Here is a 72089-nt window from a genome sequence, read left to right as displayed (position 1 = left end):
ACGTTGGAAGAACTCGGACATTGTTGACGGCCCTGTCTTCAATAAATACTGTTTTGAGTGAGGTTAAACTTACAAATGTATTTGTTAGCCAATTGACGTGTATCGTGGTATTTTGAAATTATTTTTAAAATACTGGGCTAAGCATTGGGTTTCGGTAGAAAGTACTGCAAACAATTTCGCTAGATTTCAACAACATTTTAACACTCCGCATTATGATATTTTGATTCAATTTTTCCATATTTATACCAAGTGAGTTTTTCATTTGACCGCCTTGCGGATACAGATCCATTAGCATGTGCTTGTGTATTATAATAACAATTAATGAGTTAATTACTACTTACAGTATCGTTATTTCATCACATCATCGTTATCAACGTTATCATGATCATCAATCATCAACATAATCATCATCTCATCATTATCATCATCATCATCATTATCATCATCATCATCATCATCTCATCATCATCATCATCATCATCATCATCATCATCATCATCATCATCATCATCATCCATCGTCATCATCATAGTCATCATCAATCATCATCATCATCATCATCATCATCATCATCATCATCATCATCATCATCATCATCATCATCATCGTCGTCGCCGTCGTCGTCGTCGTCGTCGTCGTCGTCGTCGTCGTCGTCGTCGTCGTCGTCGTCGTCGTCGTCGTCGTCGCCCTCGTCCTCGTCCTCGTCCTGCTCCTCCGCCTCCACCGCATCATCAGCAGCAGCATCGTCATCAGCAACAACAGCAGCATTATCGTCACTATCACCAACAACATCGTTATGGTCGTCATCGTCGTGATCATCATCATCAGTGTCATCATCATCATCATCATCGTCATTGTTATCGTCGTTGTTCTCCTCCTCGTCGTCGTCATCGTCATCATCGTCGTCATCGTCATTCTCATCATGAACAATTTCAACAACCGTAAAACCTATCGCTCAGCTCATTTTGCAGTGAATTCGGATGTTATATCAAATCTTTTTGATTAATAGAGTTTGCTGCTTAATGTATTAATAACTAAATAATAATGTTGATAATATTGAAAATAAATGGTTTCAATTTTATTTATCCGTTTAAGATGCAGTATTTGACCAAGTCAATTTGTCGCTAAAAGTAGTCATTACACATTCAATCCAAAAAGCGTTACGAGTTGCTATTGAAACTATAATCGCATTCCGATAAAAATGGTGTCTGTATTAGGGCCTGTTTAATTTCTACGCTTAATTGCAATTCATAAAAATATTTTTAAGGGTACCGGTATATCTAGACACACTCTGTTATCCAAACAATCCTTGTGATCATAAACAAATAAACAATGAAATATAAATAAAATTAGATGATAAAAAATGGTATCTTGCTTTTTGCTGTTGCTAGTTATCAACAGAGTAGCAAACTTTTAAATATAAATTATATTCAATTCATAGCACGCTTAAGATTTGAAGTTTATCTAAATCTATAAGCACAAACATATTTATGTTTGTTAATACAAAGCTGTAGCAGTTTTCTGATTGCGCTTGAAAAGATGTGATTGTTGTTGTTGCATTAATAGTATCATTAGTTTGTATTTCCAGATTAGGTATTCCACCATACATTTTGTTTTTAATCAGATGTCTTATAATTGGCATTGCAATATTTCAATAACGAGTAATCAACACAATTGACTTTATGTATTTTTAATTGTTTATCCATATTATCATTAACACTTGAGGGAAAAATAAGCTGTGTCATTTTTTATTTTTTATTTTACTTATGGTTCAGACAACTCTGCTTTTACTATATGCCGTAATAATTATAAGTTTCCGTTCACTTAAAGATATTGTTTTTCGTGTTGGAAAATTTAAATACGAAAAATATTTAGAGACAAGTGTGTTATGTTTGTTTGTCAATTATTTAATTGAAGTAGAAATAATACATCAGTGTACATAATTTTATTGTGTTGTTCCCTTCGTTCTTTACTTTAAAAATGCAAACTTAACAGCTTTGCAATCAACTGAAATAATATATAAAAAGGAAAAACAATAAACGTTTGGCTTTCTTAATACGATATCATTTCAAACGCTGTTGGAAGGAACCATTGCTTATTAGAGGTTTACAAGGTAATTTACCCAAGTACGCAAATGTAATGGTCGATTGCCCTTAGGCATGATTCTGTTTTATTACTTTAATCTGGTTGTAAAAATGCATGACCGAAGGGTCATCAGATAAGCAAAAACAGGGTCAAAATCTGATAAAATAGCGCTGTTTAACTGACTGTACGAAAATCCGTATGTCCGAAAATTTAGAATCATGAAAACATAAATATTTTGGCTTAAAAAGGAAATGTAAGAAAATTTAGAATGTAAGAGAAATACGGTGGTTTTATGGTGTTTAAATCGATTAGAAATAGCAAAACCTAAAGACATTATCTCAAGTGTGATTTTCAAAAGATTTTATATGAATGTACACACACGGTAAAACTAGTCTATTAAAATGAAATACCTTCATTGGTTCTCATGTTTTTAATATTTATTAAACATAGGTATTTGTGAACACTTGTTGTTATATAATATTGAAATGTACACGCATACTGAACATAAAATCATTAGCATAACGGCTAAGTTGGTTTTTACTAAGATTGCAATAGTGTTTATTTTATTATTATGAATCTTATGAGGATAACTTTGAAAGTTTGACACAGAGTATCTGAAGAAGATATATACATACTCACATATGTGGTTGTTGTTGTGGTTATTGTTTCAATATTTTTATGAGTATCATACATTCAATGACGAATAGCTATTAATTTGTCATACAAACACCATAATTATTATTGGATTGCGGAGATTAAACAAATCGATTCCCTAGTAACTGATATAACTGATACATTTTTTGAGCGACAATTTGAAACTAAATCTAGTATTATTTAAATTTGATTATTTTAATTGCAGACTTTTTTTATTAATCCCAATTATTGTGTACGCAACGTTTCTTTTATTTAAATCGCTGAGTACGAAGCATCAAGCTATTTTTTAATTAATTGACAGTGATCTTTAATGTATGTCATAATATAAATTGAAATCAATCTTAATTAAAGCTTGAGCGGTTGGTTTGTAATAAGTTTTGTAAATGTTGCTGTAGGATATGTATGCACAATACTAACGCTCTGGCATATTGTGATGGTGATATGAGTATATATTGCACAATGAATATGTGATGATGTTCTTGTGATAATATTGAGGCTATAATTAGTTTTTGAATTAAGCTAGCTAATTTCAAATAAGATACAAACACATCCCAATCCTAAAATTATCAGTAAGTTATAGTATTGTTTGCCTCTAGGCGCATAATGAATTGAAGGCCTAGTTTATCTGTTAATCCTCGCCCCATGTGGTGTCCCAGTGGGTACACTGATATTAATACACGATGTATTGGTCCACAATTAAATCTCTTATAAAAACATGTCTCTCAGGTGACTGAAAAATGGCTGTGTAGATACAACAAATACTACTACAACGGAGACTAAGATAACACATGTTACAATTAATTTGTCTTCCTTGCGTTCTTCTTATACGACAAACACTTCTAAAACAAAAAAGCAAAAAGCCGCTACTGCTACTGCTTCGGCTACTCTTACTGCTACTGCTGCTGCTACTGCTGCCGCTGCCACTGCCGCTGCCACTGCCGCTGCCACTGCTGCTGCCGCTGCCACTGCCACTGCCGCTGCCACTGCCGCTGCCACTGCCGCTGCCAGTGCTGCTGCTGCTGCGGCTACTGATAGTGCTACTGCTACTTGCCACTGCTACTGCCACTGCTACTGCCACTGCCACTGCCGCTGCTGCTGTTGCTTCTGATAGTGCTACTGCTACTGCTGCTGCTGCTGCTTCTGCTGCTGTTGCTGCTGCTACTGTTACTGCTACTGATACGGCTACTGATACTGCTACTTCTACTGCTACTGCTAGTGCTACTGCTACTGCTACTGCTACTGATTCTGCTACTGCTACTGCTACTGCTGCTGCTGCTACTGCTGCTGCCGCTGCTACTGCTACTATTGATAATAATTCTCCTTCTACTTCTCTTTCTAATAATGCTAGCGATGCTTCATAATTTATTTTTAAATGTATCATTTTGTTAAAACAGGAAAGAACTGTTATATATATTTTCTTAAAGGGATCTTTTCACGCTTTGGTAAATTGACAAAATTGAAAAAAGTTGTTTCAGATTCGTAAGTTTTCGTTTTAGTTATGATATTTGTGAGGGAAACAGTAATACTGAACATTAACCATGCTCTAATATAGCCATTATATGCATCTTTTGACGATTTTAAAACCTAAAAATTATAAAGCGTTGCAACGCGAAACGATTGAATACTTTGGAGAGTTCTGTTTTTGTCGTTAAATTTTGTGAAACTACGAAGATTGCTTATATAAGGTATAAAATACGTCGAGAATGTGTACTCGGCGGAATAGCTCAGTAGGCATAAGCGTTTATACTACAGGACTCTGCCAGGACTCCAGGGGTCACTGGTTCGAACCCTGCTCCGGGCAATGTACATTTCCTTTTTTTTTAATTTTTTTTCTTGATTTTTTACTGGAGCTTTTATGATCCAATGTTTACATTTATCAATATAAAGCATTTAATGAATAAGTTAAAAAAATGCCAAAATCTGTGAAAACGCCCCTTTAAAGGTGTAAAGAATCTAAACTTTTCTGCGATTAAAGTTTTATTTAACTGGATTAGTATAGGCCACATAACAGACGCTATTGTACTGATTTGTACTAAACAACATTTTGTCATAATCAACAGTTTTAACATGCCGCAGTTTCCTTGGAAGTTGACCTTTGATTGGAGTTATGTATAAAACATTAACAAGGTATTTGTTGACAGTTTGTCCTGTCACAATTATATATTCGTTGAGCCAAACGTGTGATAAAGATCCCTTTTGGGGTGGCGATAAATACTATTTATATTGTTCAACAGTGGGAGACTGAGAAAACATATGTTACAATTAATTTGTCTACTTTGCCTGCTTCTTCTTTATATATTTTTCTTGCTAATCGTTTAAGTTTAGTTTTAGTTAAGTAGGTATATCAATTTACATTTTTTGATAGATATTTATTTGGATAGTAATAGTATGTTTTATTTGACTTGACATCATTGAACCGGTTTATTCATTGATAAGATCGGGATCTCCACAGGTGTTTAATCTCGATTGTTAGGTGGGGAGAAGGGTCCGAATGATAATGCTGTCGTCGGCTTACGAATCACATTTCACAAGTTTTAGACAAATATGCATACGTTATAAACCTAATTTAAGTATTACATAGATAATAACTTATCTTTATTTTGATGAACTACGTTTAAGGTATAAAACTATAATTATCTATGTGTTGTGTGCCGCATACATACCATCTTGCTTTTTTAAATTTGATCACAACGGTCCGAAGTCATAAACATTCATTATGCATGGTTGCTAAAGCACAGTGTATACTAACTAACCTATGTTTATTGTTGTTTGCTAGGGTTATTATTATTATGTTTTATTTTTTTATTTTGGGGGGGGGGGTGGGAGGGCTTTTATAGAAGATTTCAACTAGTCCTTAACGAAAAAAAAATATCGGTATAGGAAATATAAAAGAGTAATAGACAGCTTCATTCATGCTGTTCTATTATGGTGTTTTAACGCATATAATTATGTATGGTTGATGAAGCACATTGTATGCTACCGATGTTTAATGTTGTTTGATGATGATGTTAAGTTGGTGTTGCTGTTGTTGTTAATGATGATGATGAGGAGGAGGAGGAAGAAGAAGAAGAAGATGATGATGATGATAATGATGATGGTGGTGGTGGTAGTAGTGACGACGACGACGATGATGATGATTTTGATTATGATAATGAGATTTGAATTAAATTAATGCGCAAAGATTTTTCTTTTTAGCGGCCAAATGCAGATATCTGCGCTCGGCCGCTGTAAGGGTTATGTAATATTTGCAATCTACATAGGAGTCAATAGCAGATACCAAGCACCATATGCTTATGAGAAACAAAAGCAAAATATTGGCAATCGCTGAAATCTCGAATATGACTAAATCATTTTATTAAATGAAAACCGGTAACTATTTTAAACGGTTATTATATTGCAACAACTTAGCGGTGTTTATCCAAAAGACCATTGTTATAATTACAGGGACGTCAATAGGCCAAACTATTCAGGAAATATGATTTGAGTCGTCAAGGATAGAATTTGAGATCAATGTACGTCCGATGAGATTTAAAGGGAGTTGGAGGCGTAGGGACAGATTCGTTCGAGTACGCGATCATTTGAGAACAAATTATGTTGAAGCTTTATCGGAATTCCGGAAATTTGCGATCGGTACCGATTTTTCCTGGTTCTTTTTTATTGATTCTGATAAGTTAGCGGCCGGCACGGACATGAATATTAACTGACGAAAACCTCTTCGCTACTTTCCGAAAATCTTCGACATGTTGCAAATATCCGTAATATTCCGCATTGTACTCACCAGAAATTGCAACTAGAAAGACTACAATAAATCAGTAAGCTACGGCTCGGGCGGGGATTTACCTTTTATCCCTGTAAGGGACCTAATGCCCCAGACTACCGGCTATTTTTTTCCGGAATTCGAACTTGATACACTTGATATCCCTGAATTAAATATTTATATCCGCAATTTTGATCTCTAGAGTGCTGACTGTTAGTATTGTATTTGACTGGAATGACTGTCGATTATGTGTTTTTAAGATTAAAACAAGCTTACGAAGAACTTTGTGTTTGCTTTTTTGTACGCTTTCTTTTTAAAAATGTATTGTCCGCCACGGACGCAACAATTGACCAAATGTACCAGATTGTGGTCTCTTTAAAGTGCTATGTTTTTACTGCCGTGATATCTTTAACAAACTACACATTATTGATCGTGGACGTTTTATACTCTTATTGAATTTGTTTCCCCAAAATATGCTCTTCTATTAGTAGATGTTTAGGTGACGATGTTCTAATTATAGATCTTACACGACCAAGAAACACTAGATAGGTCTTTGCAAAGAGAGCTGTTGGATATCGTGAATGCGTTCAATGTGGCCTGTTTATTTCAGAAAGCTATGTGCAATGTTTTATGGGGATTTCTATCAAATTGCCAATTGCAAAATTTGATTTAATTCATTCGGACCTACCAGCGGGAAACTTCTTCATTAAAATTCAATGGGCTTTTAAGAAGTTCGTTGAAAGGCCAAATTTGACGTTAAACAGCAACGCCGAAAAAATTGCTACTCAGTCTTATTTATCACTTTTTTTGTAAGATTTACCAGTAGACGTTCTTCAGTGAAATTAAGCAAACACACAGTGCCGACAAATATGGAAGGGTATTTAGGTAAAAATTACATCCTTCTTTGTGACTGTGTCATGATTATTGATGGTACTTTCAATTAGTATGTAGACACCTTTTCATGCTTGATGACACTTACATCTTGCCTGATGTCCAATGTCTATTTACATTATGCTTAATGGTATCATGCATGTGTACAGATGCAACATTCTTGTTCGTTAATTGCATGCTGCATATGTGTATGTTGGTTTGTGCAGAGAGACTTGTGCAATAGGCGCAGTGCATAATGAAATCAAATATTAATGCGTTTAATAAATTAACGCGATGGTAAGATGTGAGTTTCACCCAAGCACAAAGCAACATACTATCATGCATGATACAATGATGTCAATTGACAGTCATTCCGAAATGCTACGGAGGACTACGGAAATTTACGGCGTATAACGGAAATTTTATGTTATAGGAGAAGTTGCGCACCTTTGTAAGATATTTGCTACTGAACCGAAATTAACCGCGTGTTTGTAGACTTAACTTTTTTTTGGTTAATGACTAACCATAATTTTTGTACAGTAATTTACCTTCAATAACCAAAGAAAGTCTATGGATATATTTCAATATATGCTACTAATGCATGTATGCAGAGCTCCAGATAAGACGCTTAAAGTCGTAAAAAATTGAATTAAATTTAGTAAAAAAGTAGACTTAAATTCTGTGCGTACGGTTACACATTGGAAAAATAAAATAAGAATTCAAAATGTGTGATCATGCGTAAAACTCAATATCAATGCATATAATGTAAACATTTTATCAATGAGTTCCCACTCGTCTAGGCCCTCATTACAATTATGAAATCAACAGCACTTTAACGTTATTATGAATAACAGACCATCTTTACCACAGTCGAAAAGCCGAACGTTTTCCATTATCTGGTCCTTTTATCGCAAAAAGTCTGCTTTAACCCGGCAATTGTCATTAGCTCTTCTTAGACTTTAAACCTAAATGCGGATGTGCCAAAAATTATATTTACCTGAAAAAAAAAGAATTAATAATAGACTTTAAGGCTGGATTATTATAGAGTGTAAACCAAGATTTTGCTGAAAAAGTTATCTGGAACTTTGCATGTATGTTGAGAGGAAATCGATTACATAATTTCAAATTTACTAGAGTACTTTTATATTGCACCACATAAAATGCTTTAAAACTATAATATTGAAGTGCACATATAAACTTTATTATAGATGGGTAGGTATTTCGTGTCAATCTCTTTCACATATGAAAGAGCTGTTGGTCATGCTGCTTTAAGTACATATAGATGCATGACACAATTTAGATTAAGCAAAATAAAACACTAGGTATTTGCCAAGAGTCAAATATATACGAGCAGTAAGAGCGTAATCGTGCACAGCGAGACTTACTCATGTAGAATTGAAACTCTTATTGCTTTCTTTCGAAATAATTTCATGTGTCCGATCTAATATGCAATATGCCCGGTGTTTTTTTTTTGCGGATTAATGTTCCGTTTTAGATCCATAATTAACGAATGCCTCAATATTTTCAAATAATAATGTTCACCGACATTTTTTCATACAGATTGGATATAAATATTATAGAGCTTAACAAAAAATACATTAAGCCCTGTTCTCCCGGCACACGTGCTGGACACACAGGTGGTTAGCGTGTGGCTATGATAATAATTAGTGAAAACATCTTTTTGAATGATAAATAATCATATTAAAACGAAAAATCAAATTTTCTATAAAAAAAAAAAATCACTACCGTTTTATATATAACAAGGTATCCAACTCGAAATCATCCGAAAACGGGGTGCATCGTTTTGAGCAGCCATTACTAAATTAATTTTGCAGCGATTTTCATGACCCGGTCTTATTCAACGTAGAATGAATTTCCTTTTAGGAAATGTATATATATTGTTATATTTCTACACATGCTGGGTCAAATTTTAAGAAATAAAGCTATACATAATTCGCTTGACCCAGTTGTTATCGATCAGACCGTATTTATGAATGAAATCTCCAGTTGTAAAGACACAACTCCGCATTGGAGCAATGAAATCACTCTTGTGTTTAAAATGTCAGTTGGTTGAAATGTATGTAAACAAAGGTTTGAAAATGCGCTGGACAGTTAGTTTTGATGCATAATTCTACGGCAAGCACGGTAAGAATGTTTTTTTCATACGTTTTATTGAATTATGGTATCGAGGTTCGTGAACTTTGCAGGGAAAATGCCCATTTCCCGTGAAGATTTCAGTCATGAATACTGTCTGATCGATCACAGCTGGGTCACGCGAGTTGTGTATCGTGTTATTTTTTAAAAGTTGACCCAGTATTTGTATAAATATTGCAAGACATATACATTTCCAGAAAGGAAATTTATTTCTGCGTTGAATAAGACCAAGATCGTGAAAATCGCTGCAACATTGATGAAGTAATGGCTGTTTAAAACGATGCATCCCGTTTTCGGATGATTTCGAGTTGGATACCTTGTTGAATATATATTTAACTTATTTTTTTAAGAAAAGTTGATTTTTCGTTATAATATGATTACTTATCATTCCAAAATATGTTTTCACTAACTAGTATTATAGCCACACGCTAACCACCTGTAGCTGGACACTTTTAAAAAACACTATACAAATTCAAGTACTTATGCACTTAATTGATTGTAAACAATGACGGTTGAAATCCGTGCGTGGGAATTTTTCTGGTAACCAAGAGCGACGTCAACGTTCATGACAAACCTGTTTATGTGACATTTATTTATTGATTTTTTCCAACTTGATTGAAAATTATGTTTTATGATATTTTAATACATGTAGATGAAGTAGTTGTTTTCTCAACGAGGAGTACAATAGTTGTACAGTACTAGACACGAGTACTTGTAACTTTCAGGTTTCTCTGTATACCACAGACATTATATAGTCATAAAATGATAAATATGTGTTTATAGAAATTGTAATTATAGCATGGTAAACAGACTAGAGAAATCTGAAAGTTTCACGCACAGGTCTGTGGCAATGGGGGTTTGGGCTACTTTATAAATATGAGGTCGATATGCAATGCACATCGGTAGATTACGTCTACTGTAATTATTTGGACTAGGGAAGGGCCACAATTCCAACACATCAGCCCCGTTATGTTCTGAATAAAATACATGTATAATTTCTTGAGTGCCAATTGCATCTTACAAATATCAAAAACATTCACGGCAGTCAATTCATTGTGTAAACTTACTGGTCTTTATGGCAATAATGAACGTATTTAGTTTAATGGAGATTATATAACGAAGGGAACTAATTCAGCTTATTCAGTTTACTAGTCAAAATGATTCGGATGTTTTCGCTTTTTTTTTCCGAAAAGTAATTTATTCAACATACGGAAAATAAACGCGCGCCACCTGATGTCATAATTTAGTAACTTGCATTCTGCTTACTGCCTGTTGCTTACTGCCGTTGTTAATGACGCTTAGTGGCAAAACCGATTATGACTGGTTTCAGGAATAATGAACACACAAACATTGGATAGTCACCAAGCATGTTGAAACAATCATCAAGTATAACCGATAGAGAACAAGCATGTTGGAACTGTCATGAAGCATGTTAGAAAATACATCACGCATAATGTAAATATTATTCATGAATGATGTAATGTTGCAGCAATCATCAAGTATAAACGAATAGACAACAAGCATGTTGGAATTGTCATTAAGCAAATTAGAATAAGCATCAGTCATAATGTAAATATTCACCACGAATGATGTAACTTTTACCTAAATATCCTTCCATAGACATGTGTTGTTACTAAAATAGACATAGAGATTTGAGCATTGGGAGTGACCTAATCATACTGTGCTTTAGCAGTATTACGGAATACCGTTAGTGCCATCGTGGTTACAGATTAAAATCCAGAGGGCGAGAACGCGAGAACGCGATAGTACGATGGCGACAATGTGACAATACGATGATGACAGGGTGACAATACGATGGCGACAATGCGATAGTACGATGGCGACAATGCGAGAACGCGATAATACGATGACGACAATCAGACAGTGCGATGACGACAGTGCGACAATACGATGGCGACAGTGAGATAGTACGATGGCGACAATACTACAGTTCGATAGTGCGATAATACGATGACGACAGTGCGAAAATACGATGACGACAGTGCGACAATACGATGGCGATGGCCGACAGTGCGATAGTACGATGGTGCCAATGCGATAACGCGATAGTATGATGGCGGCAATTCGAAAATGCGATGGCGACAGTGCGACAATACGATGGCGACAATGCGATAGAACGATGGCGACATTGCGATGATACCACGGCGACAGTACGATATGACTATCGCATTGTCGCCCCCGTACTATCGCACTGCCGCCATTGTATTGTCGCACTGTCGCATTGTCGTCATCGTACTAGCGCGTTTTCGCAATCGTGCGAACGCATTGTCGCCATCGTATTGTCGCACTGTCGTCATCGTACTTTCGCGCTCTCGCATTCTCGCCCTCTGGATTTTAATGAGTAACCACGGTGGCCCTAACGGTATTTTGTACAGTAAAGTGCGTAAAATCTGGTTTGGAATAACAATTTTTATGCCGAAAACAGATGTTGAAAACCCGACTTTGTTTTATAAGTAGTAGTCTAAATATACAATGAGTTTTCCGAGCATTAAATAAACATATTAAAATAAAATTCATGTTCGTATCAGTTGAAGTTCTTGTTAATAGTAGAAGCAAAGAACACAATAAAACGCTGATTGGGCTTACTAATTTGAGGCAAGAAAAAACACATCGCGCTATTATATATAACATATAACGCGCATCCGCAAAGTTCGAGCGCCCGTCTCGGTGCCGTCGTTTCCGGTGAAAGTTTCGCACAGGAGCTACCGAGTTTGGATATGAGACCACGAATCATGGCTTGACTTTATATATCAGTCAGCGTAGTACCTGACCAGACTGCGCGGTTGGACAAGCTAGGATGGACCAACTTTGGCCGCATATGACATAAGACCCATTTTCGCATGACGCGGGTCATCTGACCTTTATAATGTGTATATAGCTTTGAATGGAATTTGCACATAGTTTTTGGCATGGACTTATTGTTATGTTATTGTGTTGCACGCTTTCAAAAGCAGAGGGCATATATAAGATCAATTATACTACGGAGTTCATTTTCTGTTGCAAAATGAAATGCAATAAAGATTGTTACTCAGCGGTGTGTACAGTATGACAGCGTTGTCTGTCTGCGATGCATTTATACTGGTTCTAAGCTGGCATACTCACCAATTGGACTCAACCATCTGCTCGAACAAGAAATGATAAGTTCTACTAGCATAAACCTTTAATTGTAACTCATTTTAAAAATATTCATGTTATTTATATTATTCAATTTATTATTCAAAATTATAATTATTATTTCCTTTATTGTTGTTTTTCGCATTAAGAAACTTATTCGGCTTACGAAACTGAAAAATCCCATTGGAAAAAAATCCCATGGGAGAAAAAATCCCATGGGTGAAAAAATCCCATGGGATTTAAAAATCCCATGGGATTTTTTTTTTTTTTAAACACGACTAAACGCATTAAAATATCGTAGTTGTTCATCATTTCATAAAATATGATGTTTCTAAAAGTTTCATGAATAAATCTCTCAAAATAAGAAAAAAATCCCATGGGATTTTTTTCTCCCATTTTAAAATGGGATTTTTTTATTACTAAATATTTTTATATATAATTGGCATAAAACCAATATACAGTCCTTAAATAACGTTAAAATACTTGCAAACGCAAATAAAACACGTTTTTTAAAATGTTCAAAATCCCATGGGATTTTTCTCCCATTTGCAAATTATGGGAGAAAAAAAATCCCATGGGAGAAAAAATCCCATGGGAAAATCGAAAATCCCATGGGAAAATGCAAAAATCCCATGGGAACCCCAACTTTGCTTATAAATTTCATAGTGAAGAAAACGCGTTTTTTGAGTGAAAATAACCAATTATTAATCAACGATAAGACTTTTATCGCATACTATGTCTCAAAGTAGCAAATCTTTAAGAAAAAGGGTACTTAAGTTTGCGAAATTTCGGTTTCGCAAAGTTTTTCCGGTGGCCGTTAATTTTATATTTTATATAGAAAGTGTGTAGTATAGCCGAGCATAAATCGCATTTAACAACTAATAGTTCAGTTTAAACCTATTTATTTAAGCTCGATTGCATTGAAAGCATAAGGCTTATTTGAAACGCCCTCGAGTTCGTTTACTGTGACTAGAACCAGTACTTGGTGTGATGGGGGAGATCTAAAGAACACTCCCACAGTGGGGATCGAACCTGTGATCTCCCGGTCGCTGGGCGGACACCATATCCACTACGTCATGGTGACCGTATAGTTTAATTTGTCAAATTAATATAACAATAACATTTTTCAAACTTTAAACGCCTGCTGCTTTGAAGAAAATGAATCCACTTAACTCGTACTGAACTTTTTCTTTCATTTGCATTCAGAGTCGTTTTACGATTTTAGCGTTTTGACAGCGATAACGTTTAATAAATTAACTGCAATAATGTATTAGCTGTATGCATGTAACTCTAAAGGAAGCCTTGCCATATACTGATTACTCCTTATGGGCCGCGTTATGCGAAAATGGGACTTACAAAACATGCATATTGACAGTGTTAAAGTATGATAATTTACTGCAAGAATATATTGCCTTCGTGCTTGTTACTCGCAGGGAAGCGTATTCAGATAGGGATTACTCCTTTTAAGCCGCGTCGTGCGAAAATGGGTCTTATGCTATATGCGACATGCGTGACTCCATAGCAAGCTAAGAGTGTGTGTAGTCTGGTAAGGAGATACCCTGTCCGCTAATAAGACCACGAAACCTTGTGTGGGTTTACAACGGTCAGCGTAGCTCCTGACTAGACCATTTTTTCACGACGCGTGTCTTATCGTTTATTCGTAAGTCTGCGAGACCAACTGACGCTATGCCATACCAGCGGCATTTAGTCACCGTCACTCGAGAAATTTGCTGCAAACCGTGCACGCTATGACAATAAAGATTTTTCAAAATATTTTAGACATTGGTGAACAATAGAATGCTATTTGACATTTTTATTTGCGAGAAAAATGCGATTGGTCTTAATATTCCTTGATATGAATTATTTTGGGAACATGAAAATATGATTTCCATATCAAATAATGCATTCTTAACTTGATATGTTTAAAAGATTCACAGACAAATTTAAGCACAAGACTGTAAGAATGTACGAATATAGTATTGACTCGTGCATCATCACGCGTTTTCAAAGCCCGGTTTAAGACACCAGATAGTGAATCATTGAAACAGAACATATCTGTCATTGATCTGTATACGTTCTGGAATTCTTATTATTCCAGGCTGATTTGTGAACGCTTCAAACACTGTTATAAAAACACATCATTAAAATTTCTGAGTAGGTCGCTTTATTGCTCACGCGAGACGCGGTATTATCAAAGTCTTTGTTATCTTGTTTACTAATGGAATGTCCAATGTAATGAGTGTTAATTATCATTTTTATTATTTGAATACGTGTTAAATATTTAATATGTTTGACACAGAGTCGGAAATAGTACTTTTATTTCTTCCACTAATACTTCTACTTCGTGCATGTAATTACGTTTTTCAGATACTGATTAGTCATTATTAGGCGCGTCATACAAAAATGGATCTTTTGCTATATGCGTTTTGACAGCGATAGAGTATGATAATCAACTGCTAGAACAGATTGCCTTCGTGCATGTACTACTTCTATACTAATACTTCTACTACTACATTTACTTTTATTCGTAATGCTGCTACTACTACTACTACTACTACTACTACTACTAATAATAATAATAACAATAATAATAATACTAGTACATATACTACTACTACTACTACTACTACTACTACTACTACTACTACTACTACTACTACTGCTGCTGCTGCTGCTGCTGCTGCTGCTACTTCTTCTGCTGCTGCTGCTGCTACTGCTACTACTACTACTACTACTACTACTTATACTACTGCTGCTGCTGCTGCTGCTGCTACTACTACTACTACTACTACTACTACTACTACTACTACTACTACTACTACTAAATTGTACTACTTCTACTACTACTAATACTACTATAACTTCTACTACTACAACAACAATAAACTACAGCTGCTGCTTCTCTTTTTACTACTACGACAATATTATGGTATTTCTACAATCTGTACTTCTTTGTCGTCTTCTATTTTTAATCGTTTAATTCTTTTTGTTTTACGTTTCCGTTTCCTGCTTATTTACATACAACTGCAAAATAGTTCAATAATTCTCTCTTTTCCCCACAAACGCCACTAAAATTCATTATCATTGAAGAGTACTTGTTTACAAAATATTTCCATTCCTAATTATTACTGTTCTGTTCAACCTGTTTGACGTATATGTCATGAACTGTATCAAGATTCCACACATATAATAAAATAATGATATATTTAAGTATGTTTGCCAGCTCTGCGATTCATAAATATGTATCACAATTTACCTGAATGTATCAAATAGATGTCAACATCTTGTACTAAAAGCTCCTATTGATCAGCGATGTTATTAAAGAAAAACAGAGGCTAAGATACGGAAACAATTCCGTAAATATTTTCGAGAAACTCATGTGTGCCTGCAGACTGGGTAACATAATTATGTCGCCCATTTTGACACTTCTGTCATCGTGTAACCGAGCTGCCAATAATCAACCCCATGGAGAAAATGTACCTATATTGGTTTTTAAACCAATCATACAAATCGACCGGAAAGAAAACAATAAAGGTTTACGTCATTAAGAACCTTACCTGGATAATTGAATTAATACAATTGCTTGATTTGTGTTTCAGATTAGCGTTTCGCTATACATTAGAAGATGTCATTACGTACAGCGAAATTGTTTACAATGTGCCAACAAGGGTAGCTTAGTGCAACGAACAAAAGACGAAGTTTCCTATTTTAAAAAGCGGACCACGGGTCAACGTGGTATTAAGTGCATTAAATGCACATCTGTCATCGCTTATTAAACATTAGCATATACTCAGGTTCGAATTTTAAACACGTTTATTAGCGTAATCATCCGACGTTCATACAACTTAAATGTGTTCGCGACAATGACATCATACACAGTGGCACGGAAAAAAGTCAACAATACGCAGGTTTTGGTGAATATTGGAAATCAGTGGTATATTTTTCCTACGCAGGCTGTTCCGGAGTAACGCTGGTCGCATATAGCATAAGACCCATTTCCGCATGACGAGGATTTTTGGGATTAATCAGTATCTGAGTACGATTCTCTGTGAGTAGCATTCAATAAGGCAACATGTTCTAGCAGTTGATTATCATGCGTTATCGCTGTCATAACACATATGGCATAAGACCCATTTTGCATGACGCGCCTCATAATGAGTAATTTGTATCTGAAACGGGAGGCGGAAAACTACAACGGGCGAGGGAGGGGGGGGGGGGGGTTAGAGGGTTAGGGTTAGGGTTTGGGTTAGTGTTAGGGGTCGGGTTAGGGTTTGGGTTAGCCTAAACCCAACCCTAACCCTAACCCGACCCCTAACCCTAACCCTTACCCTAACCCTTTTTTGGGGTTATCACCCCTGACCATGCCTCGCCCGTTGTAGTTTTCCGTCTCCCATCTGAAACGCTTCCTTGAGATTTACATGCACGAAGGCATAGAGAATACTAGGTTAGCGTTGAATACAGAGAAGTTTATGTTGCGAGGCTTAGAACGCCGGAAGCGCGAGCCTTGGCGAGCGCTTTCGGTGTTCGAGCCGAGAAACATAAACTTCTCTGTATTCAACGCTAATCCTAGTATTCTATTTATCCCATTTGATTTTTTCAACGTGACATTTAACATAAATAGATCTAATAACCTTAACAATAATTTTAATTCAGTCATAAAAGCGCTTAAAATCTGACAAATGTAACCATGCGTAGTGATATACATGTATTTGTTCTGGTACGCAAAATAGTCTTTAAAAAATTCACACACAAACTGTAAAACAAGTAAAAATATCACCATATGCCTACATTCAATTTTACGCAGTATGCGAATTTTAACACATTACGACCGCGAAAAGAAGATTTTACTTTACTATAATTCATTTTATTTTCGAAAGAAAATGATCAAAATCCAATATGGCGGCGATTGCTCCTGACAAAATGCTGTCGATGTCAACATACATGTACACCATCGACGACCTAGTTCTGGCTACCATAACTTTAAATGTCGCTTTCTATGATTTTTGACTGGCGCGACTTTGTACAGGTCTGTCAATACTAAATAAACTGTACGCTGAAGTTTCTTTAGCTATGGAAGACCTTGACAATTTTGACGAGTAAACAGACAATTGCAGCGACTGACACTTTATTTGACAAAATACAGGGCAATACGTTTTCCGACTTCGGACGACGAATTTAAGGACGCGCATAACGTGTTTTTATATAATGTTATGGGTATGCCGTGTGTGATCCGATGCATCAATGGCGCCCATGTTAAAATCATTTCCCCAAGAACAGGGAACGACAAAAGTACAAACAAAAATCAAAACACGTAAGAACTAGTATCTTACCTTTAATAATCCTTTAAAATCCATCTAATAATCCATTTAACTCAATAATTGACGATATTGCATCTAGGGTCTTTAATAATTATTTTAGCATAGTTAAATAAAGACCCTTATGCCATTCTATCACTTTATTCAAATGAGTTTATGAACGCGATAAACTTTCTTCTTCGTCACACGCTACGTCATGTACTCTACATTACTGCTGTTCAAATGAACCGGAGCAGTTTATCTAATAATAGCCGTTGGTAAACTCGGTTGCATTTGCAGATTTCTGCATACAAACATAATTATGTTTAAACTTGCACAATGTTTTATATATCTATGGTAAATGCCCTTATTGTACGAGAAAATAATTTAATATATAAATACACAAAGAATGGAAAACATTCCAGTACACAACAGATAAATGAGTAGAAAATACCCGTGTACAAAATGGGACGTTCCAAATTCCAGTGTGGTGCTATTTTTACCATCTTATACTTTACACAGCTCTATGCCTAACGTGAATTAAATAGGAAAGCAAACATAGCAGATTATTCATGAACTGTGCGATATGTGTATGGCTTGTTGTACATTCTGAATATTTAAGTTAAATGTCAAAAGTATATGCTTTGGTTATAAACAATGCACATTACACGAAATAAGGAAAATGTGATCAATTGACAATTCAGATATGTCGACATACAGTACATCGAGGGCTGAACGGAAAACTGCAGTATCTCCTTCTTAATATAATATGAGTTACAACAGTCTTCCATCCACCCCTCGACATGTAGAAAACATGTGAAGTAAGTCGCGTTTAAAATAAATCGTCAAAAAAATGGGGAAAATGACGCAATAAATTTGTCATTTTATGACGCCATCAATCAGCTGATTCATTATACGGATGGCGAAAAATTATGTCATATGACTAGATTTAAAGGTTGAAGGTCGTATAATTTTGAAGCTTAAGTTTTGTCGACTGTGTTTCTTATGAAAAATCATTCAGTGGTAAAGTAAATATAAATAAAAAAATAACAAAACAAAAATCGTGTAATTTTATATTTTATTTCAACATTTCTTTTGGTGAATATGTTATATATATATATATTTCTGCAAAATATGCACATTTTCTTCTAATGGGTGACCTTATAATTCGATCAATGAACCAAACAATATCGACCAAATTTTAGCGCATATCGCATGACGTCATTTAAAAAGTAGTCCGTGCACGCGACAGGTATATTCCACAGTGTTGAATACAAGCAAGTATATTCCACAACGTGTTATACCGTCAATGTCGCGGTGAAAATGGGATAAAATATATTCTAGCAGATAATTATCATACTCTATCGCTTGCAACATTCTTAATCTTTTAACGACTGTACTATAGAAAATGAAAGCATCGGGTCAGTACGAGTACAGTGTATTCATTTTCTACCAAGAAGGAGACGTATAAAATATGGAAAAAAAATCCCACACTTTCCATTTTTTGAAAGAACATATATTTAAACGTAAGACATCGGTTACAGGTTCATTTCAAATAACTCAGTGCGTATTTAAGTATTATTCACTAAAAAAGTGTCAAATTGATTCAAAAATATTTACCCTGACATGTCGAAAAGGATTACGGCGCTACGTATCTATGTTTCACAGCAATACAATTTAACCACTAAGATCACAAACCAGAGGCAAACAACCGCAGACGGTTGGTGATATGAAATAAATTTCTGCATTTTGTTATATTTGGCTTGCTGAGTCCGATAAACGCTACTGATTTATTTTTAATAAACATGTGACTTGAAAGTTGAATCACGCGCCGAATGCGTCGAAGTGAAGCAAAGTACGCATTTTCCACATTTGTATATACTCACATTAATTATTTATCCCATTGCAGAATTGTAGAAAATACAATACTCCACTCTTTTGTTGAAATCCCAACATTAAATCAGTATCAATCATAATATTCATAAAAATATAAGTAACATTACGTTTAACAACAAACTGAAACAATCAAATAAAGCTACATGTGCCTGTGCTTGATGTTAATATTAAAAAGGGATACGTGTATTATATTTTAAAATATAATTGTTTTTTATGGGTACATTTGTTTGATTTGTCTTTAATGAAGAGTTAATTTTGCGGAAAATCATACACAAACGCATCATTCAAACGCAACGTTGTTAATAAACGTCTAATAATCTATCTTCTGTAAACCTATATACCAGATCTTGCTCTATAATGAGGTGTGAATGACTAAGAATACAGTGATTACAAGCATTTACATTTTTTTCAAATTTCAATGCGCTAATTTAATGTGGATAACGTTTTAAATATTAACGTTAAAAGTATCACACGTATAAGCAATTATGTATTCACCGGCTGACTGTGGAATGTATATATTAGAATGACTTCAGTATTAATGCAGGCAGCGATCGTATGTTTTTCTTATCAATTTTAAATGCCTTCCAGAACCATATCATATGCTTAAAGGACCGCTGTTAATGAAGTTATAACGACTAATAAGTGGTCTGTGTCCTCTATATTTTCACTGACGAGTTTCACAATTTTCCGCGGGAAATTCTCGCCGATTTCACAGATTTCCAATTAGTAAAACAGACAACACCGTACATAATACGGACTCAGAAATTAAGTAACTGTTGATCATACATTCAGCGCATGTTTGGAATTCTTGTAATTCCATTCTCATGTCTTATAAAGCTACTCTTTATGTCAATTCCTTGATTAACAGCCTTAAATGTGGCGTAAGTTGTGATACAGATCGACATAAAGGTATTCCATATCGATCCACCAACGTAAATAATCACAAAATAAACACAACTCACGCACTACGACGGGCGTCTGCCAGATGCCACAGATGGTTATATTGATAGTACCTTAAAAGTGTATATCAATAAGTCACATGTTTTTATTGAATGTTTTACTTCCATATAGCATGTCCCATTTTCAGAGAGCCATGAACGATCATACTTTTACCAGTGATATTGTTCAAAAGAATAAGAAAATCAAGTTTGGATGTATTGCGTGGAACAGTTATTTGTTATATTCCGCAATGCAGCGTGGAACCTCCGTCTTCATAACTTGGGATTCTGTCAGAGTAACCTAATCCTTAGCTCATGGTCAAAGTACCTCCAATGTGAGCACAGGGGGCGAGTGTTTCTCCTGTTGGAACACGTATGGCTTGAACCTATGAGCCTGCAAGTGGAGCTACATGTGTAAGCGGGGCTCAACAGGAGACCACCCGGTCCATCCTTGCCTCTGGACTCCAATTGTTTCGAGAAGAAGAGAAGTCAGTAATTTTCGTTAATATATAAACTATATCCTACGCAAATCATAATGGCCACAAATCATACTTTTCAAGAATCATATTGTTCACATATTTGGAAAAAACATAATTTAATTTTTCACGATTGTGCAGAATACGATTCGCAAATCATAGTGTGCATGTAAATCAATAAAGAAAATTATTTAATGCATAATTATAAATTGAATGAGGTCGCAACCCTCGTACAAATGTGAAGAACAAGAACGTGTGTGTGCAGTATTTTCTTTAGTTTCATGTCCGTAAAGAATGACATAAAATATTCTCCGATGCATGGATGAATTGTGAAATGAATTGTGCAAAAAATGGTTCCAATCAATACTTGGAAACCGTACATTTATGTATCACTATGGTTCTATGTCAGCCGTTTCCATGACGAGAATAGTACACAAATCTCACAGTTTGATGCTTAAACACTTCAAATGAGCCTCGTTGTGGGAAAACTTGGGTTAATTAAATAATGTGCGTAAAGGGCCATCCCAGATTCGCTTGTCCGCACAGGCTTAACGGCGACGACACTTTCCGCTTTTATCTGAAAAATTCCATAAAAGCGGAAAGCGTCGTCGCCGTTAAGCCTGTGAGGACTTCACAAGTGAATCTGGGATGACACTTTACGCACATTATTTTAGCCAAGTCTCTTCTTAAAGTTTTGGCGGAAAGTGTCGTCCCTGATTAACCTGTGTGGACATCACAGCCTAATTTGGGACGACACTTTACGTACATGCATTAATCCCAGTTACCAATAACGAGGTTCAAATGAAAAGTGAGCAGTTGTTTTAATTAGTAGATGATATGAAATGAACAAAAAACGTGAGACGTAAATATATAGAGTACTTAGACCATTAATAAGCAGGCTTTATGATATTATTGTTTCTTCAGCAATGCTAAGCAGCAGCTCAATGTAAATCTTTTCCGGAATTAATGCTGCGTGTAACGAACGGTATGTATTGCATATCAGTGGACATATTGCTTCTTTTATGATCTCGAAATACGTCTGCACTTTTAGAAATTATATTATGCCTATACTGAGGTAATATGTTTAACTTTTGATGCACGATGAAATAAATACGGAATACCGTTCGGCCATCGTGGTTACACATTAAAATCCAGAGGGCGACAATGCGATAGTGCGATAGTTCGATGGCGACAATGCGATAGTACGATGGCGACAACGCGATAGTACAATGGCGATAATGCGATAGTACGATGGCGACAATGCGACAACGCGATTGTACAATGGCGACAATGCGAAAGTCATATCGTACTGTCGCCATCGTATCATCGCATTGTCGCCAACGTACTATCGAATTATCGTACTGTCGCCATCGTATTATCGCATTGTCGACATCGTACTATCGTACTGTCGCCATCGTATTGTAGAACTGTCGCATTGTATTTATCGTACTGTTGCATTGTCGTCTATAGCCTTCACTTGTGCAATAAATGATTAATATGGCTGTAAGCTTTTATCCCCATTGCATGTGATTTCGGATGTTTTTTTTTGTTCGGATATATACTCCACGGAGCCTTGTTTTTATTGGTTAAGATTTATTATCAACGCTTCACAACTCGTAACAATCTATTCCTTTTTGTCTTATGTTTTTTAATATTCTGTCATAACGATACATGTATTGCTAAATGATGTTGGATTGTAAAATGTGCCGAGTTAGGCAACTGTTACATGTATCAAACCTACAACCACAAAACAATAAAGTGACGATAATCATGATATAACAACTGAGTTATCAGTATATCTTGTTCTTGAACACACAAACACTACCGTAACATATTATAGTATTTTTTCTGTTTTCATTACATTAGATGTATATTTAATACCGGTATTATTCACTTTTTCTTATATTGTCCTACACCAATAGGTACTCATCACTGACATCAGTTACATTTTCTTGGCCAAAGGAAACATTCCAAGCTAAAACTCATTATGAAAAACAATTAAATATAACAAGAATTATCTGTCTCGTAACTTCGTTCATGCTTCTACAGCGCGGTAAAATTTGATATTTTTGGGAAACGTTCTTTTGTTCTTAACAGATAGCGGCGATCTTTTGTATTTACGGGTGCTTACAACGCAATAGTAGAAGGTTTAGCTTGTTTATATTCACTGTTCTCAATTTCTAAAACGTTGAACATGAGTTCACCAATTACTACAGGTATACTATAGACAATCTCAAAAATGCTTTATAATCGCTAAAACCGAATATTAAAAAACAACTAAATATAACAAGAAATATCTTTTAAAAATGTAGTCGGCGTAAATGCTGACTTTGAAATAAAGTTTGCAATTTACGTTTCTAAATAAATAAATTGAAAACAAAAGTTTAACTATTGTGTTTTTTTTTCACTTATAAGTCGCATATTCACCGAATGTAATGTGTGTTATCATTGTCAAACCACACATCAGTGTAAGTAGATAAAACTTATACTACAGGAGTGCACATCATATGTGTCCTCACTTGCCTTATTATGAGTATCTTTCTTCATTATCGAATATATCGTATGTTAATATTTGATTTAAATGAAGCTTCTTTCGACACATTTAAATCACAGTTTCATAGCCGCGTCATGCGAAAATGGGTATTTTGCGTTTCGGCCAGCGTATCTTAAACCCAATATGTGCATTTGCGCAGTCTGGTCAGAGGCGATGCTGTTCGCTATAAAATCACTCAATGTGTTATGGTCTCATTATGTATCTCCTGACCAGACTGAGATATGCGCAGGCTGAGTGGGATATATATATGATGGGCGCATATGGAATAAAACACATTTTCGCATGACGAGGGTCATTAAAAATCTCATTGCGAATTGTAAATGGCACATTTTAGCACAATGCGTTTCGATACAAAATTGAATTCAAAATAGAAAACTTGTCAATAAGAAAAGCCTATTCAGGCGTTCAGAAACGATTTCCATACGTGCTGACCGAGTACGGCAAACATTGTGGTCGGATAATTAAATGATTTTCCTCTTATCTTGACACTATACTATTTCGGTAATGTTTGTTGTTTCATCTTGGAAGCAAAACTATGTTAATTGATACTCAATGATATATTCCCCGGACGATTTAGTGAACAAGTACTGACCCTGAAATTCTGCGAGATGGATTTAACGCGTAATTGTAACTGGGCCACAATTTGTGTCGTTTGAACATACAGAGGTTTTATCTCGAATTAGCCTATGATATATTCGAAAATATTCATGCGTGTCTGCTGGCCTTATGTAAAAGTCATTTGAGGTGAAAAGCTGGGTAAAACAGCTATGCCGAAAAAGCGCATTAGTGCTCTATACATATGTTTAGGTCAGAGTTGTTGACACCGTGTGAACTGCTAGGGTAACAAGTAAAACATTAACAACAAAACTGGTTCAACAGCGCTGTCTTTACGACTACCTAATTCGTTAGTAAAACGTATTGCTTGCATATTTATTTGCATCAATTATCTCATTGTATATTTTGTGATTTGTATATGGTGTCAAAATCAAAAGTTTTGTACAGGGAATTTTCATCATGAAATTATATTCTTAGTGAGATAGGTATTCGATATTCCAACAATATTCATTTAATATGATGGTAATTTCAAATTGTCTTTATATTCAGTTCTCATTACCATTTTCATCATACTTTCAATGCTTTCAGAACGTCCAAAAAGGGCCATGTTGTTTTTATTTTGTCTAAGTTATATCTATAAAACGAATAGGATGATAAAAAGTGCACAAAAATCTCGACACGTGCGTCATGACAGACTCTTTATATATTAGAATGGCGTGTGTTCATTTCAAACTAGCGATTAATTTTGAAAAATGAGTTGCGTCTTAAATTATGCAATAGCGAACAACTTCAGTGCCTTCAGTGCATTAATTCGTACTAGCCGTACTCAACGGTTAACTCTATCAATTGAACACATACTTAAAGCAATAATTGAACTCTGGTGATAGGGATGAGGCGGGGGCAACATGACCAGATCGCAGACAAGTTAAGTCGCCTGGTTAGAAATCGATCCCCCTTTATTTAATTTGATAGTCAAGCGTTCTGTGATATAGCCGGGTCCGATGTTTTCTTTTTGTTTTCATACGTCTAATAAATCATTCGGCTTCAAACTATTTTGATACATTCAATTGTTCAAACTCCCACAGATAGGTTGCCTTTATTCCATATATCTATGTTCCCACAGTATTTACCGTTGTGCACCTGGCGCGAACGTGTTAAGGGCTATCTGCCAAACCTCTTCAATCTTATTTACTCATCATTAGAAGGCTTATGGTGTTGCATCAATTCGCAGACATGTCATATTCAGCAACCGATTTTTCACAAGCGTGCTCTTTAATGCCAGTGCACAATAAGTATTTGATGATGATAATTGTGGTGGATTAGTTGTTTAAGAGTGATCGTCGTCGGTGTTATAGTTGTTTCAATTGTTGTATTGGTGGGGATGGTGGTTGTGGTGATGGTGGAGATGCATTGTGACGGGGTGGTAGTGGTGTTGGCGGTTGTGGTGTTTATGTGGTAGTTGAGAAGTGGTAGTTGTATTGTTAGTAGTAGAAGTTGTGCTACTCTTGTTTTTGTCGAGCGGTGTTTGTGGTAATTGTTTTTGGAAGATTTTGTTTGGGCGGTTTTTGGTATTTCAACATTGTGGTTGTTGGAAATGTGTTGTGTGTAGTTAATAACAGAAAAGATAATTAATTTAGACGTCCAAGTACAACATCGTTTTCGTTATGAAAAATAACACAATATGTAATACAATAAAGATCATAGAGCGCAAATATACAAAATAGTGAGTATGAATAGACTAAGTGCGACCCCTCAACAGTTTTAAAATATGACAATGGGCTTCCTTAATATAATACAAGTATACGAGTTTGTTACGCTCTCTTCTTTCCCCTTTCACAAGATTGTATGAGTTCTAAATATTTAAAAACAAATTTTGGTGCATGCGTTACTTCTAATGCGCTATACGGGTAATTCTACAACTGGCGTTACTTTTCGCTCTAGTGATTGTGAAATAATAAATATAACAAATTTAAATGCTCTTTTGGTGCTTTATACTCCCACAACATTTACCTATGCACATCTTGATTTGCCATGAAATATGTTGATGTGAAGGACCTTTAACATGCCATTTAAAAGACGGACTCTATGTACAATTTTCCACTCCGCAACGTTATAAAAATGAACCAAATAAGTACTTATTTAACAATTTATTTCAAAGCTTCACAAGGAACGTGTTACTTTTTATGTTCAAAATGACAGCGCATAGAAGGTGACAAATTAATGGCCTCAAACCGGACCAAACCTGATTTCATACAGAACAGATATTTTTTTAGTAGTATATAGTACACCATCATATACACATATTATTACATGACAATTTATAACATCACGTATATCATTATAACATATAAACACGAATTAACGGACATTTCAATATAACATAATATAGCATGTAAAGAGGATGATCAATTTTCGTTAACATTTGTAATTTCGTTTCTAATTTCCAAGCTTTCTTTAATATATTTTGCAAATTTAATCGATATAGATTTGTTTTCAGTTTTCAGTAGCTCAATAAATTTGAACATTTATGGTCGTCCATAATAATGTTTCTTAATATATTTCTTTAGGCATATTGCTAAAACAAGGACAAATACGAGTGAAATGGTACTCGTCTTCAATATCAAGGGAATTACAACATTGACAGTATCGCTCATTTCTTGGTATTTTATTTCTACCGAATCTTCCAGTTTGAACTTTTAAAGAATGTGCAGATAATCTTATTCTAGTGACAAAGAACCTTAAACTACTTGGCAATACATCTAGATATAGTTCATATGACAGGGAATCTTTACAATTTTGTAGCAAATCTAATACACTACTATTTTCAACAGAGCTATGTCAGTCTTGTTTATAAGTATAAGTCAACCTTTGTTTAAATATATGTGGAAATGCTTTACAATCAAGAGTATCACTATTTATAAAGCAATCAGCAAAGCCATATGTTTCTAACAATTTTTTAACATTTGATACCCAATTATTAAAACCTTTTAACAATCAGATACACTCTGTCGATAAATCGTTTTCATAATAATATTATCAGTATTTAACAATTTACACCAATACTTAATTATCCTAATATATCAAGTAATATATAACGGGTACCTTCCTAAATCACCATATACACCAGCGTTACACTTATTCTGACCTTTAAAACACTTTAACAAAACTTAAGGTGTATACGCTCTATTACTTTAGATTTAGTTGCGCCCCATACCTCGGCAGAATAATTCAACATTGAACCTATAAAGGAATCAAAGAGCTGGCATTGCAATTTGGGTTTAATTTCATATTTTCTACAATTATACATAAGTAATTGTAATGCTTTTAATGATTTACCAATCAAATGCTTTTGATTCATAGCGAAATTGCCAGTGTATTTAAAACTTGTACCGAGATAGTTGAAGTTATCTACATTTTCTAGCAAGTTCCCATTGTAAATCCACTTCGCATTTGGAAGTACTCTGCCTCTTTTTCTAAAAACCATAACCTTGTTTTTTTTAGTGTTTACCTCAAGACCCCAACAGTTACAATACTCATATAAACTATCTAAACTATTTTGTAAGTCTTCTGGTGTTTTACCCAAAATTGCCATATCATCAGCAAATAACAACAATATTAACAACATATCCTCAAAATATAAACCTGAATCTAAATTACTTGGTAAATGTAGCTCTAGGTCTTCCACGAATAAAGAAAATAGCAGAGATACATCTGAAATTGAAAAAGTCACGTTAAAAATGTGAGATAAAGAACATTTTGGTTTGATATTATGCAATGGGTTTCCCAATATAGTTACAATACACGTCTGGTAATAATATGCAACAAGTTCCGATGCATTTATTTTTTACAAAACATCTATTGAGTAGATACTGATATTTCAACATCGTTTCGACGGATAATTGCGTCACAGTATTGAGTTTTCCTGCTTGCTTCAACAGAAACACTTGATAAATCCTATCAAATTGTAATGTACCACATACTTGTGGAATAAGAACTTAATGTTAAACAAATGAACTGTAAAATGTAACCAAAACGCAACATGTTTGCCTAACTACACTGGATTAAATGTTCATATGATCCTTCACATTTTCCAAAATTTCTGTGTCGACCTGGTTGTTGCGCGTGATTTTCTTGGGTGGCGGAATCAGTGTTAGCACATCCTCCATTTCATAGACACACGCATCATCCATTCTGGCCCAAACAAATCTATTGTCGCCAATACTGTGCATCACACTGACTTCCAGACCTGCGCCATCAGACTCAACGTTTGTGATCAACCCAGGATACGGCACATTGTTGTACTGTGCAATACAATATTGATGAAGAAGTCTGTCATCAATTGAAAGCAGTAAATTTAACAAAAACATGTACTAAAATGTGGATTAAGCATAAAGATGTTGTGCGAACCATTTTGCGTGATTCTCGCGCTAAAGCACCGTTATTTATAATTGTAATTGTAATTATAATTATAATCATACGATGTTGATATAATCATAAGGCTTCATTTGCTCATTTAGTGACACAAATTGCGTATTGAGGGCGTATTAACGTATAAACAGTTTTTTGAGGACAAAATGCCTCGATATGTTTATATTAATATTATCCAAGTAAGGACTGTAAGCAATACCTGTGATTTATGAATGGACGCGTGTGGACGGCAAGGTACTTATTGACGGTTGGATGCTATCTGCAGCCAATTGTATAAACATTTTAACCTCACGTTAACCACGTTATCGCGGTTACCAGACCGCTTACCATGGTAAAACCATTTGTATAAACAATTTACAAAAAAATACCACGCATTTACCGCGGTAACCTTTTACACATCTATGCTAGCTGGGTAACTGCATTTTAACCACAACAAATATGTTTCATGGTTTTAATTTGTTATATTTCAATTATCAATATTCAAACTGCACACGACATGGCTCAAAGTTACTTTCCTTGCGGTAGTAATTACCGTGGTTAATTTGTTTATTTTCACGGTTAAGTTACCGCGCAGTTTTGTACAATGGAGTTACTGCGTGGTAACTTAACGTAACGATAATAACCGTGGCCATTGTTTTTTAACGTCGTAATTTTTAACCATTGTTTATACAATTGGCTGCTGACTGGACACTCATAGGACTCTCTGACTGAACATTCACAGTGCTATCTGAGTGGACACTAACGGGCTGGGTAATCTGTTTCTCTATAAACACATACGAGTATCAGAAATAGTATTTAGAGAAATATATTAATATTGGATAGAGTTTACCAAAATGTTCATATACTAATAAAGCTTCATTTTTACTTCTTATTTATCTGCTCATTCAGTGACAAAAATGGCGTATACAAAGATTTTAATTGGAAAAACCTGTTCGATAAACAGTATTACGTAAGTTAGCATTAGTTAGATGACGTTTGAAAAGAAAAGGAAAAAAAAAAGAAAATAAACAATCTCAAAGTAAGAATCAATCCGATAGAAGACCAAAACTTCAACGGTCAGTTCAAGTCACGGGCAGTTTGTATATTTTACGACCATATTAGATGTATTGGTACTTATCCATACCTGTGATTTCTGAATGGACGCGTGTGGACGGCAAGGTACTCGTTGACGGTTGGATGCTATCTGACTGGACATTCACAGGACTCTCCGACTGGACATTCACAGTGCTATCACTGCTATCTGACTGGACATAAACGGGCTGGGCAATCTGTTTCTCTTTAAACAATTATATCTATATCAGAAAAGGTCATAGGAAGAATTGTGTAAAGCTATAGACCGGTCAGCTATAGAGGATATGCGTACTTCTAAGAAAGCTATAGTTTATAATCAAATGGTCGGCAATCTTTGAATATTCATCCACGGAGAAGCAATGAGTGAAAATATGTTCATACATGTATACAATTTAACAATGATTGCCAAACATTGGTTATTTTGACCGAATATTCTTATGTTTAGACATAATTGAATTATAATGAACTATTACGGTTAATATCATTGATAAAACTTGTAAACTATTGATAAGAAAAAAAAATTAACCATCTTGTGTTGAATTATGTTTTTTAACCTAATACGGTAAAAAATACCTCTTGTTGAACATGGATCCTGGAAGTCGTCGTCTTTTGAAAGGTGTTTAACCATTGGGGGAAAACAGTTGCATGGCATGGTGCCTTTCAAAAACAGCTGACGTCCCGATAGCTGATCACGTATTTCGAAGTAGAATATACCTGAAAATAAATAATATTGAGGAAATATTATAACTACCGGGTAGTATCATAGAATAACCTGAGTTTGCTTAGGTGTTCTTATGTGTAAGAATATATCACGAAGGCAGAACGTGTGTGTTTTATTTGCAACTACATGTTTAATTTCATTTATTGTCTTTTAATTTGTATTCACATTAGGCAATCACCTGTACAATACATGTTTGTGATTTAATTATTGTTTGAACAGTTACGTAATAAATGCACATGTAGTATTGTACAGTGAAATAGTCTTATGGATTATATTTCTTTCAACGAAACTATTAAACATCTGGTCTTGCAATTAACAATAATATACGTGATCTATTTTCTTTGTTCCTTTAACTGTCTGTTGGTTATGGCTAGTAGACACCGAAAACTTCTCGTCGGGTATATAGAACATCTGCACGTTCAGGTTGGCATTCAACAGTGTACAGAGCTGCTGCGCTCCCGTGATATCTGTTCCGTCTGCTTCACGCTTTACCACGGCTCCCACGCCGTCTGGAGCTCCCTTTCCATGGCCAGCTTCTGTGTAGCTCCTATTCACTGAGGCAAACCCAAGCTCGAAAGGAATTGGTGACATCATAAAGAAAATGTCCTTATTTTTTACTGCGTAGTGGGGCCATCGCTCAAGAATACATTCACGATATCTGGGTATCCCTCTTTAATATCTCTTAGCACAGGTCGTAGGTGTGCCCAGATTCCAGTTTGACTGTGAGCCAGATTGTCTGATACGGAATGGGTAGCGTCTGAGAATAAAACCACATCTCTTTATGTTACAATGTTAACTTTTTATTTCATCACTTACTAATAATTTAAAACATAGAATGTATTTTCTTTTCAGATAGTGTTCCACTTTATTGTTCCCTAGCTGTAGAGTTGTTGGAGAAAAATATGTATTTTCATGTTACAAACATAAAAATTAAAGGAGTAGAATGTATATTAAATTTGTTATAATATAAAAGAAACATTAGATCATGTAAGCATGGTTTATATAAATAGTGTAAACTATGTGTCCTTAATGAACAAAATCTCCCAAAAGAACGACACAGAAATTGCCAATAGCAGCTACATAAATAAGTTTATGATATGTTGACTATACGCTACTGCATTTCCGCCCTGTTGTGGGGCAGCGTGTACAACGTCATCCACTTCCTGTGTCTCAATAAGCTGTTAAGGCAGTGGCACCTGGTCTATGTATAAGTTGTGAAGTAACACTTACCTGTCGGTGTAGAATAAAAATCAATATTACCCAGTAATTTTGTTACAAACCAAAATAACTATTAGTACTGAAGGTTATTATGCCAGAGACGTAGATAACAGTGTTATCTACGTCTCTAATTATGCATTTTATTAAATTGACAATTGCATACATCTCCAGATATTTATTAAATTTAAGATCACAATGGGTTAAGAAATAAATTCATAAAACAATAATTTGCAATAATCTACGGAATCTATTTTTATCAACATATGCACGTGTATATGTAAGCAACTTTAATGTTTTTTACTATATGTGTCTCCTTTACTGATACCCCCGTGTCACATTGAATTAAGTCCATCAGTCATTAAAAGACACATTTCTTTAGTACAAACAACACATTTATATATGCTCAAAACTTGAAGAAAAAAAACACAATTTGTATAAATAAAATTGTTGTAGATATGACAATTACAATGATGAGCTTAAGAGTGAGGCATAAAGCAGCGCATTTTTAAATCCACTATTTTTGGGGTGATTAAATTTTGTGCTTAAATGGTGTCACATGTTGATTAACTGACTGTGTGTAACTGTTTTTAACTAAATAAACATACATGTATTACAATAACATACCTAAATCTACTCTTCAACAGCTCTCTCAACGACACTCGGACCACTTGAATGGGCATTGTGGTACCTATTATTGATAGCTGGAGTCTCCTAGTTGGTGTCCCTTGTGGTTTCCTTCAAAAAAGTTTAAAGACAAATTTAAAATAAGCTAGGTTTAAGTTGGAACTATCATCGGTTAAATGGTTTATGAAGGTAGTAATAGTATGCTCATAAGCTAAAGGCAATCTTAAATTAATTTCAATTATAAATTCAACATTGATATGCATATTGTATGTGTTGATTCAGTTTGTACAGATATAAATTATTATAAAGTAATATAATTGAAAACTCTTTGTTGTTGAAATAAATTAAAATGTAAAATTATGTAAGCGCATTAAACACATTATATTTTAGTAATGTGCAATGAACTGATGTAAAAACTTAAATATTTGCATCATCATTACAGTAGTATTGCATTTTTTCCTAACCAATATTAGCCATAGTCCCTCTAATGGTATATCCATAATAGCACATTATTTATTGTCATACCTTCAAACCACAGCTGTCAAAGACAGAGGCGTCATGTGTGTTCACCCTAGCCATTTTGACATAATGTCAATGAACCTGCAAATAAACTATACTTTAATATGTGAAAATGCATTTCAATTAACTTTGTTGAATGACTAGGGCCTCTGTTTAAATCACATGTTTTATGATGTAACACTATAAGTTAAGCCACTTCTGAATGACATTGTACAGTGTGATACAACGGTCATTAAAATAACATTGGACTGTGAAATCAGTAACAATCGAATATTCTGCTAAATTAAAACTAACTTACGTTTTGACCACCAAACTTAATAGCCAATAAAACACGTAGGCGTAAGTTTGAATAGTTTGTTTAATATTTAGTTCATATTGTATGTGAGCCCAGTCATGCAAAAAATAGGCCTTATGCGTTATGCAGACTGATCCATGTAGATTTGCAATGATTTATCATTTCTAAATTTGACTTATTTTTTCCCCAACAGATCGACAGGAAATTAAAGGGATCTTTTCACGCTTTGGTAAATTGACAAAATTGAAAAAAGTTGTTTCAGATTCGCAAATTTTCGTTTTAGTTATGATATTTGTGAGGAAACAGTAATACTGAACATTTACCATGGTCTAATAGAGCCATTATATGCATCTTTTGACGATTTTAAAACCTAAAAATTATAAAGCGTTGCAACGCGAAACGATTGAATGATTTGGAGAGTTCTGTTTTTGTCGTTAAATTTTGTGAAACTACGAAGATTGCTTATATAAGGTATAAAATACGTTCAGCATGTGTACTCGGCGGAATAACTCAGTAGGATAAAGCGTTTTTACTTCAGGACTCTGGCAGGACTCCAGGGGTCACTGGTTCGAAACCTGGTCCGGGCAATGTTCTTTTCCTTTTTTTAATTTTATTCTTGATTTTTTACTGGAGCTTTTACGATCCAATGTTTACATTTATCGATATAAAGCATTTAATGAATAAGTTAAAAAATGCCAAAATCTGTGAAAAGGCCCCTTTAACAGACGTAAAAGCATCTCCACTTGTGCATGACAGACATGGGAATATGAAATTCTATATCATTTAAAAAACAAATCTCCAAAGCTGCATGTTTAAGATTGTAATTATTCTAGACTCAGAGAAGAAATTACCATAGCAATAATGTACCACATTCATTCATACGTAAGTAATGAAAATACCACAGGTCCACGAACAAATCGGCTTTTGTAGAAAGTAACCACTTTATTTACCGAAAAAGTATTGTCAAGGTGAACACTTGTATTTGCGTTATACTGATCCTTGATTGAGATGGACTTTATTATATATATATATATATATATATATATATATATATATATATATATATATATATATATATATATATATGTGACGTCGTCAGCAGAAATCCGTACAAACGCGGTCGACGTTATTTTGACCTACGCGTGATTGAAGCGTTGCGTTATAAAAATGGAAATAAAATTATAATTATATTATGAAAAAATATTGAAACTTGAGATAAATGCATGTTTGCGAAGAATGAAATGCCCTCGAGCTTTGATCGACAATGTACACTTATAATTTTTTAATTGGTTTGAAGTAACCGTTGCTTTGTTGAGCGACCTCTTCTAAAAGGTTACGCATAAGCAATTATTTTCCTTCTATATTACATATAAAATAGTTGAAGTTCGATATCATCTTTTACCATGGTCAAGCGATAAGTCACTTTATCATAATACATCATTGGAAAGATAAATGCATAATCTTTTGAACACATGCATGTCATTAAATTCTATACGTCGTAACTCAAAATATTTACCTTTTCGGCACACCGGTTTTGACACCTGTGGAGGCGGCCATTTTGGGCTCAAATATTATGACCTTCTTTCAAAGCCGGGAACCATCAACAGAAAAAGTAGAGCACAAACATGATTTTTTTTCTTATTGCTTACATATATACCTTCAATTTTACACCAAAACACACCATTTGCAATGTATTTTACAAATCCTAGGCAGCAGGCGCTAAACAATGTGTGCTTAGTATCGAGTTGACTGCATGTAACCCTGCAAACAGAATTTCTGGTTTGGGGTTATGTGACCTATTAGAGAAACCCTACCCCTTCAAATTTGATAAAGGCACTTTTCCCATTGGTATAATCTGTTTTGAGAAAGGTCAAAAGTTCCCGTACAATGACACACAGATTTATTGATAAAAATTGCCGTTGAAAGCGTCATGTAGATAAAACTAAAATGTGACTCCTAGAGATTAAACAAATTTCACTAAATCCTCATCAGAAAAACTGCCACGCCCACTAGTAGCCATGTTTTTCCACTGGAGGAACCATTTTAATAATAATACATGTTCTGAGTAAATTTCATCATGATGGGATCAGAGCTCCAGATAATTTTTACAGCCGAGGGGTATTTCACTCATGAAATTTTTAATTGAGGAGTAAAAATCAAAATCCGATAATATTTCGGAGTATTTATGTTAAAAAAAATCAGAATTAATAAAAAATTGAACATGTAGTGTTAACTCGCTATAACAACTTAACAAGCAGTCTTGTACACAAATTAACACAATAAATCACTTATTTAACAGTTTTTCAGTTTTTTTGCTCTTGGCTTATAAGCAGCCATTAATCTTTTTTCCGCCTTGATTTGGCAAGCCACTGTTTAGCACACTCTGTACAGCCACGATCAAAATCTTCTAAGCTTGGCCCACAAAGGCCAACCCGCACGAGGGCTTCCATGGCAATATTACCAAGCGATGATCTGAAATATAAAAGATATAAGATGCTTGTTTAGGTTTTGAAAAAATGCGTGTTTCCTGTAAAAATAAATTTATGAAAACTACTCAGTGGTGTTCCTCCCTTTATTTCCTGTTAAACCTGTTTTAGTGAAAACATAATTTTTAGTTCATTCTTGCTGCATATATGTAAATATGTTCTTATATTTGTTTTGTTTTTCATTGAATTGCACCATTTCTGCTTCATATGAATGGGCAAAGTGTTACTGGTTATATTTCTAATTTAACATTACCATATTACTTACCTGAAATTGCTTTTGATCTGGTTCTGTGTACTGAATGACCTTTCACACTCCACTGATGTGACTTGCATGCATAGTGCTATAACAGCAAGTTTGGCCATATTTGGACTTGTTTCGTGATGCTTTGTTACCAGCCTCATACAAAAATCTTGGATTGAGAGATTTTTGTATGCCCCTTTTATCATGCCGTAGACCCCTGGCCATTCCTGATTCAGTTCTTCTCCATTTAGGAATTTGTCAACAGTTTGTTCAGTTTGTGTTGTACCAACAGTTAGGTCACCTTCAGTATGTTTAACAACTTTGTCAATACCATAGTGCTCTACTAACAATTTTAATGCTTCCTTAGATTCCTGGACTAATGTCACATTTACAACACATGGCTCAAGCACTTGACTTAAACTCAGCATAATCTTGCTATCAACCTTTGGTATCCTTTTCTTGGTATTTTTTGCCATATTACTCAAATAGTTCTGCCTAACAGTGTCAAACTGAGAAAGTATTTCTTCTATGTGATTTTTTAGCTCTTCACCTTTGTAGAAGACTTTACCGTCACTTACTTTGATAAGAGCTTTTATTTCAGACAAACCACGTCCATCTGTGGTTTTCATGAATTCCAGCTGACTAACTGTGTGGTCAATCATTGCTGGCACATCACTGAAGATCAGATTTTCCTTTTGCAAATTACAACAAAGTACCCCTAACACTGTATGCACATCCATCATAAGTCCTAGAAGCAAAGCTGTTTTGTATGAACTAAAATATTTGTATAACCCTTTAGGTTTTGGTTGATTTCACTAGCATAGTTTGACAGGGTAGCCAAAATAGATCCATAACATTCATAAACGGCATCAACAGCCAGCTTAAGTCCAAGCCAGTGCACAGAATATGGCTGTTTTACGGAAAGCTCAGGTTCATCCAGTAACTTCTGCATTTGTTTCAAGGCAAATGTGCGATTTTCTGAAGCTGAGTTGAAGTTGTACAGCTGGGAAAATTTGTCACTGAACTTTTTAATTGTTTCTTCACTTTTTATAGAGTCAGTCACTTCCAGATTAAGTCTATGGGCAACACAATGAGTTTGTACACAGAAAGGGGCCGCTTTGCTTTGAAACTGCACACCAACACCAGACCTTTTTCCCATCATTACACCTGCCCCGTCTGTAGCAAGAGAAACTTATTTACTAACATCAATGTTACATTTCTCTAAAAAAATCAATTACGGCTGTTGTAATAGTGTGAGCAGAACCATCCTCTAATTCAATATTTCCTAGGAAGGAAGTCTGGGCTGTACCTGCATAAACATATCGAACACAAAGTGATAACCTTTTGGACACTGTGATGTCAGTACTTTCATCAATTATCACAGCAAAAAAGTCTGACTTACTCAATTTATCTACTGTTTCTTTCTTAACATATGAAGCAATAATGTTTTGCAGTTCTGTAATGGTGGTCCAGCTAAGGTTACGATACGGCATGTCAACCTTATTGATTCTCTGAAGATCTAGGAGAGCATTTACTTTGTCTAAAGGCAGTTCCTCTTTCATGGCCATATAAACAGTTCGCACAAGAAATATATCCGTGTCTGATACATTAATGTCAGAAACTTCATCATCAGCTAACAGCGTGGAACTTTCTGCTAACACATTTTGTTTCACAGACAATTTAAAGGCTTCAATGTGGGGGGCACTCTCACTGTGTCGCTCAATAGTTGACTTTTGAACATTTTTTGTACCATCAGTTCCCCAAACAGAATTCATTTTAAATTTTTCGCATAAAGTACATTTTAGTCTAACACATGCATCGCCGTCCGTTTTAATTTTGAGCCACGGGAAACTTACTTTCCAGCTAGAAAAAGTCTTGTCTGTAACCTTATTTCCGACATGTTTCTTTAATTTCTGCACCGATTTTATAACTTCAGCTAATAAACTGTCAATAATAGTGCGTACAATTTTTTCCGGTGTAACCACTGACGATGTCGACTTAAAAAAATCGACATCTTTTAACTGGGTCGCCATTACTTTTTGTTTTATTTACCATTAAACACAAACACATGCAGACGCTGCGGCAAATGTCATATAAAGAAAAGCGCTTTCGGGACAGAGAATGCCGGTCAGGACGGCACAGATCGTGACGGTCATATGAAAAACAAGCAAGCAGCAAGTTTTCGCATTACATTATGATTCAAGTGGATTCATCGGCAAGCCTCGCGCTACCATGGTTCTATTCAACGCTCACATAATATTCTCTATATATCTAACAGGTTAAACATGTGCTTAGTCACGTTATCTGAATGGTAAGCGGGTGGTATCTGTAAAACTTGTTTATTATATGTGTATTTTGGCTGCCATTTAAAAAGTGCTTGAAAGAAAAAGGTTTTTCCATAGTGCCACACAACTTACACAAGAGATGAACTGATAGCAAAAATTATATGCTTGAAGTTGGCGATTCGGGTTTTATCGAATATGATGTTAAATGTTTTCACCGTAAGCGTATATCGATTCTTAACAATGCAGCGGGGAGCCCGTTGTGTCAACATCGGCTTTTATCGTGGGCCAAAATGAAATGATACCGTTCTGACTGAGGAGTAAATAAGGTCGGGAACCACATTCTATACAAACATGGTGATGTAATTACGTTTTTACCCGTGTGGACACAATGACGGGAACCAGTCATGTTTACATGAATTTATATGCATGTATTAACGGCTAATACGCATTGAAATTGCACACGATGCGTAATCCGAATTTAGCCAGGTGTATTTTTACTCATCATAATTTTAAGTCATGCGTATTTTCTTTTTTTTTTCATGCGTATTTTACGCAAATACGCATCTTATCTGGACCTCTGGATGGGATCAAAAATGTGACTTATATAGTGCTAACAATGTTTCACTATAGCCGTATAAGGCAAACTGCCCGCCCCTTGGTTTCCATGTTTTTGGGCCAGAACCATTTTCAAACTCAATAGAGATACTATAAGAACAAATGTTTATAAAAATTTTATTAACCTTGGGAAAACAATTGGCTTCTAGAGTGTAAAACAAGCTTTTTCTTTAATTTGATCCATTGACCTATTTTTTGACCTCACATGACCCATCGTTGAATAAGGATAAATTGACGATAGATGACGCACAACGAGTGACGGACAAAAGGCAAATTAGATGTTCAGCATGTGCATATTGTGCTTTCATGAGCTAAAAACAAGTGGCTGTGTTTATACAATTTTTTTATATATATATTAGTAAAAATCATAAAGCCAATAATTTAACGGAGTATTAATAATTTAAATAACTGTTCGTGTTCATATACAGTTAAATGGTTGTTTTTTTGTATGACTTTAGACAAATTTTTAAGTGAACCATTATGCAAGCTTATCAAGTAGATGTCAGTCTGTCTGTAAGTCAAGTCGTTTGTCCCTCCCTCTTTCCAATCACACATTCATCCGAAACCCACCCAAATCTATCCATCCATCCAACCATCAAACCATCATATACCATCCCCCGTCCACCCATCCATCCATTTTAAACTTTGTTTATTGAACAAATACAAGCGCAATAAAACTTGTAAGCTTTTAAAACCTTTTCCTAACGACACACGCATTTAATCCCATTTTCATGATGTCAATGATTTATCATAAATTCAAATGAATCTCAAAGACCCAATCAACAAATGACTAAGGCACTACATGATAACCAAACTGTGATTATATGATTTCTTTATCATTATTTTGTTTAATTAAAGACAATGATTTAATGAACAAGTGGTTAAAATGACTAGTTATTAGCATTACAATATGTTTACTGACTGGTGAAAATGTGTGAAAAACTAATAGCAAAATTACATGAAATTCAAGTATACCAATTGGTTATTTTGATTAGCAAAAATCAATTACTTTTAACTATGTTTTATAACTGACCATGTAAATTATACTGTAATTAGGTAGGTCATCATGTTGACAAAGAATGTTCATCTTAGAGCACATAAAAAAGGGTAATCACGAACACAGGAATCAGGTAACTAAAATACACCCAGGCTAATATGAGTCCTTCAAACGAGGCTTTATCACATTTAAAAACTCGGGCTTCACACAATCAACAGTCAAACAGGTTGAGTTGTCACCTTCCCATGTGACACTTATCATCGTTATCTCGTAAAATGTGCATTATGGAAAGAAAAACATGATCTTTGCCCACGATAACGACATAATGATCTGTGGACAATAGACCATGTTTGATCTGCGTCATAACTGGTCTCAAGATAAGTCTACCTGCAGAAAAAGATAACCAGTATCAGCGTAAGATTACTAAAGCGACTGCGTGTCAATCAAATTATTTGCTGAATTATTTTGGCATGCCCAAGCTTGACACAAAGAGTTATTGAACACAGATATAAAATTAATAAGCCAGCACAACACGGTGACTTGAACACGATAGCTAAGTTGATAATATCTCATGGACTCGTATTTGGAAACACCTGAAAGATAAATTTCATCATGAATCCCCATGAAGCAAACATTGTTTTACAATAGCAAACATTCTCATGAAGTTACAGTACATCGATGTGCAATGGTGTATCTATGCTGCATTTTTCTTAAGATTTCGTCTTTTGAAGAGAACATGCAGAGGAAGGGGTTATACATTCATTTTTAAGATTGAAGTATTTGTTCCGAGATATATGTAATACAATGCTATAAAGAAAAATAAAAACTAAAGTGAATCATGTCGCTCATGGAAGAAAAAAAATGTGCGTTGCTATTGTTTCGTATAAAAAGTGTTGCCTTTTGTGTTCTGATCAATTTATTTTGTTTTTCGCGCAGATTTCCCACAAACCAATATAATCGATCAGGATATTTCCGGCTATAGTTGTACATACAGCGCAAAATATGACTCGCTGCCGGGCGATAACAAACGTCTACGATGAACAATAGGGTGGTTCCGTAACTGGCGAAACTGGTTAAAACTGGATTCGTCAATTTTCATTTACAGCCTGTTATGTTTAATCCACGATTCGCCTCATGCTCCCTTTAAAGAAACTAAAATGATTTATATCGATCTTTTAAATGGCATAGGAATAAAAGATTTCAATTGTCAAGCAGTCTGGAGCCGAATTAAAGCACATTCTAAGCATGTTTTAGGCTATGGTCAAAAATAAGCATTTTTAAGCACTCCATATTTTTTAAGAACTTTTCAAGGTAGATCTTTATTTTCAAGCACTTTTTAAGGTCTGTGCGAACCCTGTTAAGGTTGAAAATTGTATGATCCTGTTTGTCAAAAAGTCTTAGATTATTTGTTTTGATTACCAAATTATATGTTATTGTTTACCATATAAACTGTTCAGTGGTGAACTTTTCATGTCTTGAAACATGTTTTATAAAGTTTGTCATATGTGTTCATTTATCATGACAGGCGTTAATATATAACTTTTGTTGATGTAGCTCATCATACACATGATTGTGAAACCCATTTACATGTAAAATAAGATTGTTGGTTGCTAAGGAAACATTATTTTGGCATTAACTTCTCTGTTGATCTAATTAATTCGATTTATATGAAAATGTTATTATGTATATTTTAACTGCTTTATAGAAGATACCTTTTAATGCCTTACAATTAATACATGTTCATCTTTGTTTGTTCTGAATTAGAAGTACATGTCGTTATTATTTGTGTTTATTTATGGAGGTTTTACTATGTGGGTTTCGTAAACAACTTGTAGTTAAATTGTTTTGTAAAATAATGTTGTTCTTTTTCATGTTTGATATGTATGCGAAAGGATTTACTGATAAAATAAGGTGTTTTTGCTGTTCAAAACAGTAAAAATCGATATTTATCTTTTTGTTGCCTTGGTAACCATGATTACCATTAGCAAAATGTCTGTACATTAACTTTTTTACCAGCATATATGTATGGCACTTTTAAATTCCTTGTATGATGTTTACGTTGGGCGAAGTCTTTATTGGATTGAAATAAATACACGGTCAAATATGTGGATCTTTTCTAAAAAAAGGACATGTTGCACTATAACTCAACCTATTTTCTTGGATTCTTTTTGTTACTATGTATTAAATAAATATCATGTTGAAACAAAGATCATTGACTGTAAGCAGTTTTATCATATAAATGACAAAAAACGTAAATATTAAGTTTTTTCCTGATATTTAGACAATTTTAATGAAAATAATCTATTTTATGTAAATTCGTTACCATAGCAACCACTGTGTTCAAATGTTTGTTTTTGTTTGAACATAAAATGTGAAAAACATGACCAGTTCTACTAATGCATTGAATCTATGTGTGAATGCTATACAGTAAATGCATGTATACGGTATTTACAAAAGAGTTTGTTGTCAATGTCAATTGATATAGAAAACCATTATTTAGCTATTAGATCGTATAAAGGGTGCATGTGTTCAAAACTCAATATTTCTAAAACTATTATAGTTAGAAACCTAAAACTTTGGATTTGACTTATGCTTGCATTCATCTTTTAAAAAATGACAAAAAACGAAAATGTGAATTTTCCTCGTTTGTACTGATTTTTGTAAACTATGACATATAATATATATATATATATATATATATATATATACAATTTTAATAATGTGCATTTTTAAATTTTATATTAATTTGTTTATTTAGCACTGTGTGAAGTACAATTTCTCAGATTTGTTACAAATATAGTATCTGTTCATTCTTCCATTTTATGTTAACGCCTGTCCTGTGCTCAATTCCGAATTCATAAAATTGTTATTTTGCACATGTAAATATTTCAACATGCATGTAATCTAAATATAAGCATTCATTGGACTGCTACTTATCCCTCGTTAGAGAATGCCTTAGATCTCAATATCGATTCTAACGTTTACTTACTAATGTCAGATCTAAATATCTTGCACTTTCAAATTGTGTAGATGACAATGAGATGTCTCCATCTGAGTACAATTCTGTGAGTAAACTTCAAATGCCGTTTTATCATATTTCTGTATGTGTTGTGGAACGAATCTAACCCATTTATGCCTAGCGTCATCAACAAAGGCCTTGGCAAACAGCGTAGACCCAGATGAGACGCCGCATGATGCGGCGTCTCGTCAGGTGCGCTGTTTGCTTAAAGGAATTTCTGTAAGAAATATTCTAAATCTAGAAATAAATATACTAGACATCCCTAATTTTGGAAATACATTGATCCAATTTTGAAGGATGGGAGAGTCCACTAGGCATAAATGGGTTAATCAACAAATGCACTTAATGGAATTAACTTAAAATAGTTGCTATCTTTAGTGTAGTCTTTGTATTGTTAATGTATTAAGGCCAACTACTTCAGTTTGTAGGGCGCTTGACAACACATCCAAAGATATCGGGTTCTTTTCCCGCCCAAATAATGTTTAGGGGAATATGAATGGCATTCGTCACACGGCCTCTCTTCCCCTATGTGTGATTCAACGAGGGCAGTTATCAGTAATAATTGACAAACATTCACAGCCGGTTTGCAAAAGGCTTCAAATGATCATTGTTTAAATAACACGGTACTAAAGGGTCCCAAGTTATAATGTTTATATTTAATAATTCACGCTTAAATGCACGCAATAACATTGTGCCTACTAACATATATATTTACATGACAGTATTAATATGCATATGCATATTATCTTGTACACGATTAATGGAAGATGAGTCTAGGACCAATGTAGAATTATTTACATGATGAAAACATGTATGGGCTGAAATGTTAATGCATATTATTTAATATTATTTAACTTGTGTGCAATAGAAACTGAAATGTTACAGGATCGCTGTAAGCACGTTGATACAAAAAGGCTACTTGATAATAGGGATGTCGATATTTAATGTCTCAACATTTTGCTGCATTTTTGACGATGCTGCGAAGCAGCTCGTCTAAGTTATCATACCATGAAAAAAATCTTCACAATGGCGACCTATGTAAAAGACCGAGCCAGTCCGATTGAGATAGCTCGATTTTTCTAATCGGCATACCTCGCTGATTATCATTCATAAAGGTATTGGAAGCTCAGCTATAAATAGGACAGCATATCCTGGGAAAAAGATTTGATAATAGTTTGAAAACGTTAATTTTAAATCAGTTATATTCAATCCATTATATGTTTATAGATCAATGAAACAACTATGCATGTTCTGTATTGTATTTGACATTTGTCCTGATTTAGTAAATAAATTGCGAATTAAAACGTGTATAATTAACTTTCAACGCGATCATGAGTGTAAAGAAAACGAATTATTTCGAACCTGCTATTTGTAAACGTTATAGCGACTATGGCATATAAACAGCATAATAGCCGTATGACATTTGTGAAAAATCGCTCCTTTGCGTGCTTTCTCATTTTGCATATTTTAATAAACTTTTCAAACAGAAATTACAGAGCCACATCGGTGAACATACTATGTTTGATAATTCATTCGTTTGTTGGATATTGTTTGCTGTTTCAAAAACATATTAGGTCATATCAAGAGATTTAGTTAACCTTACCATGTGTTCATGGGCGAACTCACTATTCAAGTGCTCTTACGACTATGTGCTCATACCTACTTTCGGGAATCATCATGAAATTATTGCCGTACTTAACAAACAAACATGCCTAAGCTTATTGAATTAGAGAAAAAAAATCAAAAGAGAAAAATGATATGTTCATCTGACTGAGCATCTGAAAGTGTTAATAATTTATATAAGTTAAATTATTTATTAACTTGAACAATATATACTTCATATTGGAAATGTCATTCGAAATATATTCCTTATGCGTTATGAGGACAGCGTAGCTCCATTACATCCTGCATATCCGCAATATATGACGAAATTGTCAAAAATATTTATTGGGCAACCCTGCCCGATATAAAGCGGGAAAGGGCAGTCTCGTGTTGAGCTGCGGTTTGAAAATATGTACGCGAATATCTGTTATAACAACATTACACAAACAACTGGTGTCCCACCGCCCGACAGAATTTACACATGTAGTTCAATAACAATTTTTACATATAAACAAATAATATTTCATCTTATGACATGTTTGTGCTTTTACACTATTATAAAAAGTATTAATTAAGTAAAATACAAATAGATTCATAACCGCACTGATTGTTATATAAATTTCCTTCAACTAATGTTCACCCCTGGCCTCTCTGATGACTGCCAAAGAGTACTGGAGCTGAGTCCATTTATTTGGATCGCCGCCTTTGTCTGGATGATACTGAAGCGCAAGCTGTCGGTAGCGAGAATTGATATCGCTATTGGACGCGTTTGGTGAGAGGTCAAGAAAGTTGTATCCTCTCTCAAGTGCTTCACTTTTGGGTAGTCCAAATACCCACTGCGTAAGCCGATCAGAAAGCGCGTGAGCAGCGTACGAAGAACCGACCCCTCCTATTATCGCTCCGCCAATAGCCCCAACCACCGTTCCAACTGGACCAAGAAAACTACCAACAGCAGCACCTATGACTTCGCCGCCTATCCCACCAGCAATGCCAGCAGCTACGCTGACGCCATTGTCGATAATATTCTTTACGCATCTTGTTCCGGAAATCTCACCCGTCCACCATCGCCGTATGTTGACAATGACGTCATAAGCAAGGTACGCAGCCACCAAACCAACACGTACCAATGGCTTTGCTACTCTTGCCTTAGTTAAAGCCTTATCGATAAACCTGACAACACCACTTGCGTTGCCAATCGCCTGCAGCGCATTCGATAAGGCAAGATATGATTCAGGAGGCATGCTACTAACTGCTCGCATAAAGTTATACTGCACCACACAGGACACGCTGTCTCCTGGCACGGCTAAATCCCATTTTTGACCATGGTCTGGATTTTCGCTTAGATCATCTTTCATAAAATTTTGCCAAATATCATACATCATCTGCTTATAATGAGGATCCTTTTCCGCCGTTTTAGTATCCTGTTCCATTCTTTCAGCGACCTTTGTGAAAACGCTCGGCATATTGACAACAGCTTTAAGGGACTGGATATATGGCTCGGCAAAACCGTTGGCTGAATGATCAGCAAGGAAAAAAATAATCCGGGCAAGACTGTCTGGCTTGGACTGAAAACTTTCTTGGAGCGCAGTTAATACATCGCTCGGCAAAGGCACTGAAGTCTGAAAGTTAATACACAGAAAAATTAAACAAAGATTCGTTCTGCAGTTGATCACAATCTAAATATTAAACAAGAAATGTCTTAAACAATAAAAGTATTTAAATAAAGACAACGTGCTTTGAAATCAAGTATAGTGAAAAACACAACTGCAGGACAAATATTATTTAAATTGCGTTTCAAACAAACATCCTGATATAAATTGTTGCAACTTCTTGATCGTCTTAGACCACATCTAATAATACATTGTCAACATATATCAGGCGTTGTCTTTATATGATAAAATTTTCAAAGTCAATCGCTTTTAACCGTTAGTTATTCTCTTTTCATACACAAGCCAAATCAAAATTGACTGAAACAAATAATTAAATTGTAACAAACAACTGATTTGAAATATAAAAAACACTGTTAAGATAAAATACAAACATAAAGTGAATTCTTTTAAATTTACCATTTTAGAAGACAAGTGATAATCCGCTGATATTTCAACTGCAAATCCAAACTGAGTGTGGACTGGAACGATTAATCATTAGCTATTTATATAAACTTTCGTTTTTGATTTTCGAAAAAAGGAATAGTTTCGTTCTCGGAAAATGCTTACCACGGAAATTTTACTTTTCCCCGGACAAGCCAATTTTGAATAATTTGATAATTTTCTTAGCAGGGCCTCAATGGACAAAACATGTAATACGTTTGGTTGTAAACTGGTTGACCAATGTAAATCTTTGGATATGCGATGTGTTAACAGCAGGTTATTTGATGATTGTAACAAAGGTTCATTCACATTTGCGTCACGTAACGGTACTTCCACTATTGATTATGTACTAGCACGTGAATGTCACTTTACTCTGATCACTGATTTTGCGGTGATAAATTTTAACCAGTTGAGCGATCACGCACCATTGTATTTTGCTGTCAAGTGTAATAATAACCTATTGTCAAAACATGAATATGTTGAAACCAAATATAGATAGAATACGGATTTAAAGGATGTTTTTTAAAATTAGCTTATTGTCGATTACTGAACAATTAGACAATTTAACATCAAGTATTGACTCAACTTGTACTAATGACGTTGTTAACCAGTTTTCAGGTCTCTTGAACGACGTTGCTGAACCACTCTTTGCAAAATCTTTAACAAATCGTAATAACAGTTATTTTGCACCGTCGTCAGTTGCTTAGCATGCAGAATGGTTCGATAGCGATTGTTTACAAGCCAGACCTAAATATGAAGAATCTTACGTATTTTTAATCAGCGTACTGTATGACGCCAGTTTCTCAAGACTATTTTTGTGATTGTAAAAGTCGTTATAAGAAATTAAAAAAAATTATCGCAAAAAAATAAAAAAATTTAGTCAACAAAATTTAAGGATATCGAAAATTTAAAAAAGAGCAAACCTATGGGTTTTGGGAAATATTTTACCAAAAAGGAAAAGGCCCATGTCGATGCCGCTATATGTTTGGACGAATTTTATAGATTCTTTTCAAACTTAGAACAATATATTTTTCATTTGCCCAACGAAACTGTAGAAACTTTTTGTACGAACCACGATTTAAATGCAGATACCGATTATAATGACGAATTAGATTTTCCTATAACGATTGATGAAGTTAAGAAAGCAATCAAAAGATTAAAACGAAATAAGGCATATGGTATAGACTGTTTACTAAATGAGTATTTTATTGAATGTAGTGATATTCTCTCGCCATATATTTGTAAAATATTTAATGCGATATTAGTGTCGGGTGTTTTTCCGAAACGTTGGGCGGATGGAATTATTATTCCACCGTTCAAAAAAGGCGATCGTTGTTCTGTTCCAAATTACAGAGGTATCACTTTATTAAGTTGTTTTTCAAAGTTATTTTCTACTATATTGAATGTTAGAATTACGTCATTTTGTGAAAAATATAACCTTATTTTCGATGCACAGTTTGGTTTTCGTTAAGGTTTGTCCACTATGGATGCCATATTTTCCTTATTGTCTGTTGTCCAACATTATTTGAATAACAACAAACAGCTATATGTAACAGTTATTGATCTTAAAAAATGCTTTGACAGTACATATCGAAATACACTTTGGTATACATTATACAATGCTGATATACGTGGTAAAGTTTTGCTTATTATTAAAAATATGTATTCACATGTCAAATCACGTGTTAAGCATCGTAATAGCCTTTCTGAATATTCTGTCGGCTTAAGACAAGGAGAGGTTGTCTCCCCTTTGCTAGTGTCTCTATTTTTAGAGGACTTAGAAATGTTTTTACAAAAAATTCAAATGCTGGTATTGAGCTGTATGATATTGTTTTGCTGGTTTTACTTTTTGCAGATGATATGGTGATTTTAGGCGAAACGCCCCAAGAATTACAAGCACACTTAAATCATTTAGCAATGTATTGCGAAAAGTGGAGTTTAGAAGTCAATAGTTCAAAAACTAAAATTATGGTATTCAGAAAACGTGGTGCCCTACGTGAGGACGAGAGATGGTCGTATAAAAACGAACCAATAGAAATTGCTGATCAATTTAAAGTAACATTCCTACTCAAAATCAACGTAAATTTCGTACAATATTTCGTAAAATAAAGCTAAACAATCAAAAATCATTGTTCCTTATGGCAATTGCCGAAATTTCAACGCCGGATGTGGTCTGGTAAAATAGATGTTTGTTGATACAAAATGCTCGTTTTTATAATGGTTTTAACAGTTTCAGTTTCAGTTTATTAGCAATCGGCAAAATATTTGCCTTTGGCCATTTACAAATATAAAAACTTATGGCAAAGACAATCATATACATATATACAAATACAATTTCTATATAAACTAATTCCATATACATATAACAAAGAACACAACAGAGTTTTACATAACGATCAGAGAATAGTTAGGTTTTCAAGAGCTTCTTGTCTTATACATAGAGATTCTTTAATATATTTTGCAAGATTATACATACATTTTTTACTATTCGTTGACATTAATAAAATGAATTTTTGAACAGTAGGCCATGAACAATTTCCAATATATTTTGATCTTATACATCTATACTTTGAGCAACATAAAATGAAATGATATTCTGATTCTACAGCATTTTGATTACATAATTTGCACAATCTATTATCTCTTTCTATGTTATAATATCTTCCTACTTCTATCTCTAGACTATGGGAACATAATCGTATACTTGTCAATAATTTTCGTAACTTGTCATTAGTTATAACATCTAAGTATTTTTCAAAACAAAATTCGGTTTTATATTTGCAATAACTATCAAGTTTTGACATTGCATTAATACTATCATGCCATTCCTGAACAAATTGATCTCTTATTCTTGATTTCAACAAACTATAATAATACACGTTATGATCGAAAAATAATCTGATATGTGCATAGCCTAGATGATCGACAATGGAGTTTATTCTACTTGCCCAACAAGGCGTATTGACATTATCGCATAGATCATTATAGATGTGATATATAGGTAATTCGTTATTTTTCATTATTTTCAACCAAAATTTAACAGCTCTTTCTTTACAAATAACAGATAGAGGTACTCGACCAAGTTCACCATACACTGCATATGTAGGAGTTTGCTTCTTAACACCCAGTAAATACTTACAAAAACGTATATGCAATTTGTCTACCTCTTTATAATTATAAACACCCCATACTTCACAACCATATGTTAATATAGGCACAATCATAGAGTCAAACAGAGATAACTTTGTACTAATATCAAAACTGACCTTATCAAAGACATTCAAAAGGTTATTATAAGCTCTAAGGGCTTGTTCATTTAGTGCTCTAACTGCATTTTGCATATTACCAGTATATGTAAATTTAATTCCAAGATAAACAAAATTGTCAACAATTTCGATTTTTTCATTATCTATATAAAAGTCAGGATATACATTTTGCTTCTTTTTTTCAAAAACACATATTTTGGTTTTACTAATATTAATTTTTAAACCCCATTTAACAGAATAATGATGTACAGCATCTATTTGTGACTGAAGACTATTTGGATCTGTGGTAAACAAAACAATATCATCCGCAAATAAGATCATATACATAGACAAAAGTTCAAAATCCTTTTCAGTTAATGCATCAAAGTTCAAATTTTCAACAATATCATTCACGAACAGAATAAAAAGTAGAGGCGATAACGGCTCTCCTTGTTTCAAGCCTAATGTTACATTGAAAAAGTCAGACATTTTCATAGAACTTGATATTTTTACACATGCTTGGACGTCTTAATATATACATTTTATCATATTTGTCATTTTACAGCTTATTCCAGATTGAAGCAATTTAGTCCATAATGCATCCCTATTTACAGAATCGAAGGCCCTCTGGTAGTCAATAAAAACACACCATAGTTTTGACTTTTTAGCTAAAACTTTCTGTATGATCGAGTGCAATAAGAAAATGGCATCAGATGTAGAGCGTTTATCTCTAAAACCATATTGACTATTGTTAAAAACATGTTCTTGTTCACACCAGCTATTAATGCGATTTCTTAATATTAACGAAAATATTTTACCCATAACATTTACTAAAGTTATACCTCTATAGTTAGCAGGAACAGTTGTATCACCTTTCTTATATATTGGAATAATAATTCCTTTAGACCATGCCTCAGGATATCTACAGTTATCATTTAACATGGTACCATTTTAGTGTTCGTTTGTCGTATAAATAGATATATTCGCAGGAAATTAGCATTGAATTTATTGTGTCCACAAATTAATAAAAACGAGCATTTTGTATCTACAAAAATCTATGTAATCTAACCACATCTAGCGTTTAAATTGTGGCTATTGCTATAAGGAACACTGATTGTTTAGGTGTTAACTTTATTTTTCGAAATACTTAACAAACTTTTCGTTGTTTTTGAGCGTTATAGAGACTTTAATTATCTTGGCTGTGTTTTTAAATATACTGGGAATTTTGCTACAAATAATGAGTTCTTAATTGGTAAATCTTTAAAAGCTTTAAATATTTGGTTACATTATCTAAAGAAAATATCCTTTCAGTCCAAAGTCATGTTGTGAATTGTTCGATGCTTTTGTAGGTTCTACACTTAATTATGCGTCCGAAGTCAAAAGATATTGAACGTGTGCATTAAAAATTTTGTAAAGCAATACTAAATGTAAGGAAATCAACTGCATCTGGAGGAGTATACGGCGACTTGGGGCGATACCCTTTATATATATCCAGGTATACGAGGATCATATCGTATTGGTGTAGGATTTTGCAGAGCGATAATATAATTATTTCATCTTTGTATCTTAGAGCTTTATAAGACTGTAAACTAGGTCACTCTAACTGGGTGTCCTGTGTTAAGAAACTTCTAGATGATTTTGTTTTTTTGGGGGTATTTTTAAACCCAGAAAATGTATGTAGTTCTTTTCCTTTCATATTTAAGGAGCGGGTTATAAGCAATTTTATTCAAGAATGGCAAAGGTTATTACTGTGTAGTCCAGTTTTAACAGATTACGCTCATTTCAAAACTAACTTTGCCTGTGAAAAATACCTTGATATATTGCCTGTTAACCTGAGGAAATTTGTTACACGCTTTAGGATTTGTGCACACTCATTAAGAATTCATACGGGCCGTTATGGCTCTAGTACTATACAAAGAAACGAAAGATACTGTTTTTATTGTGGTAGTCGCTATCTAGAACACGTGTACCATTTTATATGTATTTGTCCATGTTACATTACTATAAGAAGAAGATTCCTTGATAGAAAATTTTACGTTAGGCCTTCAGTATATGAATTCAATTCTTTAATGGGATCTGTTAACGCATCTGTTCTTAAAAATGTTGCAAACTATATAAAATATGCACTAGATATCAGACAATCTGTGACCGTGTAATACATGTACATCACTCTCCATGTTTATGTTACGTAGTCTGTACACTGTATTTGAATCAATATTTGCTTTTTTGTTAAAAACATTACCTAACAACATTACCTAAACAAACTGACCATTGATTTATTATATTTAATCACATTATTTTAAAGATTATGTACCGATCTCGAATAAAATGTTTGTCTTGTCTTCTCTTGTCTTTGAAGGGGAAATTGACGACTCGGATGGGAAGCTTATCTTTCTACCACCCTTTATGATTTAAACTGTACATGCTTCATGTTTTATTTAGTAAATAACCTTAGTTTAATGTTTGAATACTGTTTTGCATAAATGGTTATTGTTGTTTTATGTCTGTCATTTGTTTTTAATTATGATATATTTCATTATTAGTGTGCATGCATATATGATTATTTATGTTTTGTTCTTATTGCTTAAGATGAAATATGATGTATTTGTTGCAAATTGTATTATGTTAGAAGACCTTGTTGAAAATAAGAAATGTATTATATAAATTGCATATTATATAATTGGCAGTAGCTAGCCGTACGGCCCCGTACGACTAGCCAATATTGGCTAGCCGTACGGGGCCGTACGACTAGCCTATATTGACTAGTCGTACGGCTCTGTACGTATAGCCTTTTCTATAGGGACTGTCTAGCCGTAAGGCTGTTATAGCAAATAAATATATTGATTATTTATTGATCTACGTGCAGATTTCTTTACCATGCGCCATGAGAAAACGTGCTAATACATGCACTTAAAATTGTGTGCTACCACACAGGCTGATTAGATGATAATTGTTTTTCGCTACATGAACGTTCCGCACTATAATCAGTGCATTTGTTTTAGCTACTTAGAAAATGAAATTCCACAATTTCTAGCCTTTAGACTAGCTCGTGTAGTCGTTCACGGAATTTGCAGTCTGGTTTATGTTTCATCGTGGTTGGAAATCCGATTCGTGCATAGTATATAAGGGGTGTAAAAAAGGGTGTAAAAAAGGGAGATATGAAAATGTAAATTTATTTCGCCAAACAACAATCACAGCAATCAATATAAATCACAGTTATGGAGTATATAAATAATCTTAAGTAAGTCAATGAAAATTGCGACATCACAATGAGAAAAGTTTATAACAAAACAGATAAAAGGAAGCCTAACGTGAAAAGAATAAAACGATTAAAGAAAATGGGAAACGTAAATTGACACATATTTAAAGGAGTATTATAGAACGAAAACAATTAAATAATATGTGATTGCTTAATAATAGAAAATAGCACTTGACAAAAGCACAATTATACAACGCGAAGCTATACACCCTATTTTCACAATATAAGGCACCATTTCACGACAATTGGGCATAATACATGTAATGTCGACTATGATACAAATAAATTTTCGGAACTACAATGATTGCTTTTTAATTTGTAATTTCTAGTTATGATGCAGCGGAAACAAAGACGCTGATTAGAAAGTGTGAATACACAGGCTTATCCGTGTCTTTGTTTTTCGCATGTATGACATATTATATTGCTCATATCTTAAATCATGTTACTTAAAAGAACCGCCATGCGCGATGCACGAGAAATTATACCATATACAAACTTCACTAAATCCACCGATGTATACATTAATATGACACGGTTCGCTCAAACCGAAGGAAAAATGATAATTGTATTAAATTTGATCAAAAGCATAGTTTGTGGGTATATAAAAGCTTGAATCCATATGTACAACTTTCTCTACACCGAGAATATGCACCATGTGCGTTTTAAGTCGTACATACGTATTCAAACTTTCATTATCTTGATCATTTAAGATAACCTATACCTCTTATCTAGATTATATATTATTTACAGAACCATAACTTTGTTCTCGGAGTATCCGATATTGCTGCACAATTGAAATGGAACCAACTCAGAGACAGATCGTAATACAAACGCATCTAGTTTTAAAACTTTAGTAAAGTACAACTTTCTCTTCATCGAAAATATGCATCTTGTGAACTTTAAGTCGTAAACACGTATTCAAACTTGTATAAGACAACATATACCCTCTATCTAGAACATTCACTGCAGAACCATACCTTTGTTCTAGGAGTATCCGATATTGCTGCACAATGGTAATGGAACCAGCCGAGACACAGGTCGCAGCACACACATCTAGTTTCTAACTCGACATTGCAAACTTTACATGTAATACCCATTAATATAACACTGTCAAGAGCATGTAACAAAGAAACCCATGCGTCCGGTTCAAAATATTTCTCGATACAGTCAATGCTAACCGTGTAGAAAATTTCTGGACATTTAGCGCCGCCGAAAGGTAAGCGTTCATCGACCATAAAAGTGTACTCGTTTTTACCTTGGAATTACCACATAAGTCTAGTTGCACTGAAATTTGACGGATGTATTTTTACCGATCTATAAGCAGAATTCAAATCGACTTTTGCAAAATAACAATTAGGTGTGACATTCAAGTTCAATAGCATCCTGAATATATTTATTGCAACAAACACCGTGCAAATAAAGTCTGTATTAACTAATAACGACCTGTTCTTTCTATGTTTCTATATGCATTATACGTCAGACGCGCACTTGAATGATATTTCTGCTGTAGCAGATCAATACAATACGAATAAAGACGACAGTGCGGCGTGCTTCTACAATTTCGCTCCGGCCTTTTATGCGTCTGCACTTGGAAACTGTCGGCAAAATGAGACACAATTACACGGCTATGTGAAATCATGTTCTCATCAAATTAGAGATCAAATTAAACACATTTTGCAACGGATGTTTTTTTAACATATGAGCCTTGTTCTGAGAAAACTGGGCTTAATGCATGTGCGTAAAGTGTCGTCCCATATTAGCCTGTGCAGTCCGCACAGGCTAATCAAGGACGACACTTTCCGCCTAAACTTGAATTTCGGTAAGGAGGGACTTCATTGAAACTAAAAATACCATACCAGCGGAAAGTTTTGTCCCTGATTAGCCTGTGTGGACTGCAGAGGCTAATTTGGGACCACACTTTACGCACATGCATTATGCCCAGTTTTCTCAGAACAAGGCTCATATATCTCTGAATGAAACTCCGTATTATTAGTTGTTTGTTATTAACGTAACCCCAATGGAAATGCACTTCATGAGGGAGTGACCAACAAGTGTGTATATATCTATTTTATAACAGAAATATTAGCACAAATTAAACACACATGATATTCAAAATGTAAATTATTTTTTAAACGAAAATAGGAGAAATGTTGAAGAAATTACGTTACTAAGCGCAGAGGAAGCAACCACTAAATATTGTTTTAATGTACTATATAATATGTCGGCTGCCATTCTGACCACAAATAACCCATATAAAAAGAAGTGCATTGAACGAGGGGGCTGTGCTTTTGGTCTCTCGAAAGTAATCTTGACATGCGTTAAATTAATGTTATGTGAATGGGCACACAATAGATACAATACGCCTGACAAAACATATGCGTGATGGTCATGACAATTCTACAAACAACAGCCAACAGCCAACCATCTGCTCATAGACGGCCATTCGTAGGCTAGGAAACTAGAGTACCGCCTTTCGAGAAGACACCGATTCATCTCTTGTCTATCATGTGTAGTGCTTCTGACGTATACTCGGGTTTCTCTTGCTAGCGCCTGCACGTGAAACGTGAAACGCATACACGTGCGGAAGACTCACTTATTTCAGAAACAATTGATCGTTAATTAAATTGTAAAATGATCCCAGAACTTTCACGATGTCCATCAAATACCTGCCCTGATTTGAAGGTAGTGTTAGGTATACACGGGCTATGATATTATAATGTAATTATTTAGTTATTTTTCGCATTACTCGCGAAAGTTGGGACGATATTTCTTACATTGCCGCAATTTCCAGCTTTTAAGTTTTTAACGGACATATATTCTATATATACCCAGAGGTAACGCCAACCAAGCTAACATACGCCGGGAGCGAGGAATGAACCCGGGTCGCATAGAGGTGAAGCGCTTATATAAACTTCTGCGCTAATATGACAGCCCAAATAATACAGTCGGTCGAGATAATTGCACATATATTCATGGTAGTGGTACAATATACTAGTAACTTCTAACTTGTTAAAATACATCGTCATATTGGGCTCTTACTTGTTTATGATTCTATTTCCTACTTAAATAGTGATGTGTTATATGTTAGTTCATGGATCCAAAAAGTGCATACCTAGTACGATATAATCAGTGTTACCTTTTTGACAATTAACCTTTGCGGTAAAACTTAGGTCTCAAATTTAGGACTTACTCACGGCACTTTCCTTGCATCAGGATTCCAGGTACACTTCTGCTTTTAATCGGAATCGAGAAGATTATGAGCTTAAGCCAATAAATTACAAATGACATTTTGAAAGGTTGTTTTAATAAAATTGATGCCATAATTCTTGCAGTTTCCGCTGTGCGCAGTAAACTAATGCGAAGTGAATTATCACCGGCATTGTACAAGATTCGTAATTCTATTTTCTGGGAAACATACTAATGCAATAAAGGCGCCGAGAGTCAAGTCAATTAAAGAACGCGTAACGGTTCGTAATTGATACGGATTTATTAATATTTACTGTCCGCGTTGTTTCAGCGCTTTTTGACAGGATTCTCATTTCAAATCCGAAAGCCGTAAAACAAACCCGTTTGGTTGGTGTGGATTTCGCTATTGTGTCATTTCCGAGACGAACTTTTCGCTTTTAATATTGTTTTATGATTTCGGAAAGCAATCCAGACCGTTGTATCTGGAAATCTGGCGTAAAATAATGGTGACAGACTTTCCGCTCGTGCAGTTATTTATGAAAATACAAGTATTTCCGTTGTGCCTCCATTGATACGCATTAACGATACTAAATAATGTTCGAAATGACAATAAAGATGTACTGTGGAAAATAACGGTGCAATTATCAATTTCAACATCACATCACATACAATGATTTTCAAACAATAGAGAAGATACAGATAAGCTGGAAATTAACTAAACTTCAGAAACGGATATAATTATAAAACCACAAAGTTCAATGAAAATGATCTACAATGCATCAGAGTGGGCATAAATCAGCAGTAATAGTTAGCTTTTAAGTTTATAAATGAACTGCACTCATGTCATATCTCGACATATTTGTACTGCACCATGTCATATCATTTTTTTCATCAACAGGTTGAATGTAAAGTCGAATTTTTCCACCAATACGAATTTTTTTTAAGAAACCCTGGCGGATATGTTACTCGGGGACATTGGTTAATATAATTGTCAGTGCAAAAACTTTTTCACTGGAATACCTTTATAGAAATTTGTAAATAAAGTGCTAATTATTGGACAAATCACTGCATCGTCGACTTTAAATAGCCATATTTCATCAAATCCTGAATAATAATAACCAGGATTTTTCTAACATACATGGTAATACCTCCTTTGCATACACCAAAATATATTTTAATTCAAAAATGCCTTTAAACAATTATAGAACTGGATTTACTTACACTACCGAAATTCATCGAAATCTATCGGCAACTTTTCCTAGCACATCCAACTTTTCTTAGCATATCGGGTTTCCGGGGGTGATTATAGCGTCTTCGGTATATTTCTTCATTTAAGCGTGGGAAAATCATCGCGGACTTGCCATGATATTATTATTATACCGGATTTATATAGCGCCCTTTTCATGCAAGAGTGCACGTTCAAAGGGGCTTAAATGATAGAGCTCCAAAATTTAGACAAAAGTACAGTATGTCTGTATACAGAATAAATAAAGCGCGATTGTGTCAACCCAGGTTTGGAGTCTATCATCAAACCATTCGTTTGCTGTCCACTCCCAAGATAATTGTCAATCATACCTCGTTATTACATGTGCGATGATACAAAGTTCGTTATCTTATTTTGACCAGAGATAATAAGAGCTACCTTTTTGTAATACCAATAAGTTTTCTCACATAAGCATTCAAAATTGCAAACGTTTCAAATAGATAAACAACGTATTAAATTAGCGGCGCATTGAAGTGTGGGATTGGGCATTTTTTCATAAAAATGACGCAATGATACCACTACAAATATTTGCGCCATGCCACAAGTTACTTTAAATGGTGTCCGACAAGTAGTCCGTTATGCCTTTGTTCTCAGGTTATCTGCGTAGACAGAGTAAAATTAGTCACAGCGCGTATTTCTGGCACTAAATCGCACAGTCTTCTCCATAATTCAATATTTTGATGTATCGTTTTCAATGAAAGCTCGAAAACGAAACGCGTTAAATTGATGCCCATTTATTTAAATTACTCCTAAATCCATCATGTACTTAGCAGCCAGGTACAAAAGGGCAGCCGGAATTTATGTCGACCAATTTAAAAAAACGCGTGATTGATAAGTTCTTTGATGTTGTTGTTTGTTGATCAACTGTTTGGACTTGTACATTTGCTAGAACTTTCGGTCATGACACATGTTAGAAAGTAATATGCCATTTGCTACCGTATTCGGTTATTTGCGGTTTTTATTATGTACACTAATACGTATTAGTAAACAAATATGTTTTAGTCGGTGATTCATTTCTTTCACAACATAGCCGCGTTCTCACGTTCTTTTTATATTACCACAAATATATGAGATACTGTAATAGCATGAATCAGATAAACGTCCAAACCTGCAATCAACGTTTGTAATAAATATAACAACATCGCAAACAACAATCTAGAAATCCATCAGACTTCCAGTTATTTTATTGGAGACGATGATAATAAACGTCTTCTAACTTTATGATATACATATGTATACATGTATTATTGTGCGTGCTAATGTCTGTCAATATTATACTTATATTGATGTCAAAAACAAATTAAAATGAATACGTATGCAGAGACGAAATAATTATTCGTTTAAAACAATTGTTTAGAAGTTGAAACAAAATACTGAAATATTTTTCTTGACCTCCAGAAAATAATGAATGAACTACAGTATAATAATCGCTATACATATCCCACGTGCTATACATATGTTTAAATTCTTTATTGTGCGTGCTAATTTCTTCAAATATGTTGCTTCAATTGATGTGAAAAATAAATAAATAAATATATATAACGTATGCAGAGATAATAATTCGTTTAAAACAAATGTTTAGTAGTTGAAACTGAAGAGTGAAATATTTTTCTTGACTTCCATAAAATAATGGATGAACTATAGTATTATCATCGATGCATGTGCTATGGCCATATTTGATCTGTTTCATTGGCTGGAAATGATCGCAAGTCGACCAATAAGCATCGTGGTAACAACCCAGTAATGAATAACAGCTCGAGTTGTAAAATCACGTTTGATCGATACGATCAAAGACCTATCAATATACTATATATTTATAGGTCTTTGATACGATACAATATTCTGTTATGGGGATTTCTTTTTATCCCACCCAGCGTCGATGTGCAACTAATTTTCCTTAATTTACCGTTACTTGCGGCTCTTTACTGCATCTTTCCGACTATGGTACGCCAATGCTGCCTTCTGATGGCACTGGTCTTTATGTTCGGTGCATTTGCTAAGTTGTTTTGTGTAAACTACATTTTGTCCTGTAGAAACATCATTTTGTTCTGTACATTTTTTATTATGCTATGTACATTTGCAATATCGTTTTGTACTAACGACATTTTGTTAGGTGCATCAATCATTTCGTTCTGTGCATTCGTCATTATGTTGTGTGCATTTACCAACCCGTTTTGTACTAACGACATTTTGTTAGGTTCATACATCATTTCGTTCTGTGCATTTGTCATTATGTTGTGTGCATTTGTCATTATGTTGCGTGCATTTGTCATTATGTTGTGTGCATTTGTCAGTATGTTGTGTGCATTTGTCATTACATTATGTTATGTGAATTTGTCATTATGTTGTGTGCAATTGTCATTATGTTGTGTGTATTTGTCATTATGCTGTGTTCATTTGTCATTATGTTGGGTGCATTTGTCATTATGCTGTGTGCATTTGTCATTATGTTGGGTGCATTTGTCATTATGTTGTGTTCATTTGTCATTATGTTGGGTGCATTTGACATTATGTTGTGTGCATTGTCATTATGTTGTGTGCATTTGTCATTATGTTGTGTGTATTTATCATTATGTTGTGTGCAATTGTCATTATGTTGTGTGCATTTGTCATTATGCTGTGTGCATTTGTCATAATGTTGGGTGCATTTGGCATTATGTTGTGTGCATTTGTCATTATGTTGGGTGCATTTAGTATTTCGTTCTGTACTAACGACATTATGTTTTGTGCATACATCATTTCATTATGTGCCAACGTCGTTATCATGTTCGGATAGGTTACACTGGGCAATAAAAGAGAGAACACCGGTGTGCACTGAAAAAGGTTACATTCCACTAGAAAACGGCCGAAAAAAAAGTTGCAAAAACAGTCGATTTTGACTTTTGACAAGTTCTGTCTTGGTAATCAAGATAAATTTTACGAAGACAATTTAAATTTGATGTTAAGAAGTTGCTTTTTTTTATATCTTGCATATATCCCAATACATATATCATGTACCCTATCAAGCCTTTTCTATAGCCAAGTTGGCTACTTTTCATGCGGGTAAATATAATTTATAAAAAAAATACCGTGAATAATATATTTTCAACAGAATATAAATGCAATGAAAACGTTGTAAAATATACAAATATTATAGAAACAATTATCTTAATTGATATGATAGCCCCTACTGATGAATTTCATTATAACACATTGAAATAAAAAAAGTAAAATCTTTGCCTATTATCGAGGTAATTAAATTGAAAGCAATTCATCAATAAAAAGTAGAAATAGTAAAATATATTACGATGAGATAAATGTGTAATACTAATAAGGCTCTACTAGATCTATACTGATAAGTGATATATATTTTATATGTCGATGAATATATTAAGATAGCAGTAGCGGGAGCTGTAGCTTTAACTATAATTAACCTCGGACTTAACTAAATTTGAAAGAAAAAAACTAAATTAAAATGAATTGACAAACATTTAGGTATTAATCTATTTGGACTATTAAATGTTTGAAGAATAAAACCTAAACTTATAACAATTAATTATTGAGATCCGTTATTTTTTCTTGTACATTACGTAGATCTAGAGGGTCTATGCTCTTTAACATTAGAATGAATTGTAAAATCTGAGATCGAAATGAGCACGTTTATTATGAATTAATTTGTTGGAAATCACTTGAGTTTCATTTCTTGGCCAGTAACTGACAGATATATACATTACACTAACTTCCCCACATTCTTCATACAGCATTACGCCTCATTTCGCCACATTACGTAGAAATGTATACATTACTGTATTTAGGTGTACACACCGCATTTTTACGCCCCTGAGAATGACTATAACAAAAGGATGTAACAAATTATGGCAGTATTAGACGAAAACCAGGGATGTAACTTTCATATATTATAATTATTGAAAAAAAAAACTTTTTAACATCAAATTTAAATTTCTTCGTAAAATTTATCTTGATAACAATTACCTGTTGCTGATGGTGCTGGCGTGCTACTGTGGCTTGTATGAACTGTATCACTACCATCAGTAGCTATTTGTCGCAACCTTAAGCGATCCCCAATGGTCTCCACTCCGATTCTACTAAATTCACAATCAGACATTTCTTTCATTATCTTGAAATCAATCTTTTCGCCTATCAATCTCGGTAAAATGGGGCTAAGGCCAACAGCTGCGAGAGCGCCTTCCAACGTGGTTAGGCCACAATATACTAAATAGTTTCCCTATATAATTCAATGCAAAAGCGACATCTTTGAGCGAAAATAAATGCAACATTTTGCACATAGAGACGCCCATAGCCATACCTTTTCTTAAAGGCCATTCTAAGCGGAGTCAATTTGTGCAATAAAAAAGATATGTCATGTACGAACCGAGAAAGAACTTGTCAAAAGTCAAACTAGACTGTTTTTGCAATTTTTTTTTCGGCCGTTTTCTAGTGGAATGTAACCTTTTTTAGTGCACACCGGTGTTCTCTCTTTTATTGCCCAGTGTAACGTAACCGAACATGATAACGACGTGGGCACATAATGAAATGATGTATGCACAAAACATAATTTCGTTAGTACAGAACGAATTAGTAAATGCACACAACACAATGACAAATGCACACTACATAATGACAAATGCACACAACATAATGACAAATGCACCCAACATAATGACAAATGCACCCAACATAATGACAAATGCACACAACATAATGACTAATACACACTACATAATGATAAATGCACACAACATAATGACAAATGCACACAACATAATGACAAATGCACACAACATAATGACAAATGCACCCAACATAATGACAAATGCACACACCATAATGACAAATGCACACAACATAATGACAAATGCACACAACATAATGATAAATGCACACAACATAATGACAAATGCACACAACATTATGACAAATGCACACAACACAATGACAATTGCACACAAAATTATGAAATATTCACACAACATAATGTAATGACAAATGCACACAACATAAGGACAAATGCACACAACATAATGACAAATGCACGCAACATAATGACAAATGCACACAACATAATGACAAATTCACACAACATAATGACAATTGCACACAAAATGATGACAATTGCACACAACATAATGACAAATGAACACAACATAATGACAATTGCACACAACATAATGACAATTGCACACAACATAATGACAAATGCACACAGCATAATGACAATTGCACACAACATAATGACAAATGCACACAACATATTGACAAATGCACAGAACGAAATGATGTTTCTACAGGACAAAATGTAGTTTACACAAAACAACTTAGTAAATGCACAGAACATAATGATCAGTGCCATCAGAAGGCAGCATTGGCGTTCAATATCCGACCATATGTCGATTGGGTTGGACATGTCATTTTGAAGGATTGTTAGCCACTCTCGAATGACCTCTACTGGTTTTGTAAGCACAGTCGACAGTATGTCATTTTTAATCAAAATAATCTGTTCTAGAGTAGTTTTTAAGTGCTGTTGTTAAATATAATCTGTATTTCACATCTTGTAAGATATAAGCAAAATATGAAAATTTGCTTAAAATATGACTTTGCTTTGTAGATGGATTTTTGTATAATTTAATTATTATTTTTCAATTAATTAATAATAAGTAATGGCTTTAATTTAGTGAATCAGAATGAGCGAAAATAAATATTTCATGGAAATGTTTTATATGATGAAAAATTCGGATTATTTCTTTTATCCTAACACAATTAAATTTTCAATTATTAATGAATTATTATACAGTTCACTGTTTTAGAAATTGGTTGACTATTGTTTTCAAAAGGCCGGTTTTCATTTGAATTTTATGTCACATATGGGAACGTTATCAATTAAAATCAAAACCAATCCACGTGGCTTAGGGTCAAATAAGTTCAAAAGATATCAATTCAGTGATTCCGTTATAATTGTTCGTATGTCTGGGGGGATTTCATGACATTTCTCAGGTTTGAAAATCTCTTGATAACAATATATGCACTTAGACAAAATTACTTTTACCGTAAGTCTTCAAGAAAACTTCAACTTTGATAATATTCTTAGACCTTTTATTTTCCTACATCAATGAATCTTTTACTGGGCTCAGATGTGGTTACGATCATTGCATAATAACTTGAAGCCATTGCAGTTAATTATTTCTTGCAAGGACTTTTCTTACAAGCCTGTTAGATTTCAATGAACAATTCTAGAAATATTTCAAGAAAGAAAGACTGCGAGTATTCTTCAATCACGGTGTTGATTGCGTTTAAATTTTCCAATAAAACGTAAGATTTATAGCTTAATTGTCAAATAAATAATATCAATGAAGATAGTAAACAAAAGGGGACTCGGCATTATATGGACTCATTACTGTAACCTATTGATATCGCGTCCTGTTTCATTTGGTTGTTGGCCGATAAAACCATATTCTATGACACCCATAATACCGTAGTCCTCAAGGCATTGGCGGTGGGTTAATTTTTCACCCTTTTAATACGAACGCGAGGGAACGTTCAATAACAGTGCGAATCACACCGGATATTCGTTCTTCCTGCGATCCTATGTCAGTCCAGGATATATTCTTGAGAACAAACTAACACAGGTTCCAAACGCCAAGAACATCGCACGGCCACTTCTTTGGACATTCTCAAACTAACCGCAGACGATCTACGTTCATATTGAGTCCAGCTTGACTCGGCGTACGATCGTCCTGGCGACGTGATAGATTTAGACAAAACGCCAAGGTTCCAGTGATATCGTAGAATATACGCCGTGGACGTCGTTACGTTTCCGATGATCGATTTGACCTATCACCCTTATCTTGTGCGGATCGATCGATACCAAACCGTTAGTATAGCAACGTCTCTTGCTAGGCATAGACGGTATCTGCCTTTCCATTATCCTTGTATAGAATATCCTTTTTAAAAAGAATTGTTGGTGTTCCCTAAACCACTACACAATGATTTATTTGTCAATTACGGTGAAGTCGCTTCTGACTTGCTTTCTTTAATTGGCCTTGACTTTTCTTTTTATTCGGATTGTACAGCCAGTAGACTATGTTTACTGCCGCCTCTCTCATTTGTTGGCGACTTTCACGCCTACGATCATAATTATGTTTTGGTTATAAAGCTGAGCTAGTGAACAATTAAATTTAAATTATATACAATCTTCGTAATAATATCGTATGTATTGCCGTCACAATGCAAACGAACAAAGAAATAGGCCAACATATTACCGAAACTGTTTCAATAGAGTGAGTTTAATTGTAAAGAATATCACACACGTATTATGGAAGTTCCATAAAACGACGCGATTTATTTGACTTGTGAATATTCATCACGCTACGGTATCCCGCTAATGTCTTAACTATTTAGAGGTACAATTAATCGCGTGCTGTTCACCAGTTTGATTGTTTAAATTAGAACTTAATTAGAACTTCTCGGGGTTTTAATTTGTTAATTTCTTCGAATTTCTCTCGTAATGACTTAAAGAATCCAATAAACGTCAGATCAATGGGGTCGACCAATCGAAAACAAATATGTTTTCACTTTTGGGAGACTTTTACACTTGTATTAGGAACTGTTTAAAATCTCTAGAGCTCCATTAAATCGCCTGTGAAGTTGTTTAAGCTGTTAATAGAAGCCGTATCGATATCATACTGATGTCTGTGTGTATTTGTGATCAAGATACAAGTGGCTCGAATTGCAAAAGTAATGCTTAATTGAAGCGCGGGCAATTGGCAGGCATGCGATAAAAGAAACACATAAATCCCGTACCAGAGCGTATCGCTTTACGCGGTGAATGTTTGTAATAATAATAATAAAATATTTTTTATCTAGACAGTGTGAGATTGTCATTATTTTATCTTTGAGTCTTGTTTTGTGTTATGTCTGGAACAAACCCAAGAAATTAGCCCAAACACACTGGTTAAAACATCAACAGGCAACGCGCGCGAGAGGAATTACACGTGATTTGTAAGAAAAATAAACGTGGCTTTATCGGATAAACTTTAGACACAATAATCAGTAAACGGTAAACTCAGCATATCCAACAAAGACAACGAAATGCATCAGCAAGAATAACAGCGTTAACATCAGTAGTAGAAAATCCAGAAGCATCAACTCATTATTAGTATAAAAAGTATCAGCTCCATCGTAGTTATCATACTACAACTACTACTACTACTACTACTAATAATAATAATAATAATAATGATAATAATAATGATAATAAATCATAATAATAATAATAATAACCATCGTTGACGTCGTAGTCGTCGTCATCATACTATCATACTACTACTATTACTACTACTACTACTACTACTAATAATAATAATAATGATAATAAATAATAATAATAATAATAATAACCATCATCATCATCATCATCATCATCATCATCATCATCATCATCATCATCATCATCATCATCATCATCAATCATCATCATCATCATCATCATCATCATCATCATCATCATCATCATCATCATCATAATCATCATCTTCTTCTTCTTCTTCTCTTCTTCATCTTCTTTGTCGTCGTGATCAAACTTAAAGAAAAAATATCAAAACATCACCAATCTTACTATCCTTTGAGAAATCTTTAAATTCTTACAGTGGACGCGTTAAGTTTGTGTTCATTATAGATGCTACCGCTTACCCAGCGGAATCAATCTCGGCACTAATAGGTCATAATACACTAAATAATTTCCCTATATAATTCAATGTAAATGCGACAACTTTGAGCGAAAATAAATGCAACATTTTGCACATAGAGACCCCCATAACCATACCTTTTCTTAAAGGCCATTCTAAGCGGAATCGATTTATGCAATAAAAAAGATATGTCATGTACAATGCAAGAAAGAACTTGACACAAATCAAAATCGACTGTTTTTGCAACTTTTTTTTTCGGCCGTTTCTTAGTGGAATGTAACCTTTTCTAGTGCAATGGTTTACTGTAGTCTTCACGTGTATCATATTTCAGGGATTCAGTAGTGAACACCTATTCATGCCCTACCATTATCACCGCAAGATAACACCCGAATAATGGTAAAAAGTGTTAAACATGCCTTCCTGTCAACTATGATTTTTTTTAGAGAGTACAGCCCTACATGAAGCGATCATTTAGTGTATTGTAACCTAATATACGGGCATCGGAAATGAAACTTTTCAAGGCGCATCGTTCTGAGGTGAAAGTCAATTAAATTGGAAAAGACCTATTTTCCATGCGCTATCACCTAAATGAATGAATTAACGCCTTTAAAGTCATTCAAAATGATAGCAATATAAACTTTGTTTATTTAATTAGTTATTTAATAATGTGTTCGCACTGCGCATGTGCAGAAAGCTCGTGAACACAGCTGGGCATGCTGGGATTTATGCGAGTTTCGGAACACCTCTGCAGTTTATGTTCATGTTTATCCGAAATGGCGGCGCGTAATATCGCGACCTGGTTGACACGTGGTCATTTAGATGTCGTAAAAGTGCAGAAAGAGGGACACGGGTTTTAAAAAAGTTGTGTACCATTCTGTTCGCTATGGCCTCGGGATGAAACACGATTCTGGTCGGAAACATCGGCCAGAGTCCTTTTATTATATTTTGTTTTTATTAAAATACAATTTTAAAATAATAAAAAAAAGTTTTATAATAAAGTACTTTATATGTATAAGGACCAAATTATTTTTTCAAATACCTGTGAGCATCAAGACACATATGCACGCAACAAAAACAAAAACACGAATAAACTTCGTGAACAATAATAGTGTCACCACACTTAAAGTAACATAACTAGATCTCAAAATCAACGAAAATTTCGTTCAATATTTCGTAAAATAAACTTAACCAATTAAAAATCAGTGTTCCTTATGTCATTTGCCGAAATTTCAATGCCAGATGTGGTCTGGTAAAATAGATGTTTGTAGATACAAAATGCTCGTTTTTATTATTGTTTCAAATATTTAATTCCATTTTTTTTTGCGCAACGATATCTATTCATGCGACACATGAACACTAACATGGCGTTAGTGTGTCGTATGAATAGATACATTCGCGGAAAATTAAAATGGAATTAATTGTGCCACAAATAAATAAAAACGAGCATTTTGTATTTACAAAAATATGTGTAATCATACCACATCTAGCGTTGACATTGTGGCTATTGCTATAAGGAACACTGATTGCTTAGGTGTTTACTTTATTTTACGAAATCAGGCGCGTAGTCAGGGTTTTGAAAAGGAGGGTGCGAATTTTTGCCATCGACGATTGTTATTGAGCAACGAAGTGGCGAAGGGGGTATGTGCGGGAGGGGATGTCCCCCTCCTGCAATCTGGGGCTTTGGAGGTCCTCCCCCTAGACAATTTTGAAAATGAAACTTAAACTCCTGCATTCTGGTAACTTTTTAACTGTATTTAGAGACTGAAGTTATAGAGCATTTGTATATGAAATTTCACTTTCATTGATCATACTCAGTGACTGTTAGACATAAATATGATATAACATACATGTATTCACCACCACGTTTTTCAACAACCACCTTTTTTGATCAGTCACGGATATACATCATTTGATACGGTGTTTAACCCGACACTAGTATCCGCGCACCCACTTTGTTTACATATGCAACAACAAATTTATAGAATGTAAAATCAACAATAACAACGGTATAAAATATCATTATTTATTGGAATCTTTATACAATTGGTGTGTTTTACCATTCCAACATGCTACAATTCATAAATCAAGCAAATTAAATGGAAATATTTGACTTTTTCTTCAAAAAAATTGTTTGTCTGCTTCTATGGATAGTATCATAGGCCTATTATTGCTCTAAACGTGCTAATAGTGTATTGTACACCAGACACTGATCAACAAAACTGGATCTTCTCTAATCTGCATCAATACTAAAAAAGAAATCAAAATGGTATAACTGGTTACTTTAATTTTTAAAAACTATTTAGAACAAATTGGTTACCTTTTTCTAAACGAATTTCAGAAACATATAACACTTAAGGCTTCATTAAGACCTATAACCACAAACTATTGGCCCTATAGTCTCAAAGTTCTTAACAATGTATACCAGGACGTTGAAGAAAAAATATGTACTTTTTGCCCATTAGAAAGATCCGTCACAGTTGATTACCATTAAACGTTAACGTCCACCTGATCATATGTTATAACGTGTAAATTCATTATAACAACTGTTTAAGTGTAGGACATTCCTTGTGTCAAGTTTGACATAATTAAAACATTGTGGAAAGGTATGTATGTGGAGCAGAACAGATGCCATAAAGTGTTGGTAAACCACAAAAAAGCTACATTGTTTTGTAAAAATGATTTGTTTTCTTGTCATTCAACAAAAAAAATATTCTGTCTTGAGATTAGCTGATATTTTTGTTGCTGAAAAACCCTTAAGGGGATCCGAAAATGGTTTTACGGGGATGTAACAAAATGACAACGCAGTCTGTCGAAAATGCTGTGCACAATGTTAAATTGTTATAAATCTTGGTATAATGCAAAGTTATTAACCAGTGACTCATTAGTCTTCGGCAATAGTCGAAAGGTGTCCTTTGATTTCAGTCATTTTCGGAAGCTGACATTACATTCCGGAAACCACAGCCACTTTTTTCTTGTGTGCATTTTTGGTGCGGGATGCGGCGCTATATGATATGCCCGGAAAATGTTCTGACGGTTTAATAAGGGGGGTGGGGTTTTAAAAAAGACCCCCCCGCTAATTTTGCCGGGCTAATTTTGTTTTCAATATACAATGTCAAACACTAATTGTACTACGAGAGTTGTATCGCATAAGTCATTACAAAAAAATGGTATAAATAGGAGATGAATACGTTAGTAAGTCTAAGAACGTTTGTTTGCAAACATGTCTGTGTACAGTCGTTTTGCGAGGCTTAGAAAATCTGAACCACGAGCCTTCAGTCGCTATCAAACTATGGACCAGAGACTTCAAACCTTTGAAGACAGGCCATCCAAACGCAGCGTGTCAAAGGAAGACCTGGCTAGCCAAGGGTTCATCTACGACCCTTGTGTCATCTCCGACACGAGAGAGAATTTCTCCGACACTATTTTTAATTGCGTTAGATGCGTGTTTTGCAATGCGCACATTTCCATTTGGAACATGGACAAAGTAGATGTGAGAGTTAGGCATCGACAGCTGTGCCCCGCTTGTCCTTTTGTGTTCGATTGGAACATGAACAAAGAAGAAATAGTGAGACTCAGTCATCGACGGTTTGGTCGTGCTTGTCCTTTTGAATTTGAATTTCTTGACTATGAGTTATGCGATAGGTACTTGGAAAACGAGTTTGAAAAGCAATATGAAAGAGATAATTATGGAATTGTGGAAACAGAAAGCGATCAAGATGTTCATTCTAGCGATGATAACCAAAAATATTCAAATAAATCGGTAGAAAGTCTTCAAACAAAAGATGACCAAAAGTATGACGAATACGATAATTATAGTGATTTGGATGAGCTGCTAATGGCGAAAATTGACAAGACTTGTACTCGTACCCGCTACAAATCTTATCAAAAACAAACTGAAAAGCAGCGTAAAAAGGCTGAAAACAGGCTGAAAAAGAAACGAAGAACAAAAATACGCAATGCAAAACGAGATCAAAAGCAAACATATTACCAGGACAGAATCGACGATGATAATTACATACCTCAAAAAGGTTCCAATGATCAAGATGTAAAGAAACATGATAGAAAAATGTGTTGGGTTTGCAGAACTAATGATGCTGGCGATATACTGGAAGAACAGGTTTTCGAATCTTACGAACAGTTTTATCAAAAGCAAAAATATTACCGGGGCGAAATCGACGATGATAATCACATATTTCAAAAGGGTTCCAATGATCAAGATGCAGAGATACATGATAGAAAAATGTGTTGGGTTTGCAGAAGCCGTGATATCGATGATATGATAGAAGATCAGTTTTTGCAATCTTACGAAAGTTTTTTGGAGGAAAAATATAAAGAAGAATTCGACAATTGTTTTGCGGACGAAATCAGTGGCATCGATGATGAAAAACAAAATCAGGTTGAACGTCTATGGGATGAAGAGACCGAGTATATTTATTTTTCTGACTATGAGGCATTCGTTCAATACATGGATGAATATGAGAGGCAACATCCATGTATTTGTATAGGAAGTTTAGGTGTATTTTCGATAACGCTACGACTCAAAACATTTGAATATAAGCAATCATAACATGGATATTGAAAATGAACAAAGAAGATGTAAGACTCAGGCATTGACAGTTATGGCATGTTTGTTCTTTTGTGTTCGATTGTGCATGTATGTGTCAATAAAAAACCCTAAAACGATTTTGCGTATTGTTTGTTTTTCGAGAAGTATCAAAAAATAAACACAAAAACACAAACTATAATACAATACATTTTATTCAACAATCACGATGTGACACAATTTGATGGGTAAATTTTGTCATCGCATTCGCGCTAAACATTTCAAAAACGTGCTCTGTTTCAAGAATATCTTTGGCAATATCTTTTGACTTTTCAGCACCTCGAAAATCAATTGCACCACATATCCAGTTTTCGGCATGAATGAAACCATACAATAAATCGAATCTGCACCGGTTCGCTTTCGTAGCAAGAACGTTCAAGGTTTCTTTTGTCACATCTTTGATCAGAAACGACCAAATTGAAAAGGTTTTTCTTGAAGTACAAGAGTCCATCAGCGCATGTTGAATCTTGATTTTGCTTATGTTTGTTTTGCTGCAAACGAATTCAACAATTTCATCAAATAGACACATTATCAACTTCGTTGGTTGTAGAGAAGCTTTGAGTTTTGCGTACGTTTCGAATTGATGTGCAAAATGTTCTCTTGTATTTATTTCTACATGCTGGAAATCTGTCCACAGACACATAGGAATGCTATTTGTGGTGTAATCCATGTGAATGACTGAAAGACAAATAACTTCAATTTGTTGTTTGAAAATACTTATATAGGAACTTTCCAAAATGACAATGCATCAAAAACTCGTCATGTATATGTTTGTGCATATAGTTGCCCTGTTTTTTCCCTTAGTTTTACATACAAATGCGTTAGGACGTCCTAAACCAAATTTTTATGAACCGTCTTGTTTCAAGCATGTACAGGACACACCGATTGACGTTACGAATGGTTTATTTTATGTGTTGATAAACGTAACCTATGAGTATTTGTCATTATACGACGATGTCAAAGAAAATTTACAATTTTTCAACAAATGGATGAAAAACCCAGAGTTTAGTTTAGAAGGTCATGAGCAACAATGCAAATCCATAGGTCTATCTAGATGTCCGAACAAGAAAAAAGCGTTTTCAAAACCGGTATACAGTGTAGTTGATGGTTTTGTAGCGGGATCAATGTTTATCACTTACGACTTACCAAGTCTTTTAGTTAGATTGCAAATTGAGCCGAAAACGTACTCTATCAGTGAGTTTGTAGAATCTGTGTTTACTGAAATTTACACACACGCTTGGATACCTTTGTTTCCGTACAATTTTTCATTGA

The 72089-nt window shown here is 34.5% G+C and overlaps 1 protein-coding gene across 2 annotated transcripts; it reads right to left on the bottom strand.

Annotated features, from left to right (window-relative positions):
• Positions 1-44336: 44336 nt before the first annotated feature.
• LOC127858104 (uncharacterized) lies at positions 44337-46803 on the bottom strand. Of its 2 annotated transcripts, none has more exons than XM_052395000.1 (2): positions 46706-46803; positions 44337-46108 (listed from the first exon to the last, which is right to left on the bottom strand). In XM_052395000.1, exon 2 carries the CDS (start codon positions 45950-45952, stop codon positions 45119-45121), a length of 834 nt encoding a protein of 277 aa, XP_052250960.1. In that variant the 5' UTR covers positions 45953-46108; positions 46706-46803; the 3' UTR covers positions 44337-45118. The 2 variants fall into 2 exon arrangements, with proteins under 2 accessions (XP_052250960.1, XP_052250959.1); XM_052394999.1 differs by lacking the exon at positions 46706-46803 and adding an exon at positions 46556-46669.
• Positions 46804-72089: the final 25286 nt, after the last annotated feature.

Source organism: Dreissena polymorpha, chromosome 14, assembly GCF_020536995.1.
Source record: "Dreissena polymorpha isolate Duluth1 chromosome 14, UMN_Dpol_1.0, whole genome shotgun sequence".
Lineage (NCBI taxonomy): Eukaryota > Metazoa > Mollusca > Bivalvia > Myida > Dreissenidae > Dreissena > Dreissena polymorpha.
The sequence above is the reverse complement of the archived record's forward strand: the minus strand, read 5'-3'. Positions and strand labels throughout refer to the sequence as shown.